This window comes from Lactuca virosa, chromosome 2 (assembly GCF_052849685.1).
Source record: "Lactuca virosa cultivar CGN04683 chromosome 2, Lactuca_virosa_CGN04683_v6, whole genome shotgun sequence".
Classification (NCBI taxonomy): domain Eukaryota; kingdom Viridiplantae; phylum Streptophyta; class Magnoliopsida; order Asterales; family Asteraceae; genus Lactuca; species Lactuca virosa.
The window spans coordinates 51,243,113-51,315,201 of record NC_136427.1 but is presented as its reverse complement, the minus strand read 5'-3'; the positions used below and the strand labels follow the sequence as shown (position 1 = coordinate 51,315,201).

Sequence of the window (72,089 nt, the reverse complement as noted above, 5' to 3'; positions counted from 1 at the left end):
TAACAAAGCTTGAAAGTTTCATTCAAATTATAGCATTGGCATTTCCTATTGTAGTTAAGCAACTTACTAGAATCGTAAGTGTCAAGTATATTAGCCCTAGGTCTTAGATGGATCCTAGTTTATGCAAGATTTTGACCTAATTTATACTACTAGGCCATGGCATGATGTGCATGAATGGTTATTATAAAGATGCATGAGTCCGAGAATGACCTGAATTGACAGTTGTCACATGTGACAATACAAAATATAACAAGCAAATAAGAATTACATCAATATAATTTAAAAAGGAACTTAAAAAATTCCATTACATCCTCTATCTATTAACTTTTATCTTCCATCTATCATCTTTTCTCCTTAACTGAAACCTGGGATACATGGCATTAAAAAGAGATACATAAGATAAAAATGTCTCATGAGCTACGCAGGTTTGTGACCCAAAACATTTATCACATTTTCATTAAAGACATTTCATTTTTGCAAAACATATTTCAAATAGACATTTTCCACAATTCATTCCATACTAAACCATTTCATTATACATTCATTTTCACATTCCATTCCTTCTTTCATTAAGGGCTAATTCTGGTGTCAAACCGTTGCCATTTTTATACTTAGGGTCTATGTCGAATAAAGGAACCACTCTCAAGTCTAGACTAAGGTGGAGAGAACAAATAAATCCACCAATGTCACACCCCCAAACCGGAACGGCAGAAACGTTCGGGGGCAGAGGACGTCATGCTCAGTATCACAACAAATGTAGAATAGTAAAACAAGCAACAACAACCATTGCATTAATATTAAAGTGTTTACATTGTATTCGATTCACAAAAGATTGACTTCAAAAGTAATTAACAAAACAAATACATGAAGCTACTATGCTTCATCTTCTGAATCCCGGTGCGTGTACCTGTCTACTAGTTTCCTAAGAATACAAGTGATTTTGAAAGTGTATCAACATTTAAGTTGGTGAGTTCATAAGTATTTTTTTTAGAAAATGTATACTCTATGTTCTTTGGAAAAGTTCGCCTGTTCCTCCAGAAAATCCTATATTTTCTAATAGGATGAATGATAAGTAAAAATGACTCTTACAATTCCTTCTATGAGTACTTAATGAATACAAGTTATATACAATCCAGATCAAACAGACAATCGATTGTGTGGATCTGTCCTAAGCCCACAACCAAACAAGGAACAGGAAATGAGGCGGAAGTCACACATTCCATTGTTTGTTAGAACCTCACTGTATATAACCCTGACGTATTCACCAGGTGCTTACGGATTTAACTGTAATAGTTCTTTAAAATATGATGAAAATATTCCTTAAGAAAATCTTATATTTTATTTAGTAAAATGGTAACCATAATAGTTCCTTCTACAATCACTTAGTTTATACTAGCTATATATAACCTAATATCGAACCGACAGTTAAATGTGTGAATCTGCCCTAAGCCCACAACCAAACAAGGAACAGGAAGTAAGGCGGAAGCCACACATTCCACTGCCTATCGGATATTATTTATATATAACTTTGATGTATAAACTAAGGAATTATAGAATTAACCAATAAAGGTCCTTTATGTTATACTAGTTTGTTAACAAGTGTTGAACCTTTTGTAAAAAGTTATTAATTCCATTTACTCAAATGTAAAACGTTGTTTTCAGTAATAATTGTTATTGTTTTCAGAAAGTTCTATCGGGAACTGTTTACCTTTGGAAAAATGATGTTTACCATAGAAAATCCTATATTTTCTATAAAACCGACGGGTAGTCTTAATTGTTCCAAGATCGAAAAGCACAAGTATAATTAATATACTTACTTCAATGATATCTAGTTTTGTTGATAAGTTAAACTGAATAAAAACTTGTTTACCCTGAAAAACTGATACGGCGATACTACCCTCCTATGATCACTTAATACATACGAGTTGTATATAACCGAGATCAAACAGACAGTTGAATGGGTGAATCTGCCCTAAGCCCACAACCAAACAAGGAACAGGAAGTAAGGCGGAAGTCAAACATTCCATTGTCTACCGAACTTCAATTTTATCTAACCTTATTGTATATACTGAGTATCATATAGTTAATATCCCTTGTGAAAGTTTAGGAAAAGTATATTACTACGTAAATATATCGTTATTTCTCCTTGTGAGTTATATGACCATACTGATTGATATGACGAGAATCGGAAGTCGATATCGTTTTATGATGTTTGTCACCCGCAGACCTGCCGGTCCAACTGTAGCTAACAGTAGAGGTGAGGGATTGTTAGTCCCATATAGATCTATACACAAACTCACGCTCTCCCTCGAGGAGACTCTGGATCATAAAGGTGGACTTCTACTGGTACTTAAGTAAGTACCGAAGACGCGTCTCACAAACTAGATTAATGACTTTACAAGTAATAATGCGAAAACCTTTTTATAAACAACTGGTACTTTTGTAAAAAGATCTATTTGTTCCATAAACTATATTTATCATAGTTTATAAGTTTATTTCCATGTTTTAACCTGGGTTTTTTAAAATAGTTCATATGATCCATAAACTATACCTATTATAGTTTATAAGTTTATTTCCGTGTTTTAACAAGTTTCATGTTCTCATTCAAATTGATGGCAAGATAACGAAATAAGTAAAATTACATTTTTAAACACAAGATTTCTTGTGTTTTACTTGTATTCCCCCCTAAAAAGCATTTAAAACCATTTAAAAAGGTAGATTATAGGGGTATGAACTCACCTTATGTGAGTGATTCGCTTGAAGGCTGGAATAAGGATGTTATATTCACGAACAAAGTCACAGGGCACAAACGAGTCCTAAATAGCATATTGTGACATATATATGTATACAGTTAGTGTATTTAACATCTAAGGTGCAAAGGAAACAGCCTATGAAGTAGGGAACACTTACAAAGAAGTGTTAGAATCGAAAAATGTAAGGCTGAAAGTTGATTACGGCCAGGCTTTGATGGGTTCACGGCCCATGAAGGGTTCACGGCCCATGAGGAGTTCACGGCCCTAAGGTGTATTCACGGCCCAAAGAAGGGAAGAACATTTGAAGATCTTGATGTTTGGCGAGTGTTTGAAGGTCCTAAGTGGTATACTAAGGAGATGCAAAAGGAAAAGGGATGAATAGAAGTAAAAATGGTGTTCTTGGTATATGATACTTGAGAGAGAAATGGATGTTTGCGGCCAAGAGATGAAGAAATGAGGATAAAATCGATCCTGGACATATATATAGGGAGGTGTTTGCGGCTGAGGAGTTCACGGCTGTGAACCGAGGGTTCACGGCCCGAAGCTTGATCACGGCCCGAAGAGGTTCACGGCTCCGAGTTGGTTTGCGGCTGCGAAGGTTTGTGGTCCATGCGAAGGCTCTCGGTTCCTAAGGCTTTTCCTCCTTAACACACTATATTATAATAAGATAATTAAAGGATTAAGTTTGACCTTTAATTGAATAAGTTTCATTTTTGTTGACCAAAGTTAACTTTTATAAGAATAAAATTTTCGGGTTGTCACAACCAAGGCATCATTTCCATTAGGACATCTACTTCGCGATGGGGAAGGTACCACCCCAGTAGATTCCTTTAGTGACTCTTATGATGTATCATGGCCCGGGCAATTTTCATTGTTTCCTTACTTTCTTTTTATCTTTCACATTCCATATTATCAATACGCATATCATCATTTATAACAGCATAGCTTATTAGGAAGATATACTTTGAAAAGACACATTTCACATATCAAACATTCGTTCTTCCAAAATATTATTTGCTTTCAAAACATTCTTACTATCAAGGAATTCTTTCAAAACATTATTTTCAAAAAACATTTAACACTTTTATTTCAAAACATTTCATATAACAAAGCATTTCATTTCATTATCATAAATTCATTTTGCCATGTACCCCAAAGTGGGAAAATGCCAACACGTACTCACCTCAATCACAAGGAGGTTAGCTACTCCCTTTCAAGCTTCTTTCCTCCAAGTAAACATTCTCTAAATGCTTCCTACATCATACTAGTTCATGTTAATATAATGACCAAAATACCCTCATGAAATTCTATTTCTATAACTTATTGTCTCAAATCATCCCTTATTTGAAAATATGAATATAGGTGAAAACCATGCGTGATTTCGAATTCGTATGCAAAAGTTATAAACGTTTTGATAACTTCCTAAAACTAGGGGTGAGCAAAAACTGAACCGATAAAAGAAAAACCGAAACAAACCACAACCGAAACCGACGCAAAAACCGATGGTGCGGATTTTATTTTTATTTTTTTGAAAAACCGAATTTATTGGTGTGGTGCGGTTTTTATCTAGAACTGGACCACCAAAACCGAACCACACCGCAAGCTTATTAACAATAAAATAAATCATTAATTTATATTATACAATTATACATATTATTTAAAAAACTAATAAATTCTAATTTATACATACATTATATATTGAACTTGACGGTAATTAGTAATTATGTATTAGGTTTAATATGTGAGCTTGTCACTCTGTGTTTGTGACTTAATGATTATGTGTAAAATGTAAACACTATGTGGGCTACAACTTGCAAGCTTGTAACTTTTTAGCACACTACTGAATAAAAAAATGAGCTTGAGAATATGGGTTGCAAATGAAGTGATCAAGTAAACAACATAAAAAAAACTCAAAATTACAGCTTCTAAATGTGAGGAAACGAAATGACACCATGTCATACAATCATAAATCTTCACATGAACATCACAGTTAAAAATAATCGTACCGGTGAACATAAAAAACCACACCATATGTTTGACTCGGTTTAAAATCAACACCGAACCGGTACAAACCGAAACCGCACTCAAAAACCGCAAAACTGAACCATTGAAAAACCGCACCCAACGGTTTCTAGAATTCAAAAACCCGCACCTTGTGGTTTGCGGTTCGGTTTGGCCCTAAAACCGCACTGTGACAACCCGAAATTTCTATTACGTACAACCATTCAATTCAATGGAAGTCAAAACTGTTTCTGCTAACTGTTAAGCATTTTGGAGTCAGTCTGAGTGTTTTAAAGTTAGTACTTCAAGAGGTAACAGGAGAGAGGATGCCCTAGGGTTTATTGTGCACCAATAAAAGTCGCAAAACTCCAAGAGTTTGGAGTTTACGGCCTAAACAAGGTGTTTACGGCCGTAAACCCCAAGGGGTATAAATATGGCACTTAGCCATTTTATTCACTTTTTCACATTTTCAAGAACTAGAACTCATTTCTCTCTCAAGTATCATCCGACTTTTCCTCAATATCTTCAAGAAAGTAAGTGTTTCTTGCCTTGTTTAGTCGATATCTTACTTAATCTAGTGATCTTATGTGATTCCATCCGTGAAATCATTCCATTTGTGTAGATCTTCAAGTGTTCTTAGTTTCACCAAGAACACCAAGAACACTAGTGTTCTTGGACTTCTAACACCCTTTCAAGCTTCTACATAGTAAGTACCCTTACCTTGGCTTGTTATAAGGCTTTCTACACTTCTTAATCATCTAGAAAACATAAGGAAACACAAGATCAAAGGTGTTTACGGTCCAAGATGTTCTTGGACCGTAAACCCTAATAAAGGGGCCAAAGTGTGCCCTAGTCCCTTACCAAGCCTTGGATACTAGTCTAGAACATATTCTTAAAGTGCTTAGGACCTTAAACATCAAAAAGACCATAAACCATTTGGGTTTACGGCCGTAAACCCATAGAGAAATGGTCCATGGGTCGTAAACTCCACAAAGGGGTGAAATGGTGCCCTAATCACTTCCAAAGGCTTAGACTTGAAGTAGAAATGCTTCTTTAGGACTTATAAGCTTCAAAACACAAAATGGTAAAAGTACCATGAGTTTACGGCCGTAAACTCATGGGTTTACGACCATAAACTCCAATGGAGTTGGTCCCAAAACCGTAAACTCATAAAGGGTTTACCCTTGGACCCCAAACTCAATAGCCAAGTCCTACAACCCTTAGATGCAATCCTTAGTACTTATGGCACTTAAATAAAGTGTTTTACATGTATTAGGATGTCTTAACTTGGTTAATTAGTTTTTTAATGACTAATTGGATACATATATGTGTTATTATATGTTAACTAGGATCATTGTGTGTGTTCAAGTCTTCACTTGACACTTAGCATCCTATGACAATCCGTTCATCCAAACCACTCACTACAGGTGAGTTCATAACCCTTAACCAACCTTTTAAATGATTTTAAATACTTTTATGGGGGGAATACAAGTTGAACTATTATAGTTATTATATCAATCACATGTGATTAATAACTACCAAACAAGTGGATTTCTTACTTTTCAAACTGTGTTATCAAACTGTTTTACTTCAAACTATTTTACAAACTCTTTTACATATCAAATACTTTTGTTAAACTCTTTCAAAATAACTTGTATTCTCAGGTCACCAGTAGACAGGTACCGGTGCCAGGTTTTGAGAAGATGGAGCTCGTTCAAGACTCATCTTTTATTTGATTCATATTTTTGGGTGTCTATATAACTTGACAGAACACAATTGTATTAAATTATATTATTAATGCAATGGATGATGTTGTTGCTTGTTTACTACTTTGCATTGTTGTGATACTGTACATGACGTCCTCCACCCCCGAACGTTTCCGCCGTTCCGGTTTTGGGGTGTGACAGATTGGTATCAGAGCATTGTTTATAGTGAATCGAGTATATCAACCCATAAAAGATATACGAACTATAAACACAGCGGGATTAAAATACTTTGATAAAGAGTTTATACTTTTAAATAATAAATATTTAACCAAGTATACATACCTGGGAAGTTTGTACCTGTTAGCCATCGCATGAAAAACATCTTAATTGACTTGAATGGGAATAAGTTTCACGAGGAATTATTGCCTATCGAACTTAATGGTTTCGACATCGTGTTGGGAATGGATTGGCTTAGCGCCAATGATGCCGAGATTTTATGCAAGAAGAAGATAGTAAAAGTAAACCCGCCAGGGAAAGAGTCATTTATGGTGTACGGGGACAAACGCCGAGTGAATTCTGGAATCATTTCCCTAATGAAAGCCAGAAAGTGTTTGACCAAGGGATGTACATCATATTTAGCATTCGTGATCGATGCTAAGAAGGAAAAGAAGGTGATGTAGAATATTCCAGTGGTGTGTGATTATCCGGAAGTATTTCCCGAAGATCTTCCTGGATTACCACCTGATAGACAAGTGGAGTTCAAAATAGACTTGTTACCAGGAACCACACCAATAGCAAAAGCACCGTACCGATTACCACCAACGGAGATGAAGGAGCTGATGATGCAACTTCAGGAGTTATTGGACAAAGGTTTCATTAGACCTAGTTCATCACCCTGGGGAGCTCCGGTGTTATTCGTAAAGAAGAAAGACGGGAGCATGAGAATGTGCATTGATTACAGAGAGCTGAATAAGGCAACGATAAAGAATAGATATCCATTGCCAAGGATTGATGACCTGTTCGATCAGCTGCAAGGCTCAAGTTATTTCTCAAAGATCGATCTTAGGTCAGGATATCATCAGCTGAAAGTAAGAGAACAAGATATCGAGAAGACTGCATTCAGAACTAGATATGGACACTACGAGTTCTTGGTTATGTCGTTTGGACTAACCAATGCTCCAGCAGCATTCATGGATTTGATGAATAGGGTTTGTAATCCTTTCCTTGATAAATCTGTGATAGTGTTCATAGATGACATTCTGATTTACTCGAAAAGCCAAGAGGAGCATGGCAGGCACTTGCGAGAAGTATTAGAAGTTTTGAAGGAGAAGTTGTATGCAAAGTTCTCCAAATGTTATTTTTGGATTCGAGAAGTCCAATTCTTGGGTCACGTGGTCAACCAGGAATGGATAATGGTTGATCCAGCAAAGATTGAAGCTGTGATGAAGTAGGAACAACCGAAAAGTCCCACGGAGATCCAAAGCTTTTTAGGATTAGCCGGATATTACCGAAGGTTTATCCAAGGCTTTTCTTCGATTGCTACTCCATTAACAGCTTTGACCCACAAAGGAGCTACTTATGCTTGGAGTGATAAGCATAAGGAAGCATTCGAGTTGCTAAAGAAGAAGCTATGTGAAGCACCGATTCTTTCTCTACCCAACGGAGTCAAAGACTTCACTGTTTATAGCGATGCATCTGGTGTTGGGTTGGGTTGTGTTTTGACCCAAAGAGAAAAGGTGATAGCATATGCGTCTTGACAGTTGAAGGAGCATGAAAAGAACTACCCTACTCACGATTTGGAGTTGGCAGCGGTAGTTTTTGCTCTGAAAATATGGAGGCATTACCTCTATGGCACGAAGTGCAAACTTTTCACTGATCATAAGAGTCTCCAATATCTCTTTAATCAGAAGGAATTGAATATGAGGCAACGACGATGGCTAGAATTACTCAAGGACTACGACTGTGAGATACTTTACCACCCCGGTAAAGCTAATGTTGTTGCTGATGCTCTCAGTCGGAAAGTCAATGTTGAAAGAAAGAGGCCAAGAGCGTTGAGAATAGAAGTTGTCTCGATAATTGTGGAGAGTATAAAGAAAGCTCAAGGGGAAGCTTCTGAAAAGAATGACCGAAAGGAAGAACGTTTGGGCAAAACGTTGGTGTTTGATACAAACGGTCATGGACTAAAGGTATTCCAAGATCGAATTTGGGTGCCTAAGTCAGGAGGAATAAGAGATCTTCTGATGGAAGAAGCTCACAAAACCATGTACTCAATTCATCCTGGCAGCACTAAAATGTATAGGGACCTAAAACCCTATTACTGGTGGCCGACGATGAAGCTTGATATTGCAAAGTACGTGGCGGAATGTGTGACGTGTGCTAGAGTTAAGGCACAACATCAGAAACCATATGGGAGTTTAGAACCTTTATGTACCTATGGGTAAATGGGAAGACATTGCCATGGATTTCGTCACTAAACTGCCCAGAACAAAGAACGGTCACGACATGATTTGGGTGGTCGTTGATCGCTTCACTAAGAGTGCGCACTTCATAGCAGCCAATGAGAAATGGTCTATGGATAAGCTTGCGAATTCTTACGTGAAGGAAATTGTGAGGCTTCACGGTGTTCCGTTAACGATTGTATCGGATCGTGATAGCCGTTTCACCTCAAAGTTTTGGAAAAGTCTACAAGAGGAAATGGGTACCAAGTTGTGTTTAAGTACAGCTTACCATCCACAGACTGATGGTCAGAGCGAAAGAACAATACAAACACTTGAAGATATGCTGAGAGCATGTACCCTGGGATTCCAAGGTAACTGGGATGAACATTTACCTTTGGTAGAATTTTCCTACAATAATAGTTTCCACTCGAGCATAAAGATGGCACCTTATCAAGCTTTGTATGGACAGAAGTGTCGTACGCCGTCTTGTTGGCTTGAGGTTGGGGAAAAGCAGTTTATGGGGCCCGAGATGGTCCATCAAACCGCTGAAAAGTTGAAAATAATTAGAGAAAGAATGTTAGCAGCTCAGGATCGTCAAAAGAGCTATGCTGACAAGAAGCGAAGGCCGATGACTTTTGAAGTTGGAGATTCGGTTTTGCTTAAAGTCTCGCCGTGGAAGGGACTTATAAGATTTGGTAAAAGGGGAAAGTTGAGTCCAAGGTTTATTGGACCGTTTAAAGTTCTTTAGAGGGTTGGGAACCAAGCTTACAAGCTCGAATTACCCGAAGAACTGAATGGGATTCATAACACTTTTCATGTGTGTTATTTGAGGAAGTTCACGGGAGAAGTTCCCGATATAATTCCAATTTCTGAATTGAGAATTGATGAAAACAAGAGGTTAATTGAAGAACCAGAGGAAATTGTTGACCGAAAGACTAAGAAGCTTCGACGCAAGATGGTCGAATTAGTGCTTGTCCGTTGGAAACATTCGAATGGGCCAAATCTCACCTGGGAAATGGAGAGTGACATGTTGAGTCGCTATCCACATTTGTTTATTGATGTGTGATTCCGAGGACGGAATCATCCTAAGGGGGAGAGAATTGTAACGCTCGCGTTTCCAGGCTAGGCATTATTGTTGATGTAAAAGTCTAGGTTAATCCTTGTAACTCTTTTTGAAGTATTAATGATGAAATACTTGAGTATTATGTGAATTATGTGAATTATGTGTTTATTTTCTTAATTATTATAATTTAATGAATTAAGAATAAAATAAGCGTCAAAATTAAAGTGTGAGATAAGCCCGATATCTTTGCGTGAAGATGTAGTGGTTGAAACAAGGATTCCGGAGATATAAAGAATGCCGAAATCCGAGTTATAACGAAGAAGTTATGACCTGTCGAAGTTTCGCGACATAACCTGCAACGCTGAATGACGTAAAAAGTGAAATTTACGTTAGAGCGATATTTAGCCTTAGTAATATAAACGAAAACCGTAGAGTTCGTTAAACCGAGAGCGTGCATAAAAAGAACGCCCAAATCTGACTTCGTATGAGGAAGTTATGATTTTCCGAAGTTTCGACTTAGCAGTATGCAGCCCGAATACTCGATTTGAGATCGAGCGGTTTTTAGCCGAAACAATCTAAACGAGAATCGAAGATCTCGTTAATAGTAGCGAAACGATAAAAAGACAGGCGAAAACGGACGTCAGATGAAGAAGTTATGAATTTATAACGGAGTTTTCCTGTCCCGGCCTACTAAAAATAAATAATAAAAATAAATTCAAAATTAGCCGACGGAGTCTAAACGAAAGTTGTAGAGCGTAGTCTCACCTACGTGGGGATATAAAGAACGTCGAAAACGGAGTTCGTATGAGGAAGATATGAATTTTTGAAGTTTATTAAATAATTAAAATATTAAATTTAATTATAAATTCCGATATTATCCAAAGGAGGGGAGTCAGCGACCTTATCCGGGTTACGCCCAGCGTAACTAGGATTTACGCCCAGCGTAAATCAAGGATCCAGCCCCCTATAAAATGAAGTCGAGGCTGCCGAGTTTCAGTTGCTATTTTCTTTCCTTCTCTCGCGTTTTTACCTCGTTTTTCGTGCAAGAATTATCCCGAAGCCCCGGTATCATTCCCGAGTCCCGAAGCAAGTCCCGAAGCCCCGAAGATCCCGAGAAGTAAAATTCCCGAGCCGAAGCTCTGCCAGCGAGGAGCCCGGTTTTTGTGAAGATCTTCCAGATCTGCCGAAGAATACTACTTCTACAAGCAGTAGTGTTGTCCGATCATCTTCTGATCAAGTGAGTGTGTAGTTACTTTCTTCTAACGCATAATTATGAAGTATTTTATACGAAATACGTGTTATTTGTATATTTTGTTGTTATATGTGTGAATGTATATTCACTTTCTTCTATCTCATAGATATGATTTATTCTCTATGAAATATGTGTTATGTGTATGTGTCTCATCTGTTGTTTGGAATATGTATTGAATGAGAATGCTATACAGGTTTTAAACTATGTATAAAAATATATATTTTTATCTACTAATATGTTGGGTAGAACATGGGTAGATAGTTGATGTGTGATAAACAGATGAGAGGCCTCAATGTTGTTTTTGATTCAGTCATCTAGCGGAGTTTAGATGACGACCACGGACTTTTCTAGACAATCCTGTGGAACGCTAGCAGGTTCTCCACCTATAGGTGTTAATAAACTTGGGTGTTCATTCGCTGTACTCCATCCCCCTCATGGTTTCCTTATTTGACTTATATTGCTGAGGAACCCCCGAAGCATGTGTTGTCGCCCCGATGAAATATTCGTAGACTAGGTCCCTTATGTTAGTTGTCTTAGGGACGTAAAGTGAGAATAACGGGAATGGGTAATTGGGTTATTGTTGGTTGGTGGAATTAAATATAATTATTTATTGTGGGTTGAAAACCCTATATGCTCACCAGGCTCCCAAGCCTGACCCACTCAGTTTTCTTTGTATTACAGGTAGTGGCGCTAGAACATAAGTTGGATGACTTGTCAAGTTATTTTTGGATTATAGACCTATTGTTTTATATAACTGTTGTAAGGTCTGTATTGTAATGTTTATGTTTTTGGTCTGTTTATCGGAACATGACATCCCGAGTTTTGTTATATAATGAAAATACATTTCTTTATGAAATGCTTTGGTAAATCTTATTTTATCATATTTCGTTTTGGGAACAAATTTCGCAACTCTTTTAATCAAAGGATTACTCTGAAATCATTTTAAAAGCATAAATTAAACCGGTCTTTTCTGGCCGTGATTTTGGGGATGTCACACCCCAGCTGCTCAAGACCCGAACCCTCGTCCAGCATTTCAAGGACTCACACCTCTATGGGCCACAAACTTGAACAGATGGAGTCAGGAACAGGGACAACCCATTCCCTACAATGGAGACAGAAGCTTCTACAACCTCACCGAGGGAGGTTCAGCTGACAGGGTCCTACCCGTCATGGTCCGTAGGATTGCTCGGAACACCGAGCAAGGTCGAGCAACTATCGACCGAGTCGTGGAGATTGACGCCAACTCTGGCGTTAACACAGTCCGCATTCGCTAGCTAGATTCTGCCCATGAGAGGACTCAGGTCCGCAATGCAGCTCTGCAGAGAGAACTTGCTGAAACCCAAGCTGAAGTCAGAGAACTTCGAGCTCAGCAAGCAAGATCTGAAAGGCGTATGAGGGACATAGAATGTCTTCTGTCGGAGTCAAGAGCTCACTCTAGTAGTTCTCGTCGCCGATAGAGTCCCATCGACTTCTCTTTTGAATATAACCTAGTTTCTGTAAAAACTCTAGTCTAATTTCCTATCCTTATAAATCTTAGACCTGTTAGGTCTTGATTAGGTCGTAGTTCTGTCAAAATTTTCCCATCTTGGTTGATGTAAGGCCTACTTCTAGGCCATTTTTCCCAAACTTGTTACATCTGTAATTCCAGTATTTTTGACAGATATCTCACGGAAATTATTATCCAAACGCTATCATCTGTTAGTACTAGATCTACATTCAAATCGAAAGATTCATTTGTGCTGTTGGGCTCTGGAGAGTTAGTCCATGGGTCATTCTCATCAAATTTTCCTACTAAATTCTTATCAATATCTTCATCTTTCTAAACTTATAGTTGAAAGATGCATCCACGCCGATCAACAAGACGCGATCCTCCAATCACTGCAACACCACCTGCTCCTCAAATTGATACGGCAGCTCTAAATGCTGCTGTAGCTACGGCTGTGGCTACAGCCATAGCACAATATCATTCTTCTGGTTCCACTGGAGGAGGAACCCCTGTTCAATCTACTCTTGGTGAAGCTTATGTGCGCTTGAGAGAGTGCTCCTATAAGGACTTCACTAACTGCAAGCCCAAGTCCTTTAGAGGGACCGGCGGAGTCATTGCCCTCTCGCAATGGTTCGAGAAGACCGAATCGGCTTTCGAAATCTGCTCCTGTCCAGAGGGGAGCAAGGTCAAGTTCGCTGCTTGCACCTTTGAGGAGAAAGCCCTGACATGGTGGAATAGCCATGTCAAGTCACTATCTCTTGTGGTGGCTAATTCCATGGGCTGGGAAGCTCTGAAAGAGCTAATGATTAAGGAGTACTGCCCGAGGGGCGAAATCCAAAAACTGGAGGAGGAACTGTGGAGCCTAACCATGAAGGGCTCCGACATAGTCTCCTACACCGCCAGGTTCTGTGAACTGGTGGCCCTCTGTCCCAACATGGTTCACACAGAGGGGAAGAAGATAGAGAGATTCATATGGGGGCCGGTGCCTCCATTCCAGGGAAATGTTTTGGCTTCAAACCCCACTACATTCGATAGTGCCAAGCGATTGGCACAGCGGCTTATAGACCATGGAGTTCGTACCCCGGCCGCAACAACAACCCTGGCCATCTCAGAACCTTCCAAAACCGCTGATTCCAAGCGGAAGTTCTGGGATGACAAAAAGAAGAAGAAGGCTGCTAAAAAGCAGCAGATCGTGGCAGTTCATGCTGCGATAGCACCTGCCATTGCTGGTGCTCCGGTAAAGCAGTACGCTGGAAGCTTGCCTAGGTGCAACCAGTGCAACTTCCACCATACAGGAGCCTGCCGGGAAATGCAGTGTTCGAACTGCAACAGGAAGGGGCACACCGTCCGTTTCTGCAAAGCTCCGGCGAGGCCACTCAACCAAGTCCCCGGCGCAGGAGTGGGCCAAGCTTGCTACGGTTGTGGCGAGGTGGGCCACTACAAGAGGGACTGCCCAAAGGCAGGGAATGCCGGTAGAGTGGGAAGAGTTCTGGCCATAGGCCACGAGGAAGCGGTTGCCGACCCCACAGTGGTCATGGGTACGTTTCTCCTCGATAACTCTTATGCATGCATACTGTTTGATAGTGGAGCGGAGAGGAGCTTCGTGAACCAAAAATTTGCTCATTTACTTAAGCAAAAATCACGAGCACTTAAAGAACCGTTCACTGTAGAAATGGCTAATGGAAAGACGGAGAGCACTAGCAGTATATTCATAGGGTGTACCCTAACTCTAGATAGCCATTCATTTTCAATCGACATCATGCCGGTCTCAATTAAAAGTTTCGACGTCATTATCGGCATGGATTGGTTGAGTCTTCATCGTGCCGACATCATGTGTTACGAAAAGGTTGTACGCCTTAATCTGTCGTCTGGCGAAACTCTAGTAGTATATGGCGACAAACCCGGCACGAACCTTCGTATCATCTCGAGCATTCAAGCTCAGAAATTCTTGCAAAAGGAATGTCGCGCATTCCTTGCTCATGTGGTCGATGTGAGCCAAGAAACGAAAGACATTCAGAACATTCCAGTAGTATGCGACTTTCCCGATATCTTTCCGGAAGAACTCCCAGGATTACCTCCGCAACGACAAGTCGAGTTCAGAATCGACTTGGTTCCAGGGGCTACTTCCGTAGCCAAATCGCCCTATCGTCTAGCACCTGCAGAGATGCAAGAACTGTCATGTCAACTTAATGAACTGCTCAGCAAGGGCTTTATAAGACCAAGCTTCTCACCCTGGGGAGCTCCAGTCTTGTTCGTCAAGAAGAAAGACGGATCGTTTCGAATGTGCATCGACTACAGGGAGCTCGCTAACCGTCAAAAATCATTATCCTTTGCCTCGTATTGACGATTTATTTGACCAACTTCAAGGGGCAAACTTCTTTTCAAAAATAGACTTAAGATCTGGATATCACCAACTACGAGTGCTAGGGGAGGATGTTCCGAAGACAGCCTTCTGAACTCGTTATGGGCACTACAAATTCGTAGTGATGCCGTTCGGATTAACAAACACGCCCGCAGTATTCATCGATTTAATTAATAGGGTGTGTCGTCCTTACTTGGATCAGTTCGTTATCGTCTTCATCGATGACATACTTATCTACTCTCGTAGTAAGGAGGAGCATAGTCAACATCTACGTCAAATCTTAGAAACGCTGCGTTCGGAGAAGCTCTATGCGAAGTTCTCAAAATGCGAATTTTGGATCTGAAGAGTCGAATTCTTAGGGCACGTGGTTAGCAAAGAGGGAATACACGTGGACCCTTCCAAAATCAAAGCCATTGAGAGCTGGTCAGCACTGAAGACGCCTACTGAAATTCGCCAACTTCTAGGCCTCGCTGGCTACTATCGCAGGTTCATTCAGAACTTCTCACGAATTGCGAAACCTCTTACGAAACTGACCCAGAAGGGCGTGGCCTTTGACTGGGAAGAGAAGCAGGAGAGAGCGTTCCAAACGCTCAAGCGAGCCTTGTGCACCGCACCTATACTATCCCTCCCCGAAGGGATAGAAGACTTCGTTGTCTATTGCGATGCGTCAAATCAAGGGCTCGGATGTGTTCTGATGCAGCGAGGTAAGGTCATCGCCTATGCCTTGAGACAGCTAAAGACACATGAGGTCAACTACACTACCCACGATCTTGAACTAGGAGTCGTTGTGTTTGCTCTGAAGATCTGGAGACACTACCTGTACGGTACAAAAAGCACTATCTTTACAGAGGTCAACTACACTCGTGAGGCACTGTTGCTGCTATCTTTCGCCGGCGAGGACGCAACCTCCATTTCCTTCGCCGCCACCACTCCTTCTCCCTTCATTTCTGCTCCGCATTAACTAAATCGTGTTTCGCCGTCAACGTCGCCCCCTCACGGCTGTTTCTTTTCTCGCGGGGAATATCTCTGGTCGTTGCTGCAATGGACATGGTGGCCGTGGGTACGTTTGGTGGTGTTTTTCCATGATTGCAAGATGTGTGTGTGTGTGTATTTGTCGGCTGGAAAACGTGGGCAACCACCATGGCAGCCAACCATGGTGGCTGCCGCCATATAGCTTCCTTCTACCGCCTTCTGCCAGATCTTGACACCACCAGCCACCGTGGGAGGTGGCTATGAGTTTGTTTATGGGTGTGTATTCGAGTAGACCTGTTTTTTGCGGTTTTCATAAGGTTGTAGGTGGTTTGTTTGGCCGGAAAAGCCACCACCACCATCGTAAGGTGGTGGCTGCCGCCATGTGCCACCGCCGGCCACCACTAGGGTGGTTGTGTGTGTGTATGTCTTTAGCTTAGTGTGTGTGTGTGTGTTATTGGGATTTTGCTTTGTATGTTGTAATCTGTAACGGAATAATAATAAGAAAACTCAAAACCACCACCGTGAGGTGGTGGCTGCCGCCTCCTGCCGCCACCAACCGTCGTGTTGGGTGGCAGTGTGCTTTTGCTTGCGTGTAGTTGCTTTTTGGACGCTTGGAAAAAAAAGGACTAGAAACCCTAACCACCACCGTGAGGTGGTGGCCGCCGCCGTGAACCGTCGTTGACCATCACTACCCGAGGTGGTAGTGGGTGGTGCCCGACTAGCGAAACCCTAACGGGCCTAGTAAAACCCTAATGGGCCTAATGAAACCCTAATTGATCAAAAGATTTAGTTTTGGGCCTATTGGGCTATGATTGGGTTGGAAACCCTAATTAGGGTTTAGAAAACCCTAATTTTGGAATCATTGGCTTGGACTTATCGGGACCCGCATTCTGGGCCATTGGAATTGGATCATGTAGTAAGCCCGACTACACCATATGATTTATCTAGTAGAGTGATGGACTTAATGGATTAAGTCCTTAATGGGTTAAGTGAGAAACACTTAACCCTAATCGTCATTTTATGTGAAAACCCTAATTTCACTTGGGCTTTGAGTTGGGCCTTTCTATTGGGGTTTGGTGATTGGGCTATTAACGGGCCATCCAAAAACAATAAAATGAACTAGAATAATTTAATGGCATTTAGGGTAAGGCCCATGTGAAGGTTTGGGCCCAATTTGGAAAATTGGGCCATAGATGAGCTATAATCTGGGCATTTATGATTATGAGATATTGGGCCATTAGAAATGCCAAATGTTTGGATTGGTCTAAATGGTTGGGCCTTAGAATAATACCATGTAAAGGTTTGGGCCCAATTTGGAAAATTGGGCCATATGTTGGGCTTTGACTCATAGTTGACTTTTGGGCCTTTGGATTGGGCCTTGGGCTTGAATCAAGCTAAGATAGGGGTAAAGCAGTCTTTTACCCCAAGCATGGACTTCTGGGTATATGTTGGAACCTAATTGCTGATTGGGTGTTATTTTGATGATTGACAATTCGAGAACCTGTCATCCAGCAGCTAGAGTTTTGTCTACGGGACTTCAGCAGTGTGAGGTGAGTTACCTTCCAGTAGAAGTGGGTCTACGGCCACAATACCGGCCCACTAGTAGGAGTTGTTTGATTAGATGATTGTCTTTGTGATAATTATATAGGTTTGCTACTACCTGATATGTTATATGTGCTAGCATGATATGATGTTGTGTGATAGTGGTAGTAGGGGGAGTAGTCCCCGTGTCACGGTCGTAGGTCGGGCACCCCAGAATTGCCTGGCAGTATGTTTATGCTATGTTATTATATGGTAGTAGTAGTAGTAGTAGGGGTGAAATAGTCCCCGTAGCCGGTTCAGATAAACTGGATGGTAGGTCGAACACCCCAGAAGGGCTTGACATGGGTAGGTCAGGCACCCCAGAATTGTCTGGCATGGTAGGTCGAGCACCCCAGAATGGCTTGACATAGGTAGGTCAGGCACCCCAGAATTGTCTGGCAATATGTTTGTTATATGGTATGTGGTATGATGGGGCAACTCACTAAGCTTCGTGCTTAAGGTTTACAGTTTTGGTTTCAGGTACTCGTTTTCAAAGGAAAGGAGTCGGCTCGATCGCAGCACATCACACTATGATTTTCCGCACATGAGATCTTTGGGATTATACTCTGATATTATTTTATGATAACATGTTTTGATTACTGACACTTGGGTCTTGACATGTGAGGTTATTATAAATGTTTTTATACTGTTGGTTTTATAATAACTTAATTAAAAACGAAATTTTTGGTCTTGAATTTTGGGATGTTGCATATTGGGGTTGTTGTCGGTCTTGGTGGGTGCAGCGAGGGGTTGCTCAAGCAGCTTCACGGCTGCTTGCTTCAGCTCCGGCAGTGAATCGCAAAGGAAAGGAGCAGTGAAACAATAGCGTAGGTGGGAAGTGTTGGATGCTGTGAAATCGATGAGTAGGAAGGGAAAGATGCGAGGGTTGTTGTCCCCTTTATTCACCGGAAAAAAGCTCCATCTCAGGTGGGGTTTTCTTGGCAGAAAAGTGGTTAAGAAAGAGGAAGGAAGGTGCAACGCAACAGCACACAGCAGGTGGGGGTTTGTGGGTTTGCTCAACATCGGATGAGAGTGAAGGAGGTTGTCACAGCTAGTGGGGAAGTCGCCGGCAGCTCCTTTCTTCGTCGGATATTGTAGAAAAACGGGAGGGAGAGAGAGGTGAGGGTAAAGAGCGAGAGAGAGAGAGAGAGAGAGAGAGAGAGAGAGATAGAGAGAGGGAAATATATATATATATATATATATATATATATATATTGATAGAAATGTGGTAGCTTCTATTTGAAGAATGGTTGAACACTTCCAAGTCTTCCTTTGACTTTTTAGTAGATATTTTTGGAAATAATCAAATGTTATATACTTTTGTGATTTAAATCTCATTTCTCGATTCCCATGCCATCATACTGTCTCATAAAAAAATTTTGAAAGTGCTTGCTTATTTTCCCGGTCATGGTGGTTCCAAAAATGCAGAAGAAATTTAGTTTTGATATACAGAACTCTGTGAAATGGCGTTTAAAGTTTCGCGATTAATTGTTTCGGATTCGACAGATTTTACGGGTTTGATTTTGTTCGAGATAAAAATGTCATAAAAATGAAATTAAATAATTGACCACAGTCTGAGTTCAAAAAATCATGTTCAAAAACAATTTACGAGGTTCGTAGCTATTTCAAACGAAGCAGTGCAAAGTTCGTTTCAGAAAAATCAGATAAATACTGATTTTATAACTTGAAAGAAGCGTAACTTCCCCATACAATCTTTGTTTTGGATGTTCTTTATATTCACGGAATCAGGAGAACAAAATCTTTTTAAATTTCTTATATATAGCTCTCTAGTACACTTAATGTGAAAATTTTATTTTTAGGACATTAATAACTAATTATTTTATAAATTGTTTTCCGATTTTTAGCGACTATCAACTTTGAAAATTTAAGGTATTCCATATGTAATTTCAGGTATAATAACTTCAATTGCACTGAAGAACAAGGAATACTACACAATAGGTCATTTACAATTGTGTTCGTGGTGGTTTGACCGACGGACTTTGACCTATTTATACCAATTGTTACAAGTTTCCACTGGAATCACCATCGAACTTTCTCTTGTTATCCCCAACCCTTGTAGTAGCAGCCTTCTTGACCATGGTTTCTTGAGGGAATGCTTGATCAATTAGGTTGCAGGCCAATCTCTTGGCACTTTTATAAGTTTCATGTTTGGAAGAAGTAACCATTCCATGTATTTGTGGGAATAGACCCCAAATGTATCTCTCAATCCTCTTGTATTCCGGAGTTACAAAACATGGACATATAGTTGAGAGTTCGTTAAATCGATAGGTGTAGGCTACAATATCAGATTCGTTCATGGTTAAGTTCCACAGTTCCAGTTCCAGGGTCTGCATCTCATTCCTAGGACAGTATTCATCTGTGAGCATTTGCTTTAGTTCCTCCCAAGATATGGCATATGCAGTGTCGATGATAATAGTCTTGGCATGAACATTCCACCAAGTAAGGTTAGCATCAAGAAATATGTGGGTGGAAAACTTGACACGGCAATCCTTAGCACAGAAGTTGATGTGGAAAACATTCGGTCTTTTCAATCCAGTGGATCAGACTGATTCCTCCTTCATTTCCATAGAAGGATCTTGGTTTTCATTTCATGAAGTCTTTGTAGGTGCACACCCTTGGACCGCTTCTATTGTCACCATGGATACCGCTTCCACCTCCACCATCACTTTGTCCAGAGGTGTTTCCCCAATTGGCCTCATAAGTGGCCATAGCATCGGTAACTCATTGTGCAATCATTATTTCGATTGTCGTTGAATCTAGTAGTGGTGTTGGTTCTTATTGTGGCGTTGGGAGACCTCGCATACCTCTTCTTGGCGGCATGGTTTCAACTTACTATAAGTGTTTAAAGAGGATAGTCGTAGGTAAAGTATTTGTTATTATAATACTTTAAGCATAATCGATAGCATGAGTTGTAAACGCATAAGTTTTTCCAAAATCCTAAGGATTCCTAAGTCAAAATAATCATATATTGTTCAAGTATAAGTGTTTATAAGTATCATATTGGGTCTTAAGTAGTGCATTTATGTTTAAGTAACTAACATCCTAAATTATTGAGTTATTCTGTAATTTTTTGGAATTCTCAAAAGTTTAATTTATCAACTACTGTATACCAGTTTGTTGTGCATTGGTCTGACCATAATTAAACCTAGGTGTACAGTCTACATTTAGTTGTAGTTCGTTCAGCCTATGTACTTTTACTAACCTTAGTTAAGGTATTTGACCTAAATTCTATAGTTTTTATAGTTATATTTGAAATTTTCGGGAATATTCGAGTTCATTGTATGTTGAATGATATATTCTTATATAATTTGAATTCATTATTATTTTTAATTTAATACTTCATGACTATCAAATAAGGATTGACCAGTCAAGACAGTCGGAGGGCAGGACCATTTCGGCATATAGCTTTTTCGAAATCCAACAACCCAGACAACGTGTCCATCCTAAGCATCGTCCCCGTAAGTAGATCAATCATTAATATAATTAATAATAATTTTATACTTAGGTTTGAGGATAAACCTAGTTCTAATTTTATGAGCCGAAAGTTATAGTTGTTATCATTTAGGAAGATACAAGCTCTTTATAACTAATAGCTCTAATATCAATCTGTCACACCCTCATCCGACGGCGAAAACGCTAGGTGGTGGGACGACGTCATGGATCTGTGACATCCCAAAAATTACGGTAAAATTTTTATTTTTCAAAAACCACCCAATGACTATAATTGTTTACAAAACACTGTTTTCAAAAGTTATAATTAAAAATCAAAGTATCCAAGATCGAATATCATAAAATCTGAAGGATGTGCACGATCAAGCCTTCGCCTTGCCTCGATCATCTAAAGTACCTTGCTTTGAACTCCCAAGATGATCTACCACCACCTTCTTTCTTCACTAGCACCAAAAACACACACTTTAGGCTAAAAACTCACACAATAGTTCTAGGGTTTGCAAGGGACTGTTGTGAGGGAGGGAGGCTACAAGAGGTTAAGGTTGTTTCAATAGTGCTCAAACCCTTAAACTTTAGGGTTTTCTACAACATCGGCCACCACGTCGTGGCACCTATTGTCACGTCGTGGTGGTTCATTAAATCCTCGTGGAACATAAGTTATTTCCATGTCGTGGTGAGGCTCCACCACATCGTGGCCACCCAAAAATGACATCTACACATTTCATACCTGGAACGGGTGTTACAGGATCACAATCATTAAATTACATAGAACATACACAACAAATAACATAACATTGGAAATATTATTACCAACAGGAATTACATTGATACACGTCTAGAGTTACAATACCTTGAAGTACATAAGATTGCCTCAAATAGTAGGCCACTTAATTAAAACTGCATTACAAATCTATAGGCGATTGTGACTCCAAGACTTTATTCCATAGGCTTCCTGCTCTTAATTTCCTAAGAATACATGTGTTTTGAAGAAAATCAACATAATGTTGGTGAGTTCATAGGTTTTAAGTATTTGAACTGAAGTAGTTTTAAATGTAGCAGTTTATCAACTGTAAATCATTTTTAACATAGTTTTATTAGTGAATTAATCACATTTTCAATGTTACGATGAGTCCTTATAACCGAGATCTGACTATGTAGACGTGTCCCTCTTGATGCTTCATTGGACGTCGTAATATGTAAAGACAATTATCACCTATTTTGAATCGACCATCAAGGTTGTAGCTAGCAACCGTAGGTGGCGTTTTCAACCCGTATAAATCTATACATAATTCTCTCGCTCATGAAAATTAACGCTTATAAGTCAAGGGACTTTTAAGTATTGTACTTAGGTAATGAATATGTCTCATGTAACCATTGAATGATAAGTTCAATAATTTTGTAAGCCTAAACTTGTACATAAAAGTTCTTAGACATAAGTTTAGCATCATATACAAATGCAAGAGTTTATCAGCATAATTCCATAATCATTAGTTCTTCGATATGATTTATTGAGCATTAGCTTGTAAACAAAATTTCGTAAATTTGTAAGCATGAATTTATAAACAATTTAACATACATCCCCCCTCCCGGTAAGTGTAAAACGTAAGAAAAGGGGCCGTGAAACTCACTGTGATGTTCGCATAGTTTTATAAAAGACTAAGGAGAGAAGCCCGGTAAATGTCACCGGAAAAGTTCGTCAGAAAACTGGTCGGAAAGTGAATATTGTTTTTCGCACGGAAAGTGAATGGTGTTTCGCCAAATAGAGAATAGTGGTCGGAAAAGTTGTCTGAGTTCTGTCGGAACTTCAACGGAGGTTCGCCGAAAAAATGGAATGCATGAGTTGAGATCACTAGAATCTAATCGTTGGTGGTAGCCACGTCGAAGATGGGGCGGAAGATGATGTTCAGCAGGCGGTGGCTTGCGGTGCTCTAATGGTCGGAGGTGACGCCCATTGGTTTTCTTCACCGGAAAACTGTGTGTGTGAGAGAGAGAGAGGGATGGGAGAGCGATGAGAGAATGATAGGGTGAGGATTGATATTTATTGTAGAGAAATTTTTTATCCAACGGCTAGTATTGATTCCCAATCAATGGAAAGATTATAGTATGGGTGTTTCATTCTTATCCACATGACGTAGTGTGTCGATATGGATGCAATAGAGTTCGTCTTCCTCTTTGCGGATCCAATAGAGTTCATTTTCCTCTTGATTTTTATGGCATTCATATTATTGTAGAAGGAGATGTGATGATTAGTGATGACTCACTAGTCAGTATGCATGAGACATCTAACTATAAGGAAGCAATGACAAGCCCACAAGCTAGCAAATGGAAAGAGAGCATGTAGAGTGAGATTCAGTCCATGTATGTTAGTCAAGATTGGAATTTGGTTGATCCTACACCTAGCGTTAAAATTGTTTAGGTGCAAGTACATCTTCAAAAAAAAGAACGATATGGATGGGAATGTACACACGTTTAAGGCTAGACTGGTCGCAAAGGGTTATACTCAAAATCAATGGATTGATTATAAGAAAAACTTCTCCCCAATAGCCAGGATTAAATCTATTAGGATATTACTTTTCATAGTTGCTTTTCTGTGATTATGAAGTATGGCAAATAGATGTGAAAACCGTTTTCCTTAACGAAAAAATCATAAAGGATGTGTATATGGTATAGTTAGAGGGTTTCATAGATCCTAAATATCTAAATAGAGTGTTTAAGATTAAGAGATCCATCTATGGACTCAAACAATCATCTCGCAGCTGGAATCTTTTCTTTCATGAAAAGGTCAAAGAGTTTGGATTTTCTAGAAGTAAAGATGAGTCTTGTGTATATGTCAAAGCTAGTGGGAGTATTGTAGTTTGTATGTTGATGACATACTACTTATATGAAACAATATCCCAACATTGCAAAGTGTGAAGACTTCACTTGGTAAATGTTTCATTTTGAAGGATCTAGGATATGTAACATACATATACGTGGTATAAGGATCTATAGAGATATATCAAAGCGTCTAATTAGACTTAGCCAAAGTACATACTTGGATAAGATCTTGAAGGGGTTCAAGATGCAAGATTCCAAGAAAGGGTTTATACCCATGCAATATGGCATAAGATTAAGTAAAGATCTTTGTCCCAAAACTATTGAAGAACTAGATAGAATGAGTCGAGTCTCATATGCTTCTGCTATATGATCAATCATATATGCCATGAAATGTACTCGACCTGATGTCTCGTATGCTTTGAGCATGGTGAGTCTCGTTATCATGACAACCCTCGCAATAGTCATTGGACAGCAGTAAAGAACATTCTTAACTATCTAAGAAGAACAAGAGATATTTTCTTAGTATATGGAGGCAAGGAAGAGTTAAGAGTAATAGGTTATAGTAATGCAAGTTTCCAAACTAACAGGGATGATTATTGTTCACAATCAGGATGAGTGTTCATGATTAATGGAGGAGCGGTAACTTGGAATAGTTCCAAGCAGAAGACAATGGCAGACTCTACGTGTGAGTCTACATATATAGAAGCTAATGAAGCTGCAAAAGAGGCTACATGGTTGAAGAATTTCATTGGTGATCTTGGTGTTGTTCCTATCATCAATGAATCCCTTGAAATCTTTTATGATAACGAGGGTGCAGTCGTTTTGACTAAATAAACTAAGGATCGTGGGAAGTCGAGACATTTACTCAGGAAGTACCACTACGTTCGGAAGCAAGTTGAGGAAGGAAACATTGTAGTGAACAAAGTATCATCGGGGGAGAATCCGGCTAATCCCTTCACGAAGCCATTATCGAGGACCAAGCATGATAATCATACTAGGTCCATAGGTATTAGATTTTCATATGATATGGCATAATTGTTTAGTTGTTAGTTTGATATTTTCAAACTTATACAGTATAATTTGTAACTGAATTGGTGATTATTTTGTGGCAATTTAATTATAAGTTGGTTTCCTAGCATTTTGTGTTAATTTATTATTGTGTTTCGTTTTGCATGTTTAGAACCCACTTCCCGATCATTAATTTACTCTAACCTACATAGGCGGTCATACTCTTCGAAGTAAGTAATGATATAAGACTGTCATGAAATCTTAGTAGATTATTCATAGTGAGTGGACATAGCATAGAGACTTTGACTAACGCTCATGAGTACTTAATGGATATTAAGTATTTGGACAACTTGCACTTAGAGACTACTCATGGATAAAGTCACGAGTAATTCTAAGACGATAACATCTCTTATTCTTCAAACAGATATACATGAGATTTTTGTTTTACAAATATGGTGTGCATTGGTATGCTCCAATGTTATTCGTTATTGGTAGTAGTAAAGGGTATGTCTATGTATGACATGGTGAGTAGACAAAAATTATGTAGTCAAAGTTTATTTTTTTTACTTTTTCCTTGATAGAAAATGTGATATATATGGTCTCCTCAGTGATTTGGTGTTGACATATAAAATGCTTAGCCGAGCCCTGGCGGAAATTGATGTATTCAATTTAGTAGTATGATGTAATCGTCACAAATCTTTATCACGAAACATAATCAAGAACATTGAGATTGACCCTTATCCATGTCTCAGGTTCATAAAGATATCTTGTAGAACAAAGGAATAGTTGATCACTTATCTAAGGGTTGAATCTTGATTTGCTCAAAGTTCGGCAATTGCATTGGATGGCATACTCTCTGTTGATTATTTGAGAAGTATTAGATGTTGTATAGTTGAGACTGTTGGAAAGAGTGTCCAATGTCATAACTATTGGTCATATTTCTAATAATAGTAGGGTGCTTTTAGGTTACCCTAAAGACCCATTTGAGCAATTAAAAGACAAAAAGAATTTATAAGAAATTAGTTTATTAATTTGTCATGCTAAGATAAATTAATTAGAAACTATTTTGGAATTAATTGAGAATCAACTATTTAAAGGGGTTGAATGTAAAATAATTAAAGGTTTAATTAATTGGAACATTTCAGGGTTTTGAAGTTGTTTTAGGATTAAGCAAGTGAAGCCTATAAATAAGGAGTTGGGGATCAAATCCTAGATGTTCATTCATTGCTTAGAAAGATTCGGCCCCTCTCTTCCTCTCCCTAAGGTGGACGAATTTCTTAATCCTTTTATGGTTTGTAGAATTTTCGAGTTAGTCTCCCCTCTCCTAGGGTTTTTTTTGTTTTTCTCTTGGTATCATTGATTGTGAACCATTAGAGGGATTCTACTTTGGATCCTCACATCTAATCAAAGGTGGCAAGAACTAAATCCAAAACAAGAATATCTTTAGTTTCTAAAAAGGTATGTAATTTCCATTATTACTTTTAGTAGTTGCAATAATAAAATAAAACTTAGATCTCTATAGGTTGCATGAACATATAAGAACTGTTGTATGTTTTCGTTACACATAACCATGTGTTAGTATCTCGAAAAACCTATCACATTTGATCTATTATTTGTAGATTAGTGCTTGTAGGTCCCGTCTACCACCTATGGCAAGAAACAACGGGATCTCCAGAAGCAAGAGATGACATTACGGTGCAATGGTCAAGACAAATATTGATGATGTTCGGTCCGGAATCCTAAGCGTGAAGTTGAAGTACTCACCAAATGTCGATGAAGTTAGGGATGTTTGGAAGGAAGATATCACCATAGAGCATGTGCATCAAAAAGTTAAGTTTATGTATCAAAGTTCTTTTGGCCTCCTTTTTTGATTGTTCTATGTAGTCTTTGTCTTTTTATGGGACATGTGTCTTGTCCGGGTGGTCTATTCCTTTCCATTGGTGGGATGTCCCCAACCAACTATTGTAATTTTTGTTAATATTTTTTTTTCAGTAGTTGTCCTTTACTAAAAAATACATTAACAATTAGTATGTTGTCATAAATGGGTGTTTTATAGTGTTACATGTTATAGGAACAGGTGTAGTGGTTCATTGCACAATCTTATATGTTAAGTCTCTTTGTACACAACAGTGGCTCGTTACATGATCCAACTGTTGGGTATTTTGTAGTTCTCAACAATAACTGATGTTAATGTGCACGAAAGCCATGATCTCACTAAGTCATAGTATGTTATCTCCACTTAAGCAAATTTTTATGGTTTAATATATAATACCTAAATTCCATTTCTTCTTGGCTCATAAAACATTACACAAAGACACGTAAACTCCATTTGTTTGCTTACAAAACATACCCAAAAACACACAATTTTAAAAGGTTCAATTTCTTCTTCCAGTAGAGACTTAGCAAACCCAATAACCATGAACATTAAATCCCATGGTTAAACCTAATTTCCAAATGTTAAGTCATAATAGCCATTTTCTATGTCAATCGCACAACATAACATCTAGCAAATATCATAGTGACATGAAAAAACAAGACACCATCTATCAAACACAACCAATTTTGGCAATTTTTTTAGAACAAAAAAGTCAATATATTGTCACTCACCTAGTATTGTAGACTCTGCTCACATTTAGCCTGTATAAGAATAAGATTGAATTGTAACTTTTCAAAATTGATTATAAGAGTAACCAAATAATATTATTAACAATGAAATTTATATATCAAACTCAACATTGGATACGGAATTACCTTCTGTTTCAAAATTGTTTATGCACGAAGATCCGTAACTTTTCCAATTGCAACTGTTTTTCCTGTATAAGATATTGTTTAATTGTTTAATTGATGACGTCATTTAGGTAAGATTTGTGTCGAATAATATTTTTTTTAAACCATTAAAACGATGTAGTTAATGAGTAAACCCATTATACTTTTTTTGACTGTTTAAAAAAAAACATTTTTCTGAATTACTTGGTTTTGATATTGAGGAAAAATAAAGAAAAACACATTTAGTAACGGAAATATTATTTAATAATCATAAAAAAGGATAGTTTACTTGCTAAATCCATAAAATGATGGGAAAAATGGTTTTTTAAATGGTCTACAAGAATACAGTAATAGTTTAATCGCTACAAAAAGTAGTTAAGTGGCTAAAAATAGATAAAATGGTGAAAGTGAAAATACTTTTTTGTATTTTTCCTTTTAGAATTTAAAAATATTAAAAAATAATTTTTCACCTTCAGAGCGGAGTGTAAATCGACCAAGTTGTTGAAAGTCTGTGAATTTCTCAATGCATATCATATTAGTCACCTGGGGAAAATATTAAATAAACAACCATAAAAATTAATGTCATTCAAACAAATTTAAATTTATAAACAACAAATGACAGTAACAGAACAGTATATAGAGAATGGATATGTTAGAAGGGCAAAAGGGTCTTTTGACAAATATGAAAACTAACCTGAATACGACAAATAACAGCAGCACCATTTTTGACAAAAAGCACCTTCTTTTTCATTGGTTTTCTGGTTTTAGGATCAAGTTGATGCATCAACTCAATAATCTCACATTCCTCAACAACAGAGTGAATATGCAATATAGCTTTGTATCCAGCAGTGAAAATAGCCTAAAATTAAAAGGAAAAAAAATCCATAAACAATAAATAATAATTAAATCCAAGATGAAAGATTTATTTAAGGTGAATACATTTTCCAACAATTCAAGGATTTGCAACTGAGCTATGAACTCATGAACCACTGGTATTGGTTTTTCTGCAAAAAAAAAAAAAAAAAAAGAAAAGAAAAACATCAATAGTTTGTTTCATTTTATTAAAGTAAATATATGTTTATTTATTATTGATATTAGAAAGAAAAGAAGAAGAAAATATAATATAATACCAATACTGGAAAGAACAAAGCCTGAAAGTATGTCTTCTTCTTCAATCCCAGATACTCTGACACGTAGATTCTCACCGGGGCCCGCACTCCTCACTCTATCCTCATCCATAAAAAGAGCAAGAACTTTCACTTGAACCTGCATACCGAATTTACAAATATGCCCTTTTAGATCTATTATTAATGTTTGGAAAATGAAATTGAAAATATCTACCCAATTACTACTATGCTATTGCTATAATATAATTGAGTAGAATTTTCAAAAGAAATCAAAATATAATTAATTAATACACAAATAAATGGAGAATACCTTGTTTGGCATTATGAGAAGATTATTGCCTTCACGTATGCTACCAGATTCTACTTTTCCCATAACAACAGTTCCCATGTCTTTAAACTTGTCAATAATAGGCATTCTGAAATATTTAAAATTAAAAATTTCAAGTTACAAAATAAATAAATATATATATATATATATATATATATATATATATATCTAAATTCACTTCGTTCTATATATAACATTTGATGAAATGTGTTTACTGTTTATAAGCTCATGTAGTCATGTCAATGAACAGTGACTTTTAGAAAATGACAGAAATGGTCCCTATTTTGAAAAACAGCTTCAGAAATGGTTCGTGTGTTACAGAAAGTATCCTCGTCTAATACAGAATTACAAACTGGTCCCTCTGTACATTTTTTTTAAAAACCGACAGAATCGGAGCCTGTTTGTAACTTTTTTAAAATGACACAAATGGTCCCTGTTTTAAGAAATTATCCTCATCTAACAAAAAATTACAAACTGGTCCCTCAACCGACAGAATCGGACCCTGTTTGTAACTTTTTTAAAATGACACAATTGGCCCCTGTTTTGAGAAACTATCCTCATCTAATACAAAATTACAAACTGGTCCCTCTGTATATTTTTTTAAAAACTGACAGAATCGGACACTGTTTGTAACTTTTTTAAAATGAAACAATTGGCACATGTTTGTAACTTTTTGAGAATGACACAAATGGTCCCTGTTTTGAGAAACAACTTCAGGAATGGTCCATGTGTAAAAAGAAAAAAAATTCTATACAAAATTACAGATATGGCCCCTCTGTAATTTTTTAAAAAAACTGACAGAATAAAGAAACAACCAAGTCCAACATCAAAGTAATGAAATAACAACATGGTCCACTTAATAGAAACTATAGAAAAAAGTGATCAAAAATAAGTGGAAAAGATATTTATATATAATACCTAAATGGAGCAGTTGGATCACGAAGAGGAACTTCAATAACATCAAGAGCTTCAAAGAGACATTGACCATTGAACCAAGGGCATACTTTTTTGTCCATTCTTGTTTGCATATTAGTTCCAAAAAGACCAGATATTGGAAGAAACTGAATATCTGCAACCATTTTTTAAAAAAAATATATATATATTACTACCATTATTTATAAAACCTTACTAGATCCAAAAATCTGCAAAACCTTAAGGTTGGTTGGAATTGGATAAGTTAAAACTAAATGCAAAACCTTAAGAAATTGTACTTTGAAAAATCTACCTAATTATAGCAATGAAAACTGCTTTGTATTTTTTCTTGAATTGTTATAATTAGGTAGATTTTGTCAAGGAATAATGTTGTAATTAAAGTCATATGCTACACAATAAACAAATAAAATAAAGTGTGTTGCTATATATTAGCTTCTATTTAACACAACCTAAACACCTTTCATCTTATATCTCAATCAACCTAAAAGATTCTTAATAACTTTCATTTACTATATTATAATTTTGCATCCTACATAACTAACAAAAATATGTAAAAAGTCTAAAAATAAATAAATAAATAAATAAATAAATAAAAATTACCTTTTTTAACATTGTAGCCTGAAGATTTCAAGAAAGGAACCATTTTCGATTCGATTTCATCATACCTAGAAAAACAAGCAGAGTATTTTAGTAAATACAAGAATTAGATTCCTGTTATATACAAAAGAGAAAAAAAAATAATAATAATGGTTGACTAAAACACCTCTCTTTTGACCAGTTAACAGTTGGATCATCCATTTTATTGACAACAACCAAGAGCTTAGTGACACCCAAAGTCTTTGCAAGTTGAACATGTTCACGAGTTTGTCCACCTCTCTCGTATCCAGTTTCAAATTCCCCCTTTCGAGCAGATATGACCTAATAAATAAATAATGTGTGATAACAATTTAAGTTATCATATAATTAAGTTAAGTTATCATAATAAAGGTAAAAGTAAAAAACAATAACAAGATTTTTTTTAAGCAAAAAAGGTTACCAGTACGCCTATGTCAGCTTGAGAAGCACCCATAATCATGTTAGGTACATAACTTTTATGCCCCTAAAAGATAAAACAATTCCATATAAATATTAAATAGTGTGTTAAAGTGAAAATGAGAATCATACTTGACATTTAAAACTGAAGGGATAAATGCAAAAAAAAAAAAAAAAAAAAAAAAACAGCAACTTACTTACATTTATTTGCATATTACAGCATCCTACTTTTATTTCTTTCTATGTTACAACATTGTACTTTCAGTTTCTGTCTTATTAAGTAATTATACTTTGAAATTTGAAATATCTAACTATTTATTTCACTGTATTTTGAAAAATCTACCACACTATAGCAGTAAAAATTGGTTCATATGTAGATGACAAATGCTATAATCGATGGTATTTTCATAGGAATAAATGAAAGTAGGATGCTATAACAATAAAAAAATCAATGAATGCATATTGCTATTTCTTGCATTTGACAAGAAATATACTACTCGAGTGGCATCTTTTATTAAAAGCCCCTTTTAGGAAATAATGAGAGAGATATCTAAGTAATTGCACTTTTTTTCTCATGATGACTATAAAGTATAAACAAATAATATATTCTCTTTTCTATTTTGCTACTTCAAAAATATAATGGAAAAAAGAGTTACTTACAGGTGCATCCAATATGGTGAAACGTGTAGTTTCTGTCTCAAAATGTGCACGTCCAACTTCAACTGTTTTCCCCTGAAATGAAATTTTAACATTATAAAAATTCATATGGTAAGCATGAGACTTAAACAAGGTTAAATTTTGAAGCTCAAATTTTATTCATTTAATAACTGAAAGCAATTTATAAATCTTCTCATTTGGAATGAAATAGGAAGATTAATAATACCTTTGCTCTCTCTTCTTCATTGGTATCCATAATGTATGCCATGTACCTAGTGTGGATTAAAAGTGAAAAAAATAATAATAATAAACATCATGAGAAAAATAAAACAAAGCACCTCAATGAAAAGTGAAAACCACAATAATTTAATAATTCCATAAACCCTGGGCAAAACTGTCAAACTTGTTTTATGTGAGTAGATTCTTAACATCATACCTAACCATCTAAAAAAGCAACAAAAGATTTCACAATGAAGGATTCTGTTGGGCCTAATTTGGTATGTAAAGGGTAGTTTTGGAATTTTCTTCTAGGTCCAAAAGGGGGCATAGAAATATGACCCTTGACTTGTAGGGTTTTAAAAAAGATATTGAATCAATCATTTAACATGACTCTTGTAAAAAAATAACTAAGCATTTCAGTATACTTTTGCTCTTTTCTCCTCATTAATTAGCACTTTTCAATATTAGGAGTTATATAACTTTTAGACCTATTTATCCATCACAACTCACTCAAATATTCTTCCAACATTCATGAAGTTGCATCTCTAGGTGGATTTTTCTTTATTATAATCATCCCTCTAATCAATTTTGGTGTGTCCTGTTAGAAATATGGTTTAGATTCAATCTTGTCTTGTTATAAAGATTAATTTTTTAATATGTTGATTTGTTTAAAAAGGAAGTCTGGAATCAAAAAGTAGATGACATGGCTTTGATTAAAAAAAGAGAAAGGTTGGGATTTAAAGCAGCCATGTTAAAAAGATAATGGTTAAAGAAGCAATATGATTGAAGCTAAAGAGTTGAACTTAAAATGTGTAGAAAATATAAATAGTTGACTATATTGGAAAATTAAAAGGATTACATTATATCGGCTTAGATAGAAACAAAAGAAAGCCTCTTAATGATAGAAACAAAAGAAAGCATGTCTTATATTTTGTTAAACATTGCTAGTTGATGATTATTTGTGTGTAAATCTGTAGATTCAACTGTTAATTACATCCTAAACTAGACAAATTAGAATAATAAACACTTTGTATTGTTTAAGCTTTTCAAAGATCCGTTAGTTTGAAAATTTTAACATGTCCTATTAGAAGCAGATATCCACCCACACAACAGCATTGTGAAAAGACGAATGAACATTGTTAAAAACATTAATGCAGCCAATTACTAAAAGACTAGAACAACTTACCAGCTCTCTCTACTCTTATCCTTGGCTTCTTTCTCATATTTTTGAATTGTACGCTCATCAACTTGGCCACTGAGGTAAAGTATCTGTCCTCCAATGGTAGATTTTCCAGCATCTTTAGCACATATGATAAAACAAACTTGTGTCAGATGATGAACTACAAGAGCTAGATATTAAGGTGGCTAAAAAAATTGATTTGTTGTGCTATAAGACTACTGAATGTGAGAAAGAACTTAAAAGATATTTTGTCCTAGATAGTTAAGATGGTGGCCTAAATAAACAAATAAATATAACAAAGAAAAAGAATGAGAGAGAGAAACAGTTTCATGAAGTACTGCTTGTGATAAAAAAATGACCTAAAAGAGGACACTTGTCATTGAAGACAACATAAGAGAATAGTTTGATGGTAAAGATTCATGTAATCAAAAAGAAAACCATGTTATAATCAGCTATGAAGATGGATGGAAACATGTGTTTAATACTTTAATATGCATTAGATTAAGAGTTCAAAACTGCATATATAAATCAAAGCAAAAACTATGAAGAACAAGTTGAAAATGTGAGAACAAAAGATTTAGAATCATAGGCCAACTTGAGGTAACACAAGTATGCTATGCAAAACCCAAAAAAGTTTGAGTGCACAAATAACTAGATCAAAAGCCAATATGTCAAAATCAAAACTAGTTCATACACACTACGAAATTAACAACTTAAGAAATTAACTCACCAACATGACCGATGAATACCACATTTAAGTGTCTCTTCTTATTCTTCTCATCATCAACAGGTTCTGGAGCAGAAGTTGCTTGCTCTTTCACTGGAATCAAATGAGATTTATGCTTTTTGAGAAATTAGATAATGATAATCTTGAAACAATTCAGAAAAGTACATATCTCTGCTTTAGAACAAACATCTTAAATGGAACGTGGACATAAACAAAGAGTATCATATAACAGACCTGCAATGGCAGCTTGTGGATCAGAATGCCCTGTGTGGGGGTTAGCATCCTCCTCCATGTGGGAGTCGGTTTGTGACTCATTCCTCAAATCTGCACAGACAAAAAGGTAAAAGCTATTTAGATTCATGGCAGAAAGACTCAACTGAAATAAAAGGGGAGAGAAAAGAGAAGAGGATAGAACAAGGCCAAACTGAAGGAACAGATTCTCCATACCTTCTTCCAATTTATCCAGAGCTATGGATTCTTGATGCTCCCCACCATTCTCATTAGTCACCATGTTGCTATCTTCACCTAGCATTTAAACAAAAGAATATAATAACATCACAGAAACTTAAGTATTTCCGAATCCTCTTTATACTTCAACCATTGAAAGTACTACTATGAAACTATTTTTCAGAACAAATCCACAAGGAAACAAAATCCGAAAACATAACTACAAGAAGAGACTTCCTAAATCCTAAGTCTAGAAGAACTTCTACAGATCAGTTATACAATTCCTAAAATCAGAAAGTACGAATCTACAAAAACTCTTTATGCTTATGAAATCAGATCAAGGAAACCTACCAGATGAGTCCAGTTGCAAAGCGCGAATGTCCTCCTCGATATTATCTGCGATTGAAAGAAAGAAAAAAGTTCAGTATTCCGCTTAAATTTTACAAATATTTTAGGGATTAACAGACAAAATACAAAAAGAAAATCCGATTACTGAACTACAAGTAAACAGATATGAACGATGTAGCAATGATTAAAACGGATTGAAAACAAAACTATAAACTGATTGAAATAGAGAAAACCTTACCCATCTGTTGAACTGCGATAAACGCGTTTTACGAAACAATCAGGAATTGTCGTTAAACCTGAAGTAAAAGGAAGAAAATTATGCCTTTAAATTGAGTAGAGGAGATGAATCTGAGAGTGGGAGAGAAGTTACTAGCAGATAAACGGCGAGATGTTGGGCGTCGCTGCTGAAAGACTGTAGAAGCAGAAAATTGTGTAAAGAATTCAGAGGTTTAGGCTTTCTTATGAATTTCGGGTTGGCATCGCTTGATATTTTATTATATATTTTTAACGAAAACATTTAGGGTTTGTTGAAAACTTTTTTTTTATATATTTTCAGAATATAAAATTGATTTTTTTATTTTAGTTTGTCGAAAAATATTTTTATTTTTAGTTTTCCATAAAAAAAAATTAGAAAATATGTTTGTTGAAACCTCGAGAGTTTTTATTTTTATTTTACAAATTTAGAAAATTTGGATAACTTTGAAAAAATATTTTTCTAATTTATATAAAGTTTTGAAAAAAGAAGATTTTTATTTTCTTTGATTTTTTAAAAACTAAATCACCAAACGTGTTTTTAAAAGTTTTTTATTCATTTGAAATTTTTTATGAAGAAACTAGAATTTTTTCCATAATCAAGTGCACCTTTACTTTTTGAAATAGTGAAATTGTTACTGTAGCCCAACTATCTTTCGTATTTTGGTTTAAATGGTCCCTCATGACTATTTTTTGCATTTAAAGAGCGTGTACTTGTAAATGACCGGTCACTTTGGTACTTTAACCCACATTTGAAGGTAATACTACTGTGTGGAGTGCCAACTAAGCGGGTGACTCAGCATCGAGTCATAGACAGGTGGACTAGTCTTCCACCTAATCCGGTTTAATACCTTCATTAACTGTTACCTACCCACTAACCACCCTTAGAGGAAAAGGAATCGTCGGTGGTAGGGGCATAAAGCACCATCACAAACCCGTGGGGCTTAACCTAGCATATTCTCGAGGCTTTTTTACCTTAATTGGGCAAACACGATTCCGACCAAAACCCTAAATATTGGCAATGTCGGCTCCACCACCTCCTTCACCTGACTCGATAAATTCACGGGAGTTTCTCAACCTCAACGACCTGCATACCATTGTTTGCGACTGTGGATACAAGATTGTTGCCAACCAGATCAAGATGCAAAGGCTCAAAGATCAGCTGGGTAAAGATTTCATTGTGTGCCGTGTTGATCACATCAGTCTCCAGCATAAGTTGGAAGATCATGACAGGTAGTTAAAAGCGATTGATGTGGTGATGGGCAGCATCATGGTGGTAATGCTTGGGATGATGGAGGTTGGGGTCAAAGTCCTTATGAAGCTTGGATAAGTTGTTGGGGGTACATTACGATGCATATATATATAATAGTTTTAGGTTTTCTGTTATTGTTTTTTTTTTTCTTTTTTTGTGTGCTATCTATGGATTATGTGAAAAGTCATGTGTTGATGACAGGCATTTTGTACGTTTGTTAAGCTTCTTAATGGAAAAATACCTGAGTTGATCTCAGGCGTTTTGTATCTCATGTTTGACTGTATGAACACTTTGATTTTGGTTGACATATCATGCAAGAACGAAGAACAGAACATATGTTGGGTTATTAAACCCCACGTGCCTTGCACGGTGAGGGTAGTTTTGTCATTTTATGTTCATAATGGTTGTAAAAAGGGGTGTCTCATTCAAAAGGGCAACTCTTTCATTTTTTCTTGTCTCTTTCAAATCAACTGCCGAGTGAGATCCAACAAAATTCGACAAGATGAAGATTGTTTGTGGGTGTGGAAGTCCGACAATAATCCGCACATCTCGGACTGACACTAACCCTGGAAGACCATTTTATACATGTCCAAACAAGGTAAATGCAATCATATTTTTAGAACCCTAGTTTCACAATTGTTTTCTAAATGTAACATTAATTTCTTATTTAGGGAGCCCGATCAGGTTTCATTTCTTGGGTTGATGAAAAAAAATGCAACAATGAATAAATCATTTTAAGTGTACTGATGAGGTCGAAGAAGAAGCTGGAATCAGAAGTGTTGAAGTTGAAGCTGATTTTACTTTGTAGTTGGGTTTTTTTAGGTTTAATCATTTATAACTTGTAATCAAATGTATTTGGGTAGTTGAATTAAGAACAATTTGTAGTTGTGTGATGTCACATTGATGTATTGTTGTCTTGTCATTACCCTTAATTTTGTGAAATCATGCCACCCTTAATGTCATTACATATAGTACATTGCTAAAAGGCATATTAAAGTTGTTAACACTTATTGTATATTTGTCCACTGAGAACACAAGGACCACATGTTCTTAAATTTTGGAATTACATGTCATTACCCTTCACTTCTTTAATTACATATACTATGTTGCTAAATAGCATTAAAAATTGTTAACAATAATTGTATATTTGGTGAAATTATGTCACCCTTAATGTCATTACATATAGTACGTTGCTAAAAGGCATATTAAAATTGTTAACAATTATTGTATATTTGTCCACTAAGAACACAAGGACCACATGTTCTTAAATGTTGGAATTACATGTCATTACCCTTCACTTTTTTAATTACATATACTACGTTGCTAAATAGCATTAAAAATTGTTAACAATAATTGTATATTTGTCCACTAAGAACACAAGGACCACATGATACATCATGGAATTACATGCATGCATGTTGAAAACTATTAATATCAAAGGATAACCAAAGCATGATAATAGTACAAACCATTGTCAAACCAAACAAACTAACTTCAAACAAACAACTAAATGCCAAACCAAACAACTACAACTTTTTGTCAAACATAACCACATGACACCATAAAATACTCCCTACTCATTAAGGTCTACTGGGTTTGCACTAGTTTCTCCTTTCCCATCATTGGTCTTAACCTTCTTTGCAAGTTTCGTTTTTATGATTCTCTCTGATTTTTTTTGTCACACCCCCAAACCAAGGATGGCGGAAACGTCCGGGGGTGGAGGACTTCATGTATAGTATCATAACAGCAATTGTAATAGTAATTTAAGCAAACACAACCAACATATATATAATTGAAAAAAATTACATCATTGTATGAATTACATGTTTACGAATCAATTACAATATGTTGATAAAATATGAAATAGTAGACGCCTTAGCGTCCCATCCTCAAAAGCACTTGATTACCTGTTTAATGATTTCCTGAGAATACAAGTTGTTTGAAAAAGTGTCAACACAAAGGTTGGTGAGTTCATAAGCTTTTCGTTTGTAAAAGTAGTATTTGTGTTAGAAAAATCCAATATTTTCCTTAATGTGTAAATGTAGTCTTAAAACCCAAAGACCGAAATGTACAAGTAATTTATCATATTTATAGTAAAACAATGCAAGTTTAAATCGACATAAACTCGTTAAATTTTAATGAAGTCCCCGTAAATTCCAATGTTTGTTAATACTTTATGTGAGTTTATTATAACCATACTATGACCAAGGTTGCCTAAAACGACGTTCTTCAGGCGTCGGAAATGTTATGACATTTGTCACCCCAGACCTATCGGTCTAACTGTTGCATGCAGTTTAGGTGTGGGTTTGTCAAACCCAATATAGATCTATACACAAGTATCACGCTCTCCCTCAAGGAGACTCTGGTTACAATACAGGACTTAATGGTAATTTGAAGTAAATGTCTCACAAAGTCATTAACGGAATTACGTGTTATGAAAACTTGGTACCGTATGGCCGTACCTTGCTTAATGAAAATATCCTTTGTATAAATGTACCCTTTTTAAATGTATGTGTTATGTAATGTATCATAAACTATACCTATTATAGTTTATCAACCAAGGGTAGTACGTGGTAATGTATGCAAACTATATTCAAAATAGTTTATTTAATGTTTGAATGTATCGATTGTACTTTGATTATAATCACTTGTTATTCTTTATATTTTATATGACCAAATCCATTTGTAAACTGGTGTGTGTCTAAATATTAAGATAAAATGTCATATATTGCAGTAACATATAATCACATAAAGATATACACCTTGCTCAACATGTTACAAGGTGAAATGAAATTAACAGCAACTTTTCGTTAAAAACAGTTTCTGTTACCGTTCTTAGAAAATTTATAGAAAAATCATCAAAGCTCTAAATCCAAATCCGCAAATTTTGAGAGTTTGGAATATGAGTCTAGTTTGTTCGTAAATTTTATCATGATTTTTAGTGATCTCTAACAGAGGTGAAAAGGTTCATAATCACAGACTGGTCCGGGTTTGCCTCTGAAATGACAGGCAGTTTTGTAAAAATCACCATAAATTGTAGAAAAATCATATGGAGATGTGAAAGTAGTCATTTTAAAGCTAAGAGTTTGAACTACTTGCACCTGAAACAGTTTTGAAAACTAAAATATTTAAGTTGACCAAAACAGTCCGTGATTAACGTCCATCTTTTCTGATGTAATCTGTTAGAAAAAGTTTAATTGTGTTCTTGATGATTTTACTTGTATTCCCCCCTTAAAACTTAAGAAAAACATGTAAATGTATGGGTATGAACTCACCTTATGTGGTTTCAGTAGATGAAAGTGAGAGAGAGGAAGTGTTCAACTCAAGAACACTAAGAAGATGTCTTGATGATTCGAGAATCTAACACCGAATAAGATGGAACTTGTGTAAGATATCAATGATTTGAGTAGAATGGAGTTTAATAATTATGTGAATGATGAAGATACTTACTAATTGAAGAAAGAAATCCCTGGAGAAAGCCTTGAAGTTCTTGAAGTTAAGAGAAAAGATGAGAGAATTTTGGAGAGTGTTCTAGGTTGCTAAGTGTAGAATGAAAGAGTTTTATGGAGAATGAGGAGAGAGGATCAATCCTCCAGCTCTTAGAACGTGGGAAGAGCTGGAGATTGGCTGTAAAGGTCCACTAAGGAGACAAGGGGTAGTGGGAAAGAGTGGCTAATCATAGAGTGAGGTGGTAGTGGTTTGCTTTTGCCATAAATTAAGGAAAAGCAAATATTCCCTCAATAATTAGTTCAATCACCAATTCTTTTAATATATTTTATAAAAACCCTGGAGATTTATATATTTTGGGGCCTTAGTTTATAAAATAAAGCTTTGGGTGAAAATCCCACGTTAAAATAATGAAAAACGGAGTTAAAACGAAGTCGTAGTCGAAAAACCGGTAAAAAGGAGCTGTTTGCGGACCTTCGGACCCTCGGACCCTCGCTTCGGATCTTCGGACCCTCGCTTCGGATCAGAGGCCTCGGATGCGAGGCTTCGGATGCGAGGCTTCGGTCCAGAAGCTTCGGTTTCGGATCCTTAAAGCTATTTTACTCGTTTTTACCCCGTTTCAAGCGATTTTTGACCCGGTCAAGGGTCGAGATGACCCAAATGATTACAAAAAGTTAAAGTAACTTTTGAGAGAGATTTGGGAGAGATTTCAAATAGAAAGAGATAGAGTGAAAACGATTTAGAGAGGTTTCGTTTGTGATTAATTTGAGTGTCTGGCTTCACAACGCAAGGTTCGTAAACCCCATTAAACCGTGTTTTAGTGTCTTACACAATCCCGATGATTGTGTAATAGTGTTTTATCGCTTTGGTTCGTTGTTTAGCACTTGTTAAGGCTAAGGAAAATCAAACACATGAACTTTCCAAATGATGATTTCTCATTAAAATAGCGAATTGTATAGTGATTTCATAACGTAAACCCTAGCATACAAGGGTTATTGGAGTTGACCGGTTTGACTTGTTGACTTTGAATTGACCGAAATTTGACGGTTGTCACATCATCCCCCCGTTAGAAGGAATTTCGTCCCGAAATTTTCATTTTGACTGGGATTTCAAGAGTTTGGGAAGAGATGTGGATACTTTTGTTTCATCTGATCCTCGCGTTCCCAGGTGAATTCGGGTCCTCGTTTAGCGTTCCAACGTACCTTCACGATGGGAATACGACTTTGTTTCGTTCGTTTGATTTCCCGATCCATGATTTCGACTGGTTCCTCCACGAAGTGGAGATTTTCGTTAACTTTGATTTCGTCGAGTGGTATTACGAGTGTCTCATCAGACAAACACTTCTTTAGGTTCGACACGTGAAATGTGGGATGTACTTTGTCGAGTTCCTGAGGTAATCGAAGTTTGTATGCTACTGGCCCAATCCTAGCAAGGATTTCGAATGGCCCGATGTACCTTGGATTTAGTTTCCCGCGTTTGCCGAATCGTATCATTCCTTTCCAAGGGGAAACTTTTAGTAGTACTCGATCACCCACCTGGAATTCCAAGGGTTTGCGTCGTTTGTCTGCGTAACTCTTTTGCCGATCGCGAGACGCTTCAGTCTCTCTCGAATTTGAACGATCTTTTCTGTGGTTTCCCTTATGATTTCAGGGCCAGTGAGGGTGCTATTAGAGACTTGCCCTCTAGCTAGCTGTGTATCCCCCACCTCAGCCCAACACAGGGGTGATCTGCATTTGCGACCGTAAAGAGCTTCGAATGGAGCGACTTTGATGCTAGTATGATAGCTGTTATTGTAGGAGAATTCGATAAGCGGTAGATGGGTATCCCATGCTTTACTGAAGTCTATCACACAAGCTCTTAACATGTCTTCCAACGTTTGAATGGTTCGTTCGCTCTGTCCGTCGGTTTGTGGGTGGTAGGCCGTACTCATGTCAAGCCTAGTTCCCAATGATTTTTGTAGAGACTGCCAAAACCGTGAGGTAAATCTACTATCTCTATCGGAGATAATGGATATCGGCACACCATGGAGTCGTACAATCTCTCTGATGTACGTTCTAGGCAGCTTCTCCATCTTGTCGGTTTCTTTCATTGGTAGGAAGTGTGCTGATTTGGTCAATCTGTCTACAATTACCCATATTGTGTCAAGCCCGCCCGATGTCTTAGGCAGCTTGGTTATGAAGTCTATGGTTATTCGTTCCCACTTCCACTCAGGTATATCCGGCTGTTGTAATAGCCCGGATGGTTTCTGGTATTCGATTTTGACCTTAGCGCAAGTCAGGCACTTGCTCACATAGGTAGCAATCTCAGCTTTCATGTTCGGCCACCAGTATAATCTCTTGAGGTCCAGATACATTTTATCCGACCCGGGATGGATGGAGTATCGAGTCTTGTGTGCTTCATTCATGACGACATCTCGGAGTCCACCGAACTTCGGTGTCCAAATCCGGTTCATGATATAACGTGCTCCATCATCCTTGACTTCTAAGTTTTTATCCATTCCCCTTAATGTCTCTCCTGCCACCTTTTCTGGTTTCAAAGCTTCCAGTTGAGCTTCCTTGATTTGTATGGTCAGGTGGGAATGGATTGTCATTGTTAAGGATTTTACTCGGCGGCCCGAGTACTCCTTCCTGCTTAGAGCATCGGCCACTACATTGGCCTTGCCCGGATGATAACGAATTTCGCACTCGTAGTCATTCAGCAACTCTACCGATCTCCTCTGTCGCATGTTGAGCTCTTTCTGATTGAGGATATGCTGAAGACTTTTGTGATCAGTGAAGATAGTGCATTTCGTGCCGTAGAGGTAGTGTCTCCAGATCTTCAAAGCGAATACCACTGCTCCTAATTCCAGGTCGTGCGTAGTATAATTAACCTCGTGCGTCTTAAGCTGTCTTGATGCATACGCGATAACCTTCCCTCTCTGCATGAGCACACATCCGAGGCCTTGATTCGAAGCATCACAGTACACTACGAAGTCCTCGGTTCCCTCTGGGAGAGACAAGATCGGTGCACTGCATAGGGCTTGTTTTAACGTTTGGAAAGCAGTTTCTTGTTTATTTTCCCACTTGAATATCACACCTTTCTGCGTCAAGGTGGTGAGTGGTTTCGCAATCTTGGAGAAGTTTTGTATAAATCTTCGATAGTAGCCAGCAAGCCCAAGGAATTGTCGAATTTCGGTTGGCGTCTTGGGTGCTGACCAATTCTCGATTGCCTTGATCTTGGAGGGATCCACATGTATGCCTTTCTCACTTACCACATGTCCAAGAAAATCCACTTCTCTAATCCAGAATTCACACTTAGAGAACTTAGCATAAAGCTTCTCCGCTCTTAGTGTCTCTAGCACTTGGCGTAGATGTAGGCGATGCTCTTCTTCGCTTCCCGAGTAGATCAAGATATCGTCGATGAATACGATTACAAACTTGTCTAGGTAGGGTCGACACACTCTATTCATTAGGTCCATGAATACCGCAGGTGCGTTTGTTAAACCGAAGGACATCACCACAAACTCGTAGTGCCCATAGCGAGTTCTGAATGCAGTTTTGGGAATATCTTCTTCTTGAACTCGTAGCTGATGGTAGCCTGACCTTAGGTCGATTTTTGAGAAGAAATTTGCTCCTTGGAGTTGGTCGAAAAGGTCGTCGATTCGGGGTAGAGGATATCGGTTTTTGATGGTGAGTTTGTTTAGTTCCCGATAGTCGATGCACATGCGAAAGGATCCGTCCTTCTTCTTTACAAAAAGGACTGGTGCTCCCCAAGGTGAGAAGCTTGGTCTGATGAACCCTTTGCTCAAAAGCTCGGTCAACTGACTGGACAACTCCTGCATTTCTGATGGTGCGAGGCGGTATGGAGCTCTGGCTACGGGGGTAGCTCCGGGTATTAAGTCAATTCTGAAATCGACTTGTCGTGCGAGTGGTACACCAGGAAGATCCTCTGGGAACACATCCGGGAAGTTACACACTTCGGGGATGTCTTTGATGTCTTTCACGTCTTGTTTCTTGTCTACTACATGGGCTAAGAAGGCGTGGTACTCCTTCCGGAGATACTTTTGGGCTTTGATGCATGAGATGATTTGTAAATTCGCACTAGGTTTGTCACCATAGATGAGAAGGGTTTCGTCATTTGGTAGATTGAGGCGAACGGCCCTTTCGTAACATAGAATGTCGGCACGGTGAGGAACTAACCAATCCATCCCGATGATTACGTCGAAGCTTTTTATGGTGACTGGCATCAGGTCAATTTTAAATGTATGGTTGTCTAGAGTGAGAGTACATTCTGAGTATATATCGCTAGTGCGTTCTACTTTCCCATTTGCCATTTCTACTACATAAGTATCCTTTAGTGATTGGGGATTTTGTTCAAGTAAATGTTTATATTGGTGGCTCACGAAACTCCTCTCCGCTCCACTATCGAATAGTACGCATGCATAAGAGTTATTGAGGAGAAACGTACCGGTAACCACCGTGGGATCCTCGACTGCTTCCCCATGTCCTATTGCCAGGACTCTTCCTACTCCACCAGCATTAAGGGCTTGTGCTTTGGGGCAGTCTCTTTTGAAGTGACCTGCGTCTCCACAGTTGTAGCAGGTCCGGGTTGCCCCCGTACTGGCGACTTGGTTGATTGGTTGAGTCGGCGCTTTACAGAAACGAGCAGTGTGCCCCTTCCTGTCGCAGTTGTTATAGTGCATCTCCCTACAAGCACCATTGTGGTGAAAGTTGCACTTGTTGCACTTAGGTAGTTTTCCCGCATATGGCTTCGGTGGTGCTGGAGTGGTAGCAGTAGTGACAGTATTAGTGGCAGCATGGACAGCAACAATTTGTTGCTTCTTAGCAGGGTCCTGTGCTGGTTGGCTCTTCTTTTCGTTCCAGAACTTCCTTTTGTTGTTTCCTCCTTTTGATTTATCAGTGGTGGTGGTTGTAGTATTATGACCGGCTCGGTGGTCAACAAGTTGTTGTGCCAGCTCCCTGGCACTGTCAAAAGTAGTTGGACTTGAAGCCAGGACACTACTTTGCACGTGGAGAGACAGTCCCCAAAGGTATCGCTCCACCTTTTTCTCCTCCGGAGTAACCATTGTTGGGCAGAGGAGAGCCAATTCATTGAATCGGGTGGTGTAGGTTTCAAGGTCAGAGCCCGTCATCCTGAGGTTCCAAAGTTCTTGTTCCAGCTTTTGAATTTCACCTCTCGGGCAGTACTCCTTCATCATCAACGCTTTTAGTTCTGCCCAGGTTATGGAGCTAGCCACTTCGAGAGTAAGTGACTTAATCCGGCAGTTCCACCAAGTAAGGGCCCGGCCGGTGAAGGTGAAGGCTGCGAACTTAACTTTGCTCGCTTCGGGGCAAGAGCACACCTGAAAGACTACTTCGGTCTTTTCAAACCATTGCATCAAAGCGATGACTCCCCCGCTTCCATTGAAGTTGTCGGGTTTGCCATTTGTGAAGTCTTTGTATGAACACTCTTTTGCACGCCACGTACTGTCTCCGTGGTTAGAGTGTGTAGCTCCCGATCCCGAACCACCAGCTCCGTTGGTCCCTATCTGCGACATTGCGGCCGCTACGGCTGCTGTTACTGCAGCCTGGAACATCGCGGGATCAAACTGTGGAGGCGGCGGCGGAGGAGGTGTTGCTGTGTTGCTGGAAGGTCTTGGTCTTCTCCTTGGCGGCATGGTTCTGGCATAAGTCGTAAACCAATGTACTTTTAGTAAAAGTGTATTTATAGGGAGAGAAATCTTTTATACATAAAGTCTATTATTACGTTGTTTTCCGGTATGTTTACGATACATACGATTTTATACTTTTTATTGACCCAATACATTGGGTTATGAGGTAAAATGAAAGTATAAAATATTTTTATTATAGTAACACAAAATACTCCTATAGTATTTGTAAATGTTTAGTTTTGAGTTCTTAAAGTATCCTTTGTAGTATGTTATTAGGTTTGTTAGATTTGTTGTCCATCCTGACCATCCCCCGGTATATGCAAGTCAATTCCCGGACAGATATAGTTGATCAGGCTATATCCTTCCCAGACTTGATTTACATATACCAAGGCATACCCATAATGTACAACTCCTCTTCTTTTATTTTATGTTTTTCTAGTTATGACACTATGTGAGCATGTATGCATGTATTTATACTTTTAATAAAAAAAAAATCATTTATTTTCTAAAAGTATATTTATTTGAAAAATGCACAAATCAGAGACTATTAGTCCCAATTGTGTTTATAGTTTGTATATCTTATGTGGTTTTATATACTTAATTCACTATAAACTGCGCTCTGATACCAATCTGTCACACCCCCAAACCAAGGATGGCGGAAACGTCCGGGGGTGGAGGACTTCATGTATAGTATCATAACAGCAATTGTAATAGTAATTCAAGCAAACACAACCAACATATATATAATTGAAAAAAATTACATCATTGTATGAATTACATGTTTACGAATCAATTACAATATGTTGATAAAATATGAAATAGTAGACGCCTTAGCGTCCCATCCTCAAAAGCACTTGATTACCTGTTTAATGATTTCCTGAGAATACAAGTTGTTTGAAAAAGTGTCAACACAAAGGTTGGTGAGTTCATAAGCTTTTCGTTTGTAGAAGTAGTATTTGTGTTAGAAAAATCCAATATTTTCCTTAATGTGTAAATGTAGTCTTAAAACCCAAAGACCGAAATGTACAAGTAATTTATCATATTTATAGTAAAACAATGCAAGTTTAAATCGACATAAACTCGTTAAATTTTAATGAAGTCCCCGTAAATTCCAATGTTTGTTAATACTTTATGTGAGTTTATTATAACCATACTATGACCAAGGTTGCCTAAAACGACGTTCTTCAGGCGTCGGAAATGTTATGACATTTGTCACCCCAGACCTATCGGTCTAACTGTTGCATGCAGTTTAGGTGTGGGTTTGTCAAACCCAATATAGATCTATACACAAGTATCACGCTCTCCCTCAAGGAGACTCTGGTTACAATACAGGACTTAATGGTAATTTGAAGTAAATGTCTCACAAAGTCATTAACGGAATTACGTGTTATGAAAACTTGGTACCGTATGGCCGTACCTTGCTTAATGAAAATATCCTTTGTATAAATGTACCCTTTTTAAATGTATGTGTTATGTAATGTATCATAAACTATACCTATTATAGTTTATCAACCAAGGGTAGTACGTGGTAATGTATGCAAACTATATTCAAAATAGTTTATTTAATGTTTGAATGTATCGATTGTACTTTGATTATAATCACTTGTTATTCTTTATATTTTATATGACCAAATCCATTTGTAAACTGGTGTGTGTCTAAATATTAAGATAAAATGTCATATATTGCAGTAACATATAATCACATAAAGATATACACCTTGCTCAACATGTTACAAGGTGAAATGAAATTAACAGCAACTTTTCGTTAAAAACAGTTTCTGTTACCGTTCTTAGAAAATTTATAGAAAAATCATCAAAGCTCTAAATCCAAATCCGCAAATTTTGAGAGTTTGGAATATGAGTCTAGTTTGTTCGTAAATTTTATCATGATTTTTAGTGATCTCTAACAGAGGTGAAAAGGTTCATAATCACAGACTGGTCCGGGTTTGCCTCTGAAATGACAGGCAGTTTTGTAAAAATCACCATAAATTGTAGAAAAATCATATGGAGATGTGAAAGTAGTCATTTTAAAGCTAAGAGTTTGAACTACTTGCACCTGAAACAGTTTTGAAAACTAAAATATTTAAGTTGACCAAAACAGTCCGTGATTAACGTCCATCTTTTCTGATGTAATCTGTTAGAAAAAGTTTAATTGTGTTCTTGATGATTTTACTTGTATTCCCCCCTTAAAACTTAAGAAAAACATGTAAATGTATGGGTATGAACTCACCTTATGTGGTTTCAGTAGATGAAAGTGAGAGAGAGGAAGTGTTCAACTCAAGAACACTAAGAAGATGTCTTGATGATTCGAGAATCTAACACCGAATAAGATGGAACTTGTGTAAGATATCAATGATTTGAGTAGAATGGAGTTTAATAATTATGTGAATGATGAAGATACTTACTAATTGAAGAAAGAAATCCCTAGAGAAAGCCTTGAAGTTCTTGAAGTTAAGAGAAAAGATGAGAGAATTTTGGAGAGTGTTCTAGGTTGCTAAGTGTAGAATGAAAGAGTTTTATGGAGAATGAGGAGAGAGGATCAATCCTCCAGCTCTTAGAACGTGGGAAGAGCTGGAGATTGGTTGTAAAGGTCCACTAAGGAGACAAGGGGTAGTGGGAAAGAGTGGCTAATCATAGAGTGAGGTGGTAGTGGTTTGCTTTTGCCATAAATTAAGGAAAAGCAAATATTCCCTCAATAATTAGTTCAATCACCAATTCTTTTAATATATTTTATAAAAACCCTGGAGATTTATATATTTTGGGGCCTTAGTTTATAAAATAAAGCTTTGGGTGAAAATCCCACGTTAAAATAATGAAAAACGGAGTTAAAACGAAGTCGTAGTCGAAAAACCGGTAAAAAGGAGCTGTCTGCGGACCTTCGGACCCTCGGACCCTCGCTTCGGATCTTCGGACCCTCGCTTCGGATCAGAGGCCTCGGATGCGAGGCTTCGGTCCAGAAGCTTCGGTTTCGGATCCTTAAAGCTATTTTACTCGTTTTTACCCCGTTTCAAGCGATTTTTGACCCGGTCAAGGGTCGAGATGACCCAAATGATTACAAAAAGTTAAAGTAACTTTTGAGAGAGATTTGGGAGAGATTTCAAATAGAAAGAGATAGAGTGAAAACGATTTAGAGAGGTTTCGTTTGTGATTAATTTGAGTGTCCGGCTTCACAACGCAAGGTTCGTAAACCCCATTAAACCGTGTTTTAGTGTCTTACACAATCCCGATGATTGTGTAATAGTGTTTTATCGCTTTGGTTCGTTGTTTAGCACTTGTTAAGGCTAAGGAAAATCAAACACATGAACTTTCCAAATGATGATTTCTCATTAAAATAGCGAATTGTATAGTGATTTCATAACGTAAACCCTAGCATACAAGGGTTATTGGAGTTGACCGGTTTGACTTGTTGACTTTGAATTGACCGAAATTTGACGGTTGTCACATTTTTTTTCTTTTACCACCAACTTTTGGTCCACAACTTCCTTCATCAATTGCCTTTGGTCCACAACTTCCTTCACCATCTTCACCCTTGGCCTTTGTTTTCCTTTTGGTGACCTTAAAGTTTTGTGGGCCTTTGAATCCTTGCCCCTTGTACCTGTGGCCTTTCAACTTTAGGAAAAGTAACCTTGTTATGCCCTGCTTGTTTACACACACCGCACAATATTATTTTCCCTGCCTTAGATACAGTGTGTCTAGGAAGCTTTTCTGATGCATCTATTCTTCTGTTTACCTTTGGTCTACCTGGAATTATTCTCTTAAATGGTAGTAGAGGTGGTATGAACTCAGTAGGTGGCCACATTGTAACAACCCAAAATTTCAAGTAAAAAATTCCATTTAAATATTAATAATCCATGTTTAATAATTAGAAATTTCCAACATAAAATGTTTCCAAAATCCAATACAGCAACATATTATTTAGAAAGATCGGAGTATCTACAACAACTAGTGGGGAAAAATGTTGGAGAGTGCACGCTGCGCCATCAAGTCGGGCCCTTGCCCTTAGAGTTAGAAGTACCTGAAACAACCAACAAAACTGTAAGCATACGCTTAGTGAGTTCCCCAAAACACACGAATCATATAACTACATAATATCATGCACACATACAAATAAGTTTGCCATGGACTCCCTCCATGGTCTTCAGTTGGAATGTCATGGGTTACCCCCATGGTTTTATATCCCCGGGCCATGGGCTCCTCCCATGGTCTTACCAAGTGTCATGGGCTCCTCTCATGGTCTTCACATAATTCACATATATATCAAATAGAAACCATTACATACTCCATGACTAAACATTTCATATCAATTAATGGGTCGGCTTTGGTGCCTTCGACCCATGAGTGTAATGAGAAGACTCACCTCAAATACTGAATGATAGTTGACTAGGTCCCGGCTCCGGGTATCAGCTCTACTCAACCCCTAACCAGAAGCAAATCCTTAAATACAACTCAAAATGCCCCAAAACCCCCTTATAGGTCAACCTGGTCAAATACTAAAGTCAAAGGTCAAAGTCAACGGTCCGAGTTGACCCAACTCACCGAGTTGTACTTCAACTCGTCGAGTTTCTCCATTAAATGCACAAATCGGGAAAACTCTCATCAACTCGTCGAGTTCACTAATGAACTCACTGAGTCGGCCAGAAATCCAACAGCTTAATACATTAAGTTGTTTCCATCGAATCTAGTAACTCCAAACCTCATATCTCCTTCGAAATGATGTCTAGAAGGGTAAAGTTTCCAACTTACCCTTAGGAACCATCCAAAGTGAGTCAAACCCAAACCGTAGACTCATTAGGGTGGGACTTAACCCATTAAGCCCTTAAACTCTCAAAGTAAAGTCCCAAAATGCAGATTTGGCCTCCAAAGGCTAGAAAGTCACGTAAAGTTTCCAACTTTACGTCCATGCATGTTAGAAGAAACCCTAGAGCTCAATATGGGTTTAATAAAGACTTATTGCATAAATGGGACCTAGAACCTAGTAAAGCTTGCAACTTTAAGCTAAATGAGGCCATAAAATGGCTAGATCTAACATGACAACCCCTAGAACACTCAACTCTTTGGACAACTCAACCATGAGTCCAAAATCAAGATAAAACCCCAACATAAAGAGATCTACATAACAACAAGGCAAGGTACAAGCTTGATACCTCCAAATGACTGAAATGAGTGGGGAAATTTTGGATCTGATCACTTCCCTCCAAGCTATGCACCTTCAACTTCAAATATTTACCAAAAGTGTGCAAAATATCAACACTTAAGGCCCTCCACAAGCGCACACACTCACAAGGATGAAGATACACGCTCTTAGGGTTTTCTGGACAGAGGACGCTGGTAAGGAGGCCAACCAAGGGACTTAAGGCCTTAAAGTAGGGTGCAACACCCTAAATTAGGGTTTCCTTCCCAGCCGCCAACTCGCTGAGTTGGAACACCCCGACTCACTAAGTTGGTCCATTAATATCCGCGGCCAAAACTCTAACGACACGATGAGTTGAAGCTTCTAACTCATCAAGTCCTAAAGGAAATTTTAGAAAATTGGAGAAATGAACTTATACCGGAACCAAGCATTACAAATCTCCCCCACTTCGTCCTCGAAGTCCGATGCCTCAAGCAATCGCGGGTAATGTTCCCTCATCTCCTCCTCGGGATCCCATGTTCATTCTGAGCCCTTCCGGTGCTGCCACTGCACCTTTACTAGCTTCACTTCTTTATTCCGAAGGGCTTTCGTTTTTCTGTCCATAACCGTAATGGGCTTCTCAACATAATTCAGGCTCCCATCAACCTGAATATCATCCAAGGAAATGACTGCGGCTTCATCAGCAACACACTTCCGAAGCTGGGACACGTGGAAGGTGTTATAGATCTGACTCAGCTCGTCTGGAAGATCCAATCGATAAGCAACCCTGCCAACTCGGGCAGAAATCCTGAACAGACCAATAAATCAGAGCCCCACCTTGCCCCTTTTCCGAAACCGGATGACACCCTTCTGTAACGCCCCGACTCTCAGGTATCGATTTTATATAAGAATCTTCTTGTTTTCAAGGTCTACTCGACGAGTTGGTTGCCCTACTCGTCGAGTAGCGGCGGGTTGGGTCGCGTGTTTTAGTGACCTACTCGCCGAGTCCAATAAGAGACTCGACGAGTAGGAGCTGGAGGATGAAACCCTAAATTCTGGGGTTTTGCATCCTATTTAAAGGACTATTTGCCCTTAGCCTTCCTTTGCAGCCTCTAGTGAGTTCAGCAAAACCCTAATACGTGTGTGTGCTCCATTTGTGTGTTTCAAGCCTTGGAAGAAGATTCTTAGAAAAGGGAACTTGAAGATCAAGTAGCTAGCAGCAAGGAGCTTGTATGGACCTGAAATCTACCTCAGATAGCACCATTTGAAGGTATCAAGTCGTTACCTTGACCTTCTTTCCTTCTAGATCTCTTTTGGGTTGAAGATTAGGGCTTTTCATCATGTTATGAAACTATTCTTGGGCATGAGCTAAGATTTGAAGTTGCAACTTCAGATCTGAACTCTCCTTGGTCTTTAGGTCCACAAAGCTTACAGCCTTAGCAAGTATGAACCCTTCCTTTTGAGTTAAACCCCATTTCAAGTTTAGATTTGGCATTATGAGTCGTTATAGCCTTGCATGCACGTAAAGTTTGCAACTTTACGTGATAAACGGGCATTGGGAAGCTGGATCTACAATTTGGAGCCTTAGCATGGCTTAAAATCGTCTGTATGAATAAAGGACTGAAGAGACTCGGCGAGTTGTATGAACGACTCGGCGAGTCATATGAAGATAGTCATGTACTCGACGAGTTGGATGAACAACTCGGCGAGTCAGATGAAGAATGCCTTGGACTCGGCGAGTCGGCTAGGGTTTCTCCCGAACCTTTAGACACGCATGGACTCAGCGAGTTGTAGGGGACTCGACGAGCCAACCAAGGATTTCACGACTTCTCGAGTTCATGAAGGACTCGACGAGTCGAGTCAACATGGACTGTTGACTTTGACTGTGGACTTTGACTTTGACCAAGAGTTGACCAGTTGACTTATGAGGGTATTTTGGTAATTTGGAAACTTATGAAAAAGGGTTTTATGGTAGCTATAGGTGGGGGAGTTCGTGTTGGTGATCCGGGAGTTGAGCTTTTTAGTTTCAGACGACAGTTGCGAGGTGAGTTATCCTCACTATACTAAGGGGTCTAAGGCACCAAGGCTGGCCCATTGGATATGTTATCCTAGCAGTGTTAGATGTTGAGTATGAGTTAGTGTTGCATGCTAGTGGTTATGCCAGTTAGGTAGACCTGTAGGACTACCTGTGATGTTATATGATTATTGCATGCTCAGTGGTTATGTTGTATGTTATATGTTATGTGGGATGGGTTGAGGTTGTACTGCTCCGTGCGGTAGCCAGCAAACCCTAGGAGCATTCCAGTTACGGGCTAAGGGAGACTCGTACTGTGGGCTCGGGAGCATTCCAGTTACGGGCTAAGGGAGACTCGTATTGTGGGCTTGATGGCAAGCCAGATGTGAGTTGTGGGCCCGTAAGGCAATCCAGACTCACACTATGGGCCCAGGGGGTAATCCAGTCTGTAAAGTTGTGGACCCAATACATGTTGTTGTTTATATATGTGTTATGTGTAGTGTATCGGTATTTTGGGGGAACTCACTAAGATCTCGGGCTTACAGTTTCAGTTTATTGTTTCAGGTACATCAGGGGATCGCGGCAAGGCGAAGGCGTGATCGTACAGCTCCTCATGTTTTGTCTATGTTTATGGGAAAACTCTGATATTATACATTTTGAAAACAAAGTTGTAATGATCTTAATGGTTTGAAATGTTTTTAAAAGTTTAAATTGGCTTGAATTTTTCGGGTGTTACACCTTCCAAGGTGACACCTTCAGCAAAACAAAATCTCCCACCTGAAACTCAAGATCCGAACGATGCTGGTCAGCATAACTTTTCTGACGGTTCTGCACGACCCGCAGTCTGTCACGCACCTGCTGAATCAACTCGGTGGTCTTAAGCACCACCTCGGTGCTACCCATAACTCGATGCCCAACCTCCCCCAACAAACTGGGGTCCTACACCTCCGACCATATAGCATCTTAAATGGGGGTTGGTCAATACTAGCATGATAACTATTGTTATATGTGAACTCTGCTAGAGGAAGGTAAGTATCCCAACTCCCTCCACAGTCTAATATACATGCCCGAAGAATGTCCTTGAGCATCTGAATCGTACGCTCACTCTGACCATCGGTCTGGGGGTGGTAAGCAGTGCTAAAATGAAATTGAGTTCCCAACTCCTCATGGAACTTCATCCAGAACCTGTAGGTGAAACGAACATCACGGTCCGAGACCACGGATACCGACACCCTGTGCCTGACCACCACCTCCCGTACATAAATATCTGCTAATTTCTCGGCGGAGATACTCTCGGAAATTGGAATAAAATACGCACTCTTAGTCAACATGTCCACAATAACCCACATGGAATCTACACACCGCGTCGTCCTAGGTAACTTCGTGATGAAATTCATGGTGATCTCTTCCCAGTTCTACATGGGAATAGGTAGCGGTTGCACCTTTCCGTGAGGCCTCTGATGTTCGGCTTTGGCCTTCCTGCATGTCAAACACCTCTCGACAAACCATGCAACCTCCCGCTTCATGCAGGGCCACCAATAGCTCAATCTCAGGTCTCGATACATCTTTGTGGCCCTGGATGAACGGAAAATTTTGTGACAACCCGAAACTTTTTCCGTTTCCATTATGCACTTTCCGTTAATAAAATTTGAAAATTTTCTTCCGTCGAACCTTTGATTTAGAAAATCATCTGGTATTATATAATTAAACTTATATATGCAAGTCGGAACCAAAAACCGCGCGAAACTCGAAATATCCTCGAAAATCATCATGTTCACGACCTGACTGGAGTTCACGGCCGTAAACCTGTTTACGGTCGTAAACTCGTTTGCGGCCAGCGTCGGGTGGACCCCACCCACCGACCACAAAATCCCCTATAAATATGAGACCCCCAACCTCATTTGAACATTTCTGACCGGAAACTCTCTCATTCTCTCTCTAGAACCTCTGGCCGTAAACTCCGTAACACCCTCTTTTCTCTCTAAAAATCATCAGAAAACACTCCTGGAGGTTGTTTAAGAGCATCTATAACGTGTTTTCATCGAAAACAACATCACTGTTCTTGAGTTTACGATCAATCTTCGTTTCTAGTCGACGTTTCCACACATCAACGGTGAGTTCATACCCCTACATTTCTGTGTTTTTAATGTTTTCAGGGGGGAATACAAGCCAAACTCAAAGTATTTTATTAAGTTTTAAACTTATTTAATACAACTCAACGATTTCCATGTTTAATAACTTACTCGGATATTTTATCCCTTTTGTAATATGTTGAGCATAAGGGAAATTGTTATTTTGGAAATCTAACTTCATAGCTTTCAGAAAGGTTTTACAAAACATTTTCCATAACAACACTAGTAAACTATAACGGGTATAGTTTGGGATAACCCTCTAGGCAGTTTCAACCAAATCAGATTTTATGGATGAATATATATATATATATATATATATATATATATATATATATATATATATAAACTATGGCCGATTTAGTTTATGTTATATGTTTTCTCAGAAGTATAAAGTACATTTATTCAAGGATAATTATTGTTTTATACTGTTTCTAGTTTGTAAACAAGATTATACAGAATTGTGAGGCTCTACTTCAATACTGTACTCTTAGGTGTACAGTGATAAATCCTTTTAGTATAACCAAAGTCTCCCGGAGGGAGAGCGTGAGATTTGTGAATAGATCTATTTGGGACTGACAATCCCACACCTGCACTGCTAGCTACAGTTAGGCGGGCACGCCTGGGGTGAACAAATGTCATTTAGCTTAACGCCTGAAGAATGTTATAAAGGTCTCTAGGTCATATCAAGTATGGTTATACGACTCGCAAATAAGTATAAACTAACTTTGGTTTACAGACTCTACTCTTCATATGTTTTATTTTTAATAATAAAACTACCTCCATATATACACTGATAGTAATCAGGGATTTCTAAACTTACATCTCTACCTCTAGGATGGATAACTTGTTTTTAGGGAAAGTATGGGATTTTCCCGGGATAACACTGGCATTTCTAAAACTGATGATTTATCTTCTACTAATAGATACTCTTTCAACACTACTTTTCATAAGAAAATATGGGATTTTCTTGAAGAACACTTTTCAAAAGAATCAAAGAACCTATTTCACCAAAACTAACTGCTTATGAACTCACCAGCTTTATGCTGATATTCTTTCAAAACTGCTTGTATTCTCAGGAAATCAGTAGACAGGTACCTGCTGGATTTTGAGAAGCTGGAGCAATAAGAGTCTTATGTTTCTATTTTACATACTATTCGATGTAATCCAAACAAGTTTCCAAACCGATTTTAAACCTTTTCATATATGTATTCACTGTAATGGTTGTGTTGCTATGATTGCTATTATACATTGGTTGTGATGCTATACATGACGTCCTCCACCCCGGAACGATTCCGCCATTCTGGTTTCGGGGTGTGACAGATTGGTATCAGAGCCCTTGTTTATAGTGAACTAAGTATACCGAACCTTACATGGTATACAACTATAAAACACAAAGGGGCTGAAGCACTCTGAAAACTAAAAGTATATTTTCAAAATATAAGTATTTTGTAAAAATTATACGAGCATGCATACATAACAGAACCAGAGTCATAGATAGAACGGAACAAAAGTATTTGGATGTTGGGACACTGCGGTTAAACCTGGGCAGTTATGTAATCATGTCTAGGGTCAATATAGCCTGATCAACTATATTCATTCGAGACATGACCAACATGTGCTTGGGAGTGACTGTAGTGTTTCAACAAGCCTAAAACTTACCAAGAACAAAAACATCTGACATAAAATACTATAGGAGTATTTTAACTAGAGTCAAATTCAGTATACAGATTCATTCCTAGTGTTGCTACCTATTTGTTTCTCGGCGATAACTTACTTGCGTTAGTAACCTCTCTGTGCTTATCGCTCGGTAGTATGCTTTTATTATCAGGATGAGATATATATTGTTTTATATATCTCGAGGACTTACCATCCTCTTCTTCCTGATTGTTTCTAGAACAAGATGCCTCCCCGACCAAGACCCATCAGAAGAAACGACGACACTCCACCACCACCACCCCCTTAATTCGACCCCGTCATGTTGCAGGCAGCAGTTACCGCCGCTGTAACCGCAGCAATGGCACAAGTGAACTCTGGTGGGGCTGGAGGTGGAACCGACCCCCAGTGGCAAGGCGGAAGTCAGGGACATCAAAAGGAGTGTTCCTACAAGGACTTCATGACCGCAAAACCCAAGCCCTTCGACGGGAATGGAGGTGTTATCGCTCTAACTCGATGGTTCGAGAAGATCGAATCTATCTTCGAAATTTGCGCCTGTTCTGAAGCCAACAAGGTGAAGTTCGCCGTCTGCACCTTCACTGACAGAGCCTTAACCTAGTGGAATGGTCGAGTCAAAACCCTAACCCTGCCAGTGGCTAATGCCATGGGTTGGGAAAGACTGAGGGAACTCATGCTTGCGGAATACTGCCCGAGGGTCGAAGTGCAAAAGTTGGAGCACGAACTCTGGAAATTGAAAATGAAGGGTTCCGACATCACTGCCTACACCGCTAGATTCTATGATCTGGCTCTCCTCTGTCCGGGAATGGTCACCCCGGAATGCAAGAAAATCGAGAGGTACATCTGGGGGCTGACACAACCAACCAAAGGAAATGTCTTGGCTGCTAGACCGGCCACGTTTGAGAGCGCCAAGGATCTGGCACAGACTCTGATTGATCATGGGATCGATCTGGATGAGGCATCAGCGGTCGCCGAGCCACAAAAGGAGAGTGGTGAGAAGAAGAAGAAATTTTGGAACAAACGCAAGGGCCAGTCTCCTCAGGAGCCCTCCAAGAAGCAACAAACAGTGGCAGTCCACGCTGCTACTACTCCTACTGCTGCTCCCACTACTGTTCCAACCACCCAAGCTCCTACCAGTGGTTATGCTGGAAACCTACCTCTGTGCAACAAGTGTAACTTTCATCATCACAGACCCTGTCGTGAATTGAAATGCAACAACTGTGGAAAGAAGGGACACACGGCTCGATACTGCAAGACACCCGTTCAAACAACCAACCAAACTCCTGGAGCGGGTGCCAGCCAAGCCTGCTATGGATTTGGAGAGGTTGGGCACTTCAAAAGGAACTGTCCCAAAGCATCAACAGTGGGCAACACCGGGAGGGTACTAGCTATGGGCCAGGAGGAAGCGGTCGCTGATCCTACCGTTGTTACGGGTACGTTCCTCCTTGACAACTCTTATGCATGCATTCTTTTCGATTCTGGTGCGGAGAGGAGTTTTGTTAGTCATGCATTCAAGCATCTAATCAAGTGTAAATGCCAACCTCTAACCGAAACATTTACCGTTGAGATACCTAACGGAAAGAAAGAGAGCGCTAACGACATATTCGTAGGTTGTACCCTTACCCTAAACGATCACTCCTTTCCCATCGATCTTATGCCTGTATCCATCAAGAGTTTCGATGTCATTATCGGCATGGATTGGTTGAGCTCCAATCGTGTTGATATCCTTTGCTTCGAGAAAGCTATTTGTCTCAATCTTCCCTCTGGCGAAACTTTCATAGTTTACGGTGATAAACTCAGCTCAAACCTCCGTATCATTTCCTGCATCCAAGCCCATAAATATCTGCGAAAGGAATGCCATGCATTCCTAGCCCATGTCGTTAACGAAAAGCAGGAAGTTAAAGACCTCGAGAGTCTTCCCGAAGTCTGCAACTTTCCTGATGTCTTCCCCGAAGATCTCCCAGGAATTCCTCCCGAGCGTCAAGTCGAGTTTCGTATCGATTTAATCCCCGGAGCTACTCCCGTAGCTAAATCTCCTTATCGTTTAGCGCCAGCGGAAATGCAAGAATTATCCAGCCAGCTCAATGAGCTGATTAGCAAAGGATTCATAAGATCGAGTTCCTCACCCTGGGGAGCTCCGATCTTATTCGTGAAAAAGAAAGACGGATCTTTCCGGATGTGCATCGACTACCGAGAACTGAACAAGCTGACCATCAAGAATCGTTATCCCCTACCCAGAATCGACGACCTCTTCAACCAACTTCAGGGAGCTAGTTATTTCTCCAAGATAGACCTAAGATCAGGGTATCAGTTACGAGTTCATGAGAATGATGTTCCCAAGACAGCATTCTGAACTCGTTACGGACACTACGATTTTGTAGTAATGCCCTTTGGTCTAACCAACGCACCGACAGTATTCATGGACCTGATGAATCGGGTGTGCCACCCTTTTCTAGACAAGTTCGTGATCGTGTTTATTGACGACATACTTGTCTATTCGCGGAGCGAGGATGATCATAGACAACACTTGAGACTAGTGCTAGAAACACTAAGGGCGGAGAAACTATATGCAAAATTCTCAAAGTGTGAGTTTTGGATCAGGAAGGTAATTTTCCTTGGGCATGTGGTTAGCAAGGAAGGTATACACGTGGACCCTTCCAAGATCAAAGCGATTGAGAATTGGTCAGCACCAAAGACACCCACATAAATCCGGCAATTCTTGTGCCTCGCTGGCTATTATCGCAAATTTATCCAAAACTTCTCCAAAATCGCTAAGCCTTTAACCACCCTGACACAAAAAGGTTTAACCTTTAGTTGGGGAGAAAATCAAGACACTGCGTTTCAAACATTGAAGCAGGCCCTATGCAGCGCACCTATCTTGTCCCTGCCCGAAGGGACGGAAGACTTCGTTGTCTACTGTGATGCATCCAATCAGGGCCTAGGCTGTGTGCTCATGCAACGAGGAAAGGTTATCGCCTATGCCTCGTGGCAGTTGAAAACACACGAAGTCAATTACACAACTCTCAATCTAGAGTTGGGAGCAGTGGTCTTCGCGTTAAAGATATCGAGGCACTATCTCTACGGAACCAAGTGCACTACCTTCACCGACCATAAGAGCATGCAGCATATCTTTGATCAGAAGGAGCTAAACATGAGACAGCGGCGATGGGTAGAGCTACTCAGTGACTACGAGTGCGAAATTCGCTACCATCCCGGCAAGGCCAATGTGGTAGCAGATGCCCTCAGCCGAAAGGAGTATTCAGGGCGAAAGGTGAAAGCATTAACAATGACCATTCATTCTCATCTATCCGCGCAAATCAGAGAGGCTCAACCGGAAGCCTTGAAACCAGAGAAAGTGGCGGATGAAGCATTGCGGGGAATGGATAAGAACTTAGAGGTCAAGGGAGACGGAGTGCACTATTTCATGAACCGGATCTGGACCCCAAAGTTCGGCTGGTACAGAGAGGTTATCATGAATGAGGCTCACAAGACGAAATACTCCGTTCACCCAGGTTCAGATAAGATGTATCTGGATCTCAAATAGCTCTATTGGTGGCCAAACATGAAATCGGAATTTGCAACCTTCGTGGGTAAGTGTTTGACTTGCGCCAAGGTGAAGGTGGAGTATCAAAAGCCCTCAGGTTTACTTCAGCAGCCAGAAATACCTGAGTGGAAGTGGGAAAGGATAACAATGGATTTTATCACTAAGCTGCCCAGATCTCCGAGTGGGCACGACGCCATCTGGGTAATTGTCGATCGGTTGACAAAATCCACCCACTTCTTGCCAATCAAAGAAAACTTCAAGATGGAGAAGCTCACACGAATATACATTCGAGAGATAGTCCGCCTTCATGGGGTACCTGTATCCATTATCTCCGACCGAGATAGCAGGTTCACCTCGAGATTTTGGCAATCGCTACAGAAGGCTCTTGGAACTAAGCTGGATATGAGCACGACTTATCATCCATAGACAGATGGCCAGAGTGAGAGAACAATTCAAACATTGGAGGATATGTTGAGAGCCTGCGTCATAGATTTTGGAACGTCATGGGACATTCATTTAACCTTGGTCGAATTTTCCTACAACAACAGCTATCATACCAGCATCAAGGTTGCGCCATTTGAAGCCCTTTATGGCCGTAAGTGTAGATCCCCTCTATGCTGGGCTGAAGTGGGTGACACGCAGCTAGCCAAGGGTCAAGTCCCTGACAGCACTCTCACTGGTCCTGAGATCATCCGAGAGACGATTGAAAAGATCGTACAAATCCGGGAACGATTAAAAGCTTCAAGAGATAGACAAAAGAGCTACGCTGATAAGAGACGAAAACCCTTGGAATTCCAGGTTGGTGACCGTGTTCTGTTGAAGGTCTCACCCTGGAAAGGCATGATACGCTTCGGAAAGCGTGGAAAGTTAAATCCAAGATACATCGGACCATTCGAGATCTTCGCTAGGATCAGTCACGTAGCATACAAACTCCAGTTACCTCGAGAACTTAGCAACGTACATCCTGTCTTTCACGTCTCGAACCTAAAGAAGTGTCTGTCCGATGAGACACTTCTCATTTCCCTCGATGAGATCGAACTAGACGAAAGTCTACACTTCGTGGAAGAACCCGTGGAAATCATGGACCGGGAAGTCAAACGAACGAAACATAGTCGCATCCCGATAGTAAAGGTTCGCTGGAATGCCAAGTGGGGACCTGAATTCACTTGGGAGCGTGAGGATTCAATGAAACAGAAGTACCCTCATCCTTTTCCAAATCCATAATTTGTATCTCCATTCTTGAATTTCGGGACGAAATTCCCTCTAACGGGGGGATGATGTGACAACCCGAAACTTTTCCCGTTTCCATTATGCAATTTCCGTTAATAAAATTTGAAAAATTTCTTCTGTCGAACCTTTGATTTAGAAAATCATCTGGTATTATATAATTAAACTTATATATGCAATTCGGAACCAAAAACCGCTCGAAACTCGAAATATACTCGAAAATCATCATGTTCACGGCCTGACTGGAGTTCACGGTCGTAAACCTGTTTACGGCCGTAAACTCGTTTGCGGCCAGCGTCGGGTGGACCCCACCCACCGACCACAAAATCCCCTATAAATATAAGACCCCCAGCCTCATTTGAACATTTCTGACCGGAAACTCTCTCATTCTCTCTCTAGAACCTCTGGTCGTAAACTCCGTAACACCCTCTTTTCTCTCTAAAAATCATCAGAAAACACTCCTGGAGGTTGTTTAAGATAATCTATAACGTGTTTTCATCGAAAACAGCATCACTGTTCTTGAGTTTACGGTCAATCTTCATAGACCGTAAACCCATTTCCGATCGTAAACCCACCAGATCTTCAAAGGCCGTAAACTCAGTTTACGATCATAAACCCTGTTCACGGCCGTAAACTGCCTGTCGACCGTAAACACCTTTTAAGTGGTGCAATTGTCCGAAAACCCACTTTTCCCGATTCGATCAAGTCCCGGTAACATTCCTTAACCGAAAATAAGTGTTTTCTAACACTTTATATAGCGAAATCGCTAATTTAGATACATATGTGTATTTATTAGATATTAGGATTCCGTTAAGTGCCAAGTACAACCACTCGAGGATCTTCGTTTCTAGTCGACGTTTCCACACATCAACGGTGAGTTCATACTGTCACACCCCCCTAAAGCGGAAACACGAGGCGTGGCAGTATAAAGGGTTTCATAGCAAAAGTTAAAAGACAACACCAACCATAGTATTAAAAATCATTACAGTTTTACAATGGGTTTGAACAACTTTTAAAAGAAATTACTATGTAAATTGAAATACAACACATGCGAATGCTCCTAAAAGTGAAGTGTCCCTAAGTGCCACTTACTCGATGATTCCTGAAAAAGCATGTAAAACGAGCGTCAACTATAAAAATAGTTGGTGAGTACTCACAGATAAACAAAATAATATTGGTTCCATGAATTGAAATCAAAGTTTTGATAAAAGTTTCCAATAATAAAAGTATATTGTTAAAATGAGTAAATAAGTTTGTAAAAACAAAGTTCTTTGTCATCATGAGAGATAAAGTATGTTGCCCAAATAAGATGCAACATTCATATTCTCATGGAAGATAAAGTTCGTTACTCAAACGAGTAAACAAGTTTCATTGCTAAAATGAGCAATCAATTTCGTTGCTACAAGGAGCAAACAATTTCATTGCTAAAACATGTATATAAGTTTTCAGTAATAAAAGTTCGTTGTTGTAATGAGAAACAAAGTTCATTGCTATAATTAATAACAAGTTTATTGCTATAACGAGAAACGAGTTTGTATGTGTATGAGCAAACAATGAGTCTCAACCAAACCTATGACTGAAGCCCTATCAAGATCTATGCTTATCGTTCCATAGATGAATATGGTATCATGCACTCCAGCAATAGGGCGAGTGAGGAGTTGTCAATTCCTAATAGCGCTATCCATAATGACCATTGGCTCAAAGAGTTAATGGTTAGAGATAAGGGAAGGGCCTTAGTACGATAAGTTCTCATGTTCTGTGTTGCATAGACATACATAGAGAGACATAGCAATAAAATAGCAATCATGTTTGATACAAATCAATTTAAATACAACATTAAAAAAAATAGTTTTTCGGGACATGCTTTTCCATCCCAAAACATAAAAACTGAAAATAAGGGAGTGCGTGAATACTCACAATATGCATTGAGATGATGCAAATGGTGCCTTGACTACGCTCCACTCGTACCACTATCGATTCCTACAATAATGGTATTCGCTAGTGAGTCTCTAATCGAAATCTAACACTAGTATACTTACTACTACAATAGAATTATGCCAATAGTGTGTCAAAATTTAATATTGATAAGTTACAAACATTTTTCTGTGAAAATTTAATTTCAATGAATCAATTGTTATATAACAATTTAAGTGGAAATTTCCCATTATTGAAATGCTAATATTTAACATTTTAAGAGGTGTTCCAATGATTAAGTATTCAAAAACTAAATTAATTTAGTTCTAAAATTTCCCAAAGTTTGCATTTTAGTTTTAATTGAAGTCAAAGACCTCAAGATAAATTTTCTTGAATTTTTGATTTGTCTAACTATTTTTCACCATTTTAGTTTCTTGAATAACCATAAAATCATGAAAAATACTAAACAATTAATAAAAATTACCAAACTTCAGATATTGGTTCTAAATATGTTAAAAGACTTCTAGATAAATTTTCATGGATTATGGATATGCATAACCATTTTTCATATATTTAATTCTCTAAATATATAAAAATTCATGAAAAATAGAAATCGGTTAAGAAAATGCCCCAAACTTTTTATAGTAATGTCATTACACGTACTTAACATGGAAAAAATATAAAAATTGATTTCCAGACAATTTAACCCAATTTTATGATTTTTGAGCATTTATTCTAATAAAAATTGAAATAAATAGAAAATAGTTTCCAAAATTGTCCAAAATTTTTGTAACGCTGTTATTAGTCATTATTAAGCTAGGAAAAATATAAAAATGAATTTCTAAACTGTTTATCCCAATTTTATGATTTTTGTGTATGTATTCTAATAAAAATTGGGTTTAAGTGTATTTAATCTTGGGAAAATAGAAGAAAAATAATATACAGAAGAGAAAAATCATCAAAATTTTTATGTAGCATCCTAATGTACTAAAAGGTGTTCTGGTAAATTTTCATAATGTTTGGATGAGTAAAACTATTTTTCCTATTTTTAGTCCATTATAAATACAAAAATCGGAGAAAAATAGGAATACACTATGAAAAATTCTGAAAATATTTTTCTAAGTGTTCCACAGAGAGTATAAGCTGCGAAAATTATTAGATACCATTTTTATATTCCCTAATGTGGTTTTATGATTTATTAGAGCTAAACAAAAAAAAAATTCAAAACCATATTAAACAGTAACAAAAATGGATGAAACTTAATGGGAGATGTTTATTAACTTAAAGGATCATCCAAGAATTTTTCCATAATTTATTTACTAGCTTAAGTATTTTATATGATTTAACACTTTATTTTCTTATTATTTTCATATAAAAATAAAGAAAATATATATTGAGCTGAAAATTTCCAGAATGCATCTTCATACAATTTGATAACAATGACAATTTGTGTTCTTATTTTTTATGTTGAACACCATGCCTAAAGGCTCAATAAATTATAGAGAAAACTTGGTTCTTGTGATTTATGTAAAGATTAGTGATGTTACTTTGACAATTTTTGCAACATGTTACAAAGACTTTTGAATCAAGATCTCTTTGTACCTATTAATACATGATATTAAGAGTTCAAAATAATTTTTGAATGATTTTTAGTGATGAATAAGTCCTTTGAACATGCAACACAAAACAAATGTTCATAAGAAAAGTGCTGTTTGAGCAACAGTTTTGTAAAAATTGGTAAAAATCGAAATTTTGGAATTTTTCAGTGAGGTCAGATGGGTTTGAAAGCTAACTCAAAATATTATATTTCAGAAAAAGAATCACGAATTTTGGCTAAGAAATGAGTGAGATATGACAGTTTAAAGTCAGGTAAAGAAATCTGGCAGATTGCATGCATGATGATTGGTTAGAAAAGTGGGTTTTCATCATTTCCTTGAGTAAACCTTTTGAAGTATTTTAAATATATCATGATAACCTCATATTTTTGTCATGTTTCCAGAGATCAAAAGATTAAAACTTATCAAAATGTATACATGCATTTATGAAGAAAATTTTGTTTCTCAAAAACTCTTAACTTGAGTTTGATGTTTTACTCCTTAAAATCGATTTTTGCACTAAGATCATGAACATGCAACCTTGTTTATCATACATGCATGGTGTTAAAACACATCCATCATGTTCTAAAAACCATTTTAACAAAAAGAAAACAAGTTTGAAGAAGATGAAGGAGAAAGTGTAAGAAAAGAGCAAAACTTGAAGGAAAAGTGAAGTAGAAATCGATTTTACCTTCAAGAATACCATAAGATGATGAAGATTTCGAGTTTGAGGAGTGTTCTTGGGTTTGTTTTCTGGAATATTTCTTGGTTCTTTAGAGGGAGGAAGAGAGAATGGAGTGGTGTTTGGAGAGAAAAAGTAGAGAGAAGGTAGAGAGAGTTTTCTAGAGAGAGAAAGAAGAGAGATGTGTGTGTTGGAGAATGAGAGTGTGAGAGAGAGATATGGGGAGAGAGGGATCCGATTTTAGGGGAGGATAGGCTCCCTCTCTCTTGTTTCTTTTATAAAAATTCAAATCTTTTATAAAAATATCCAACTTTTTATAAAATGTGCACCTTAACCTAGTTTTTATGCATAAAACTCTTGATTTTTGGTTTATAAATTAAGGGTAAATGTTAATGAGTTAAATTTCATTTTCCTTGAATGCATTTTCATAATTTTAATTGTTATAAGATCATATTATAAGGTTCATGATTATTTTTATAGAATTTTTAAGGTCAAAGTTTATAAATGTGAGTTTTTAGGGCATTTAGGGTTTTTGAGAGTTTGTAAATCTTTGGATATCAAAATTACTTGAATTTTGAGACTTCAAACTCTTTTAGAGTTTCATAACTCTTATTCAAATTAGAAATATTGTTTGTAATTTATTTTTAGCGGTTTATTGGCATTCTATGTAGTGATTCCGAGATTCAAACGAAATTGAGGAATCAAGTATACTAGTCCTACTCTTCAACTTTGACTTAAGTTTCTATGAGACTTTGACCTAATTTCTACTTCTAGGTCAAGTGCATGATGTGTGAATATGATTCATGAAATGGTGTTCGAGTCAAAGAATGACCCGAATATGGATAGTCTCCACAGTTAAGTAGTTATAGAATTCACATATCAATGTGAAATCTATGCACACTATCCATTGATTCTAATTGTTTCCAAGTTTCTAGTAGGTTATAACTTAGCTTCTAGTTACTAAGTCTAGTATGTGTAGTGCCTATATGTGCAACTAAGTTTAGTCAAATCTAAAACCGACTCGAATTTTGACGACTGTCACAGTCTCCCCCGGTTGAAAGAATTTCGTCCCGGAATTAAATTCGTGACGTATTCTATTAGAACTCAGCCGAATACAATTGTATCGTTCGGGAGGTGGTGACTTGAAGTGTTCTTTGATTATTTTGGGTTTATTTCCTCAAAGGAAGAACCCAATTCTTTAGCTATAGTCAAATTAGTGTTTCCTTAATTCGAGTTCTTTCGTCTAGATTATGGAAAATTTGGTTCATGGAATCATGATCCAACCATGGCGACCTAGTCAAAAAGGATCATCTAGTTAGATATTATCTGAATTAAGAGAGCGGTATAAGTTTTGCTGAAGCACCAACTGCACTGAGCGTTAAATTCGCATTGATCCTTAAGTTGCATTCTAAATTAGCACTAAGTGTAAATTCGCCGCCTAATGAAGAAGAGATTAGGAGCAATTTGTTCACTTCCGGGTTGGCTATTACCTCTGGAAAAGATATATTTCGAAATAAGAAGGGGTAGCACGAATGAAAGGGAAGCGATCGAGGGTAAGTTCCTAAAAATACGTACTAAGGGTAGGCAACGAAGTTTTGGTACATCTCAAATGTAAAGGCTATTTAAGTGTCGTCTACAAAATAAATTACGAAATGATTGAGGATCTCCGAGGCTATAATTACTACTACGGTTACTCTTACAATAATAGAACTATATTCGAAGAGTATATATAATTGGAGAGTCATTGTTTCTAATGAAGGCGGTGAAAGTTTATGATAAATTAAATCACATTGTGTAGATAGCATTTTAAGTGCTTAGAAGTGATAAAAATCTCGCTGTTATCAAAATGTGTGTTTAGAAATGATAATTAATCTCACTATTATCAAAATGTGTAATAATTCCAAGATAATGAAGATACATGTGTGGCGATCCAACAAAGTAGTAAAATCATATAAAGATTAATTAAGGTTACATGTTTAAGTCATCAATAAGGGAATTTATACAAAAATATTTTGATTACTCTTTTGAAAAATTGTCTAATTGTCTAAGTGAGGACAAATTCAATTTTATGAGTCAGAATATTTATGAAAACAAAGTTGAGAGTTTAGGAACTCACTGAAAATTACAAAGTAGAATGTTATTTTAAGAAATGTGTAAAATATCGATCATTGAAAATAGTGCATTCTTAATTTAGTGTTTCTGCAAAAACAATCATTTAGAGAATAGATCATAGTAAAATTCAAGACTTTTGATGTATTTAAAGAAAACAAGAAGCATAAGAAAATGTATTCTTTCACATATATTTTACGGATTTAGAAAAATGATAAGAACAATGGTATTCATCTTGTGTATTAATTGTAAGAAAAATACAATGAAAATTACATTTTAAATCAAGTTTCCGAATTCAGAACGAAAGAGAAAATGTAAATAAGGATCACTTGTTTATAGTAGATTTCAAAATAAAAGCAAGATGTATATGATAAAATGCGTAATTAAATATAGCAAAGTTAACTAAATCAAAATTATGTCTCACGACTATACACGTATTAATCGCTCAAAACGAAAGTGTAGACTTCTAATCTTTATGTGTACGAACATGATACAACGAGAAGCAAAATAGACAGAAACAAAGTTAGACAATGTATTATGTTACTATCATGGGCGTGCGAGATCTAAAATCAGAAGGAGAGCGAGAAATCAAGTTGGGGGGAAAGAAAAAGGAAGGTAGCGGCGACAATGATTGTTATTGTTAAAATTTTAAGAACAATACATATAGGTAGATTTAAAACCAGGTTGAGATATATTTCGAACTTCAATATTTGATGTATATTGATGGTTACATAGACATGTGGGAGTTTTAAAGTGTTTGCTAAAGATTGCTAAAAATTCATAAGTTATCTATTAAGTTAAACTCCATTTGTGGAAAAAAAGAAGCCCTACAAATGGCAATTGAAAATCTGACAATTTTGACTTTTTAGACTGAAGTCCAACAATGATTAAAATGGATAAGGTAAAGAATCAATATATTTAGAAGAATAATTATTCATTGTTGAGAGTGTATCACTGGAAATTTAAAAGTGAACACTAAGTTTTCAAATGCTATAAATTTTAAAAACATTATAGATTATAAAACCATATTGAAGCAAAGTACACAAATAAGGTATGTTTTGAAATACAAGCATTAGAGATTTCTTATAAACATGTTTGAAGTAGAAATTTGCATAAATATCATGTTGGGGTTCGAGAAAACACATTAACGTAAATTACAATGTCTAAATGAGAAAGCTGTTAAAAGTGTCAAAACAAAAGTGTTTTGAAGATTCGATGAAACTTTTTCACATATTAAGAACTTCAATATCATATGTTTAATTTTTATAGCATAGATTTTAAACACTTTTATAAAAGAAAATGTTTCTAAGTTTTTCGAAAACGTGTCCAAAATGGTAAGCAAGGTTTTAAATGGTTTACATGCCCTTAAAAGCACATCTATCCATTGAAATTGATTTGAAATGAAATTAAAATAGCAAGGTTAAAAAAATATATTGGTTAAATTGAGTTTTGAAGAAAAGTGTTAAGTTAAAGCAAGTTGTCAAAAGATTTTTAGCGAGAATATGACTTACATTGTTAGGAAATCTCTACTAAGTTGAATGAAGTGATTATAAAATATTTTATCGATGATAAATAACCGATGAAGCGAAATAATTTTTCGATGGAAGATTAAGAAGTAAGGAGAAAGTATGTTAGTGTAGTTGATCGTACCTAAATACTAAGGCGAGTACAAAACGAGTATAAGGCGAGTGCCGATGTCTTTTCCCCAAAATAAAGGACAAGAAAAATTGTTTGAAAAACATTTTTAATATAAAGGCCAAAGGGATATTCTATGTTAAGTTTTAAGCTCAAGGTGGAAACAACCTAAAGCTAAATTCGTAGCGTAGTAGAGAAGTCTCACGTATGGGTTAAACCTCCGTGTCTCCTCATGAGTCGAACCCGGAATGCCTGCCAATGGTATCCAAGTGATTACTTAGTGGCGACTCATCTACCTCCTTACGTGATGCTCCAGTTTTCATCTGTGTCGGTATCGGAAAGCTTTCCTAGTTGTAACTATGGTACAAAGACGATGAAGAGGTACTGAGGTATAATTGGTATAGGTTTCGACTAAAGATTATTACTAGTGTGTATCTAGCTACTAACCTTACATCTAAAGTCAACAGCTACAGAGGAATACTCATTCTTAGTACTAAGTGCATTGCTCCTAGAGTGGCTAGTGATATAACCTAAGTGGTTAACCTCGCACTTGATAAGGGATAAGATTATTTCTAAATAAAGGCATTGTTATAAAAGTGCACTTAATTTCTAAGTTTATCTAGATGAATGCCTATAATATGCAATGCCCGTACGCACACCGAAAAACTTTGTTTTTCAAAAGTTCAAGCTGAAAATCGTTTTGAACATAATTCTACTATAACCGTTTCCAGCCTCGCATTAATTTTCCTTAATTAAGCATAGTTGGCCAGGCTATACTTAATTAAAGTTCAATAATACGTACTCGAATTAGTTATACCAGTAGTGTGTTCAGTATTTTAAAAACATTTTGAAATTTTTATTTTTGGCTATAGTTGTGGTTCTCCAAAGGAAAACCGGTATTCTCTATAACCTTCGGCTCTGATACCATTTTCTGTCACACCCCGCTAAAGCGGAAACACGAGGCGTGGCAGTATAAAGGGTTTCATAGCAAAAGTTAAAAGACAACACCAACCATAGTATTAAAAATCATTACAGTTTTACAATGGGTTTGAACAACTTTTAAAAGAAATTACTATGTAAATTGAAATACAACACATGCGAATGCTCCTAAAAGTGAAGTGTCCCTAAGTGCCACTTACTCGATGATTCCTGAAAAAGCATGTAAAACGAGCGTCAACTATAAAAATAGTTGGTGAGTACTCACAGATAAACAAAATAATATTGGTTCCATGAATTGAAATCAAAGTTTTGATAAAAGTTTCCAATAATAAAAGTATATTGTTAAAATGAGTAAATAAGTTTGTAAAAACAAAGTTCTTTGTCATCATGAGAGATAAAGTATGTTGCCCAAATAAGATGCAACATTCATATTCTCATGGAAGATAAAGTTCGTTACTCAAACGAGTAAACAAGTTTCATTGCTAAAATGAGCAATCAATTTCGTTGCTACAAGGAGCAAACAATTTCATTGCTAAAACATGTATATAAGTTTTCAGTAATAAAAGTTCGTTGTTGTAATGAGAAACAAAGTTCATTGCTATAATTAATAACAAGTTTATTGCTATAACGAGAAACGAGTTTGTATGTGTATGAGCAAACAATGAGTCTCAACCAAACCTATGACTGAAGCCCTATCAAGATCTATGCTTATCGTTCCATAGATGAATATGGTATCATGCACTCCAGCAATAGGGCGAGTGAGGAGTTGTCAATTCCTAATAGCGCTATCCATAATGACCATTGGCTCAAAGAGTTAATGGTTAGAGATAAGGGAAGGGCCTTAGTACGATAAGTTCTCATGTTCTGTGTTGCATAGACATACATAGAGAGACATAGCAATAAAATAGCAATCATGTTTGATACAAATCAATTTAAATACAACATTAAAAAAAATAGTTTTTCGGGACATGCTTTTCCATCCCAAAACATAAAAACTGAAAATAAGGGAGTGCGTGAATACTCACAATATGCATTGAGATGATGCAAATGGTGCCTTGACTACGCTCCACTCGTACCACTATCGATTCCTACAATAATGGTATTCGCTAGTGAGTCTCTAATCGAAATCTAACACTAGTATACTTACTACTACAATAGAATTATGCCAATAGTGTGTCAAAATTTAATATTGATAAGTTACAAACATTTTTCTGTGAAAATTTAATTTCAATGAATCAATTGTTATATAACAATTTAAGTGGAAATTTCCCATTATTGAAATGCTAATATTTAACATTTTAAGAGGTGTTCCAATGATTAAGTATTCAAAAACTAAATTAATTTAGTTCTAAAATTTCCCAAAGTTTGCATTTTAGTTTTAATTGAAGTCAAAGACCTCAAGATAAATTTTCTTGAATTTTTGATTTGTCTAACTATTTTTCACCATTTTAGTTTCTTGAATAACCATAAAATCATGAAAAATACTAAACAATTAATAAAAATTACCAAACTTCAGATATTGGTTCTAAATATGTTAAAAGACTTCTAGATAAATTTTCATGGATTATGGATATGCATAACCATTTTTCATATATTTAATTCTCTAAATATATAAAAATTCATGAAAAATAGAAATCGGTTAAGAAAATGCCCCAAACTTTTTATAGTAATGTCATTACACGTACTTAACATGGAAAAAATATAAAAATTGATTTCCAGACAATTTAACCCAATTTTATGATTTTTGAGCATTTATTCTAATAAAAATTGAAATAAATAGAAAATAGTTTCCAAAATTGTCCAAAATTTTTGTAACGCTGTTATTAGTCATTATTAAGCTAGGAAAAATATAAAAATGAATTTCTAAACTGTTTATCCCAATTTTATGATTTTTGTGTATGTATTCTAATAAAAATTGGGTTTAAGTGTATTTAATCTTGGGAAAATAGAAGAAAAATAATATACAGAAGAGAAAAATCATCAAAATTTTTATGTAGCATCCTAATGTACTAAAAGGTGTTCTGGTAAATTTTCATAATGTTTGGATGAGTAAAACTATTTTTCCTATTTTTAGTTCATTATAAATACAAAAATCGGAGAAAAATAGGAATACACTATGAAAAATTCTGAAAATATTTTTCTAAGTGTTCCACAGAGAGTATAAGCTGCGAAAATTATTAGATACCATTTTTATATTCCCTAATGTGGTTTTATGATTTATTAGAGCTAAACAAAAAAAAAA

The 72,089-nt window shown here is 37.5% G+C and overlaps 1 protein-coding gene across 2 annotated transcripts; it reads right to left on the bottom strand.

Moving 5' to 3' along the window:
• Positions 1 to 27,214: 27,214 nt before the first annotated feature.
• Positions 27,215 to 35,168, bottom strand: LOC145159109 (Translation elongation factor EF1A/initiation factor IF2gamma family protein). Of its 2 annotated transcripts, XM_079078009.1 has the most exons (21): positions 35,045 to 35,168; positions 34,913 to 34,970; positions 34,678 to 34,722; positions 34,327 to 34,404; positions 34,114 to 34,203; positions 33,883 to 33,972; positions 33,159 to 33,270; positions 31,980 to 32,025; positions 31,757 to 31,828; positions 31,101 to 31,163; positions 30,828 to 30,982; positions 30,665 to 30,729; positions 30,050 to 30,200; positions 29,114 to 29,219; positions 28,807 to 28,942; positions 28,616 to 28,680; positions 28,371 to 28,535; positions 28,147 to 28,219; positions 27,662 to 27,723; positions 27,518 to 27,547; positions 27,215 to 27,413 (listed from the first exon to the last, which is right to left on the bottom strand). In XM_079078009.1, exons 2-19 carry the CDS (start codon positions 34,914 to 34,916, stop codon positions 27,680 to 27,682), a joined length of 1,560 nt encoding a protein of 519 aa, XP_078934135.1. In that variant the 5' UTR covers positions 34,917 to 34,970; positions 35,045 to 35,168; the 3' UTR covers positions 27,215 to 27,413; positions 27,518 to 27,547; positions 27,662 to 27,679. The 2 variants fall into 2 exon arrangements, with proteins under 2 accessions (XP_078934135.1, XP_078934134.1); XM_079078008.1 differs by having other exon boundaries at positions 27,215 to 27,547.
• Between the last annotated feature and the right edge of the window lie 36,921 nt (positions 35,169 to 72,089).

Excerpts from the sequence above, each read along its gene's own strand:
- LOC145159109 (XM_079078008.1), bottom strand. Across the intron at positions 32,026-33,158 it reads GATAAGAGTAGAGAGAGCTG|GTACATGGCATACATTATGG; the intron begins GTAAGTTGTTCT and ends AATCCACACTAG. Across the intron at positions 28,536-28,615 it reads TCCTTGAATTGTTGGAAAAT|GCTATTTTCACTGCTGGATA; the intron begins GTATTCACCTTA and ends TTTTAATTTTAG.